At 39.5% G+C, this 60,948-nt stretch overlaps 2 protein-coding genes across 2 annotated transcripts; one reads left to right on the top strand and one right to left on the bottom strand.

The window, feature by feature from the left end:
• The first annotated feature begins 232 nt into the window (after positions 1 to 232).
• LOC121383056 (retinol-binding protein 2-like) lies at positions 233 to 23,827 on the top strand. The gene is made up of 4 exons (XM_041512817.1): positions 233 to 895; positions 12,432 to 12,610; positions 14,350 to 14,454; positions 21,561 to 23,827. Exons 1-4 carry the CDS (start codon positions 820 to 822, stop codon positions 21,609 to 21,611), a joined length of 411 nt encoding a protein of 136 aa, XP_041368751.1. The 5' UTR covers positions 233 to 819; the 3' UTR covers positions 21,612 to 23,827.
• Positions 23,828 to 24,816: 989 nt separating this feature from the next.
• Positions 24,817 to 27,709, bottom strand: LOC121383055. Its single transcript, XM_041512816.1, has one exon. It carries the CDS (start codon positions 26,406 to 26,408, stop codon positions 25,710 to 25,712), a length of 699 nt encoding a protein of 232 aa, XP_041368750.1. The 5' UTR covers positions 26,409 to 27,709; the 3' UTR covers positions 24,817 to 25,709.
• Between the last annotated feature and the right edge of the window lie 33,239 nt (positions 27,710 to 60,948).

Genomic DNA, 60,948 nt, shown 5'->3' with positions numbered 1-60,948 from the left:
GATTTTGTGTGCTTTTCTTTTAATTAGGTCCATTTGCTTCATTTTACATTAAAAATGTCATAAAAAATTATGTTTTAAAAAATGCTTGTATGCTAGTCTATGACCGTGTGGTTTCCTCGTCTTCGTCGGCAGTGTTGTGGTTTATGACGGCAAACAAATTCATTACGCCGTATATATGGTTTGGTACCGACTCTGTGACCCACTAACACTGACCCCACAGCTGAATGTTACAGAGTGAGTCTTAAAGATCGTGTAAAATGGTTACACTAACAATCTGTTTGAGACATGAATATATAGACATATAAAAAAGAATATTCATTATTCATCGATAACGCCAAACTGGCATAAACGATGTCCTATAAATATTCAAGCCCAGCCGCGGCCGCTGGCCTATTGATGCAAATATTAACTTTCTGAAAGCCACTTAGCGTGATACACGCCGGTCGTAGACTTGACTCAGTTTGGTGCCAAGCAGACTGCTTGTCTGGGAGGAAGGAAACGTGAAAAGAAGCGAAGAGGATGAGCGTAATCCTGCCTACTTCCTGGAATCACTAGACATTAACATGTGTCAGTAACCAAGGCGTCACTCCTGCGAACATACCCCATTCCCGACATGGAATATTAACTGGAAATTAAGACTTAAGCCAAGTCTATGTAGCCAACAAGCGATTGTATTTGTTTTACGCCGGCAATAACTAGGAAATCATTACTGCGGCTCTAGTGAGAAGCGCAACTTGACATAAAACAGACGACGTCGGACGAGGAACGAAAAAACTCCGCTGTAGTTGTTTGCGATTGTTTGTGGCTCTTTGAATCGCTATGGATAACTATGTGGGTCGGTGGGAACTCATGCCAGAACAAACAACCGGCTTTGACGAATTTAGCGATGCTTTAGGTGAGTACATTATGTCTATCTATCTGTCCGTCTGTACCTGTCCGTCCGTCCGTCCGTCCGCTTTGATGCCTGTCTTTCTGATGTCTACTGACCTATGTTTGGCTGATTCTTCCAACAGCCGCTACCATGTGTTTTAACGTACCTGTACGTCTTTTGTGGGCGGGATCTAGCTCAGTAGGTAGAACGCTCGCTTGAGGTGCTTTGGTCGCAGGATCGAATCCCCAGTGAACCCATTCTCTGATTGGTTTTCCACGGTCTCAACCAGTGCTCCACGACTGCTATATCTGTGGGAAAGTGCATATAAAATGTAGCGGGTTTCCTTTCAGACTATAAGCCTATATAAAAATTACCGTATGTCTAACATCCAATAGCCGGTGATCAATTAATCAATGTGGTCTAGTGGTGTGATTAAACAAAATAAACTTGAACCTGTCATCTGACACGGGTTTTCTACCACTGAAGTATATTTGAACCTGTCATCTGACACGGGTTTTCTACCACTGAAGTATATTTGAACCTGTCATCTGACACGGGTTTTCTACCACTGAAGTATGTTTGACACGGGTTTTCTACCGATCTGACACGGGTTTTCTACCACTGAAGTATATTTGAACCTGTCATCTGACACGGGTTTTCTACCACTGAAGTATGTTTGAACCTGTCATCTGACACGGGTTTTCTACCACTGAAGTATATTTGAACCTGTCATCTGACACGGGTTTTCTACCACTGAAGTATATTTGAACCTGTCATCTGACACGGGTTTTCTACCACTGAAGTATGTTTGACACGGGTTTTCTACCGCTGAAGTATATTTGAACCTGTCATCTGACACGGGTTTTCTACCACTGAAGTATATTTGAACCTGTCATCTGACACGGGTTTTCTACCACTGAAGTATGTTTGACACGGGTTTTCTACCGCTGAAGTATATTTGAACCTGTCATCTGACACGGGTTTTCTACCACTGAAGTATGTTTGACACGGGTTTTCTACCGCTGAAGTATATTTTTCTACCGCTGAACCTGTCATCTGACACGGGTTTTCTACCGCTGAAGTATATTTGAACCTGTCATCTGACACGGGTTTTCTACCACTGAAGTATGTTTGACACGGGTTTTCTACCGCTGAAGTATATTTGAACCTGTCATCTGACACGGGTTTTCTACCACTGAAGTATGTTTGACACGGGTTTTCTACCACTGAAGTATATTTGAACCTGTCATCTGACACGGGTTTTCTACCACTGAAGTATGTTTGACACGGGTTTTCTACCGCTGAAGTATATTTGAACCTGTCATCTGACACGGGTTTTCTACCACTGAAGTATATTTGAACCTGTCATCTGACACGGGTTTTCTACCACTGAAGTATGTCTGAACCTGTCATCTGACACGGGTTTTCTACCACTGAAGTATGTTTGAACCTGTCATCTGACACGGGTTTTCTACCACTGAAGTATATTTGAACCTGTCATCTGACACGGGTTTTCTACCACTGAAGTATGTTTGACACGGGTTTTCTACCGCTGAAGTATATTTGAACCTGTCATCTGACACGGGTTTTCTACCACTGAAGTATGTTTGACACGGGTTTTCTACCGCTGAAGTATATTTGAACCTGTCATCTGACACGGGTTTTCTACCACTGAAGTATGTTTGACACGGGTTTTCTACCACTGAAGTATATTTGAACCTGTCATCTGACACGGGTTTTCTACCACTGAAGTATGTTTGACACGGGTTTTCTACCGCTGAAGTATATTTGAACCTGTCATCTGACACGGGTTTTCTACCACTGAAGTATGTTTGAACCTGTCATCTGACACGGGTTTTCTACCACTGAAGTATATTTGAACCTGTCATCTGACACGGGTTTTCTACCACTGAAGTATATTTGAACCTGTCATCTGACACGGGTTTTCTACCACTGAAGTATGTTTGAACCTGTCATCTGACACGGGTTTTCTACCACTGAAGTATATTTGAACCTGTCATCTGACACGGGTTTTCTACCACTGAAGTATATTTTAACCCTCTTACATCAGTGTACAACACTAACTTTCTGTATTTAGTATTTAATATAATACTATTTGGCTTAATCACCCTATTAGAGGATAGGGCGGGATTTAGCTCGGTGGCTTGAGTGCTCGCTTACAGAAACATACCCTAGTTTTAGCCCATGAAAATGCACACTAAGTTTAGTTTTGAACCTGTCATCTGACACGGGTTTTCTACCACTGAAGTATGTCTGACACGGGTTTTCTACCACTGAATGTTTGAACCTGTCATCTGACACGGGTTTTCTACCACTGAAGTATTTGAACCTTTCATCTGAACCTGTTACAAACCTGTAACACATTTGGATAAGGTTACAATTCAACGAAACATGAGTCTGTGACTTTGAAATGGTGAAATACCCTTTAAAAATAGACTAAAACTTGACTCCATAACTGTTACTTCTCAGAAGCACGTGCGTTTTTAAAAATATAAGAAATGCCTTTTGTGATATTAAAATCACCAGGATGACCAAAACCACTCCAAATGTACGAAAATGGATAATCTAAACAATAAAATCTAAGTAAAGTGTGATTTCACCTATCAAAAACGGCTCTAATAGTCAAAACTATGTCATAATGTTTAAAAACTAGGGTATGTCCCTTTAAAGTACATGCGTCGTAGGATCGAACCACCTCGATGGATCAATTCAACTGATCGAATTCTTTCTCCTTCCAACCAGTGCACCACAACTGATCAAAGGCCGTAGTATGAGCTCTCCTGTCTGTGGGAAAGTGAAAATTTTAACTTTTATTAAATGATATGATAAGAAAACGTAGCCCATTGGTAAAGCGCTCGCCTGATGCGCGGTCGGTTTAGGATCGATCCCTGTCGGTGGAAGCGTTGTGACAAGGTATGTGCTTCTCTGTCTGTGGGATGGAGCATATAACATATCCCTTGCTTTTAATGCGAAATTGTAGCTGGTTTCCTCTCCAAATGTTTGACATCTAATAGCGGAGTCGGTCTAGGATCGATCCCCGTCGGTGGACTCATCGGGCAATTTCTCGTTCCAGACAGTGCTCCACAACTGGTGTAACAAAGGCCGTGGTATGTACTATCCTGTCTTTGGGATGGTGAATATAAAAGATCCCTTGCTGCTAATCGAAAAGAGTAACCCATAAAGTGGCGACAGCGGGTTTCCTCTCTCAATATATGTGTGGTCCTTAACCATAAGACTGACGCCATATAACCGTAAATAAAATATGTTGAGTGCGTCGTTAAATAAAACATTTCCCTTCTTCTGAACAAAACAAACTTCAACAAAACAAACTTCTGATAACAAGAGCTATCAACTACAACTTATGTTGCTTTATCACGCTGAGCCTGCCAGAGTTAAAAAGTGTTGTTTTTTCTCAAACCGGCAGCTCGTTATTGACATTTCCAGTTGATCCACAAATACTTGCTTCGTGAGTGGAGGTGTTTTCCCACGTTTTTTCTCCACTTTCACTTTGATCCTGTGATTGAACAATTCCAAACAAAAGCGTTGGCTTGCGAAAACAGCCAGTTCCAACTACAGTGAAAAATGTATTAAACAGACACCTGTAAGAGTACCACAAGGTTACTGCATAATACAGGTGGGTGTTTAGTACAGGTCAGTTTCTACTATAGACATTGATTAAGCAACATAGCATGGAGGCTTTTGTTTGTTTGTTTTTGTTTAACAACACCACTGGAGCACATTGATTTATTAATCATCAGCTATTGAATTATTTGGTAAGTTTGACATTTAGTCTTAGAGAGGAAACCCGCTACATTTTTTTCATTAGTAGCAAAGAATATTTTTTATATGCACCATCCCACAGACAGGATAGCACATACCGCGGCCTTTACTATACCAGTCGTGGTGCACTGGCTGCAATTAGAAATAACCTAATAGGCTCACCGACGGGGATCGATCCCAAACTGACCGCGCATCAACCGAGGTTTTATCATTGGGCTACGTCCCGCCCGTATCACAGTGTTACTGCATAAGACAGGTGGGTGCTTGAGACAGGTCAGTTTGTACTGTAGACATTGATTAGGGAACATAGTATGATGGCTGTTCAACACAGGTGGCCAACTGACCAGGCTTCACTGATACTGGTATTTACATGGACTAAATACCAAACTTAAGCCAATAAAGAATTTGAACTATATACAAGAATAACACCAGAATATCTGATGTCGCCAATCAGGCTGTAATAGTGCTCAAAACTATAAAACGTGGAGCATACATGGGTTGCATCATACCTACAGCTTACAAACTGAAGACTTTAAAGCTCTAGCCATACTTAATATTGGATATCAAATATGTAGTCTTCAGACGAAACCCGCTACATTTCCCCATTAGTAGCAAGGGATATTTGACATGCATTTTGTCTCAGACAATGACAGCACATACCACGCCCTTTGATATACCTGTCGTCTGACATACCTGTATTAAAGGTAGGGTCAACTCAAACAATAGCCTTATGTGTTGGAAAGATGCATACCTGGACCACCAACACATACTGACACTTTAGCAAATGAAAAACGCGTAATTTTAAACTTAATAAGAAAACATGATTATTCCTACTAACTGGGGGAAGCCATTTTGTTTCGTTTTTGTGACGTCCGGTGAGATAGCTTGGGGCAAAGTGACGTCAGCTCCTGACCATCTCCTGTATGTACAGTGTAAACAAAAGCAGTAATTTTCGACAAGGCGCTTCTCTTTGATCAACCTGACTTGTAAAACAGCATAAATGACGTAATAATATAATAAACTATTTAACTAAATATATTTCAAGTTGCATTAACAGAACAAAATGGGGTTATAGTATTTTTCTCTGTTTAATAATCCAAAGGAAAAATGTACACTATTAGGCCTATTGATATGCTACGTTGGAGCAAAAACGACAATCCACGATATCCAAGTGATAATTTTCTTTTCTTTGGGACTACGTAATTGGTCAGTTCTGTGGTTTTAAATGGAAAAGTCTACTTAATGAATAGTTTTACAGAACTATTTACAGTAATAAACCATGTCCATTACAATTTTAGGGGCGACAGGTAATATTCCACAATACCGGTATGTATTTTGTGTCTAGACGGCGTCAATTAATTGCCTCGTCTGGTTCCCAATCAAATACACACCTGCCAATCAGGAATCACAGGTAGAAGCAACTAAAAGCATAAACCAATTAACTAAGAAAACACTCCGTGTATCATTTCAGTACGTAGGTTAATGCATGGGCAAAACATTGTTAATTGTTTCGACTTGTTGTGTAGCCACTTTGACACTTTGTAGCCACTTTGAAAAATAATATATATAGTGCTGGATATACTTATGTCTGGCTTACTGGGATGTGTATTATTACAGAACATTGCAATGTATGACTATTTATCATCCCGAAAAACCAGGTAGATTGTGTTTCTCTAGTTCTAAGGCTCATTAGACGTTACGCGTTAAGTATTACGTAACCACCAGCTCGCCAAAAAATGGCTGCGCCCGTTATATATAACAGCCGTCACATTTAACCGTTTTATTAATTAACTATACGATTATACATGTTGATATTAAGCAATAATGTGCATTATATATCGTTGAATATGCATACCAGGCCAAATGCCTTAATTGTCCTCTCCTTTAAGGGAAGAGTAGGTCACATTCTGCTACTCCAACTAGTGTCTGTTAACACAGGTCTCACTATAACTGAAGACGTATTAATGGACAATGTAATAGTACATGATAAAGGTATCAATATCTTCAGGCTAAGTTCAAGGGTCATAACTCTATCGCAAATAGGTATGTTGCCATGAAAGTTAACCTTGATCTGTAACAGTACATGATAAAGCTATACACAAAATTTCAGCTTAATATCTCAAGGCATTCTAAAAAAAACCACATCCGGAATACTAATTTTCACATCTCCTAAGTACAAGGGCCATAACTCCGTCAAAAATGGGTAAATTGCTATGAAAGTCAAATTTGATCTGTAACAGTATATAAAGCTATATAACAAAATTTCAGCTCAATATCTCAAAGCTTTCTAATAAAAACAAAATCCATCCGGAAAACTATGTGGGAAAGACGGACGGACAGACAGACAGACGGACGGACGAATGGGCAGACAAACAGAAGGACGGAGATGAAACTTATAGTCCCCTGCGGTTGGACCGGTATGGGACTAATACTTGATGTGACTGATTATATAAAAACTGGTGTCTGTTAATACGGGTCTGACTATAAAGAAGACGTATTAATGGACACTAATTGCTTTGATTGATTATAAAAGTGCTGCGTATAACAGCAGTCCGATTGCTGCTAGATGTAAATAGGACTACTATATAGGATAACAAGCACACTGCCCTTATAAAGCTGTATCCTTACCGGGAGCGTGCGACGCGAGCGACGCGAGCGATGCGAGCGACGCGATAATATTTATATCCTAACCAGACGCGACCGTAACGACAGTCTTCTTTTTAAAATTGTTATCAACAGTTGAAGCTGCCAAGTAAAAGTTGTTTGATTAGTTAATATATGTTTGTCGGTCGTGTCGCGCGAGAAAAACTAGAATGTGTCACGCGCTCGACTACATGAATCTGTCGCGCCGTACACGTCCGGTTAGGATGCAGGAATTGAAATCTATGGTTTTTAAAAAAATCGCTCGCATCGCACCCGTCCGGTTAGGATACAGCTTAACCTGTGTACTACCTGTCCAGGTGTTACCGGATTAACACAGCGTACCTTTGTACTACCTGTCCAGGTGTTACCGGATTAACACAGCGCACCTGTGTACCTACCTGTCCAGGTGTTACCGGATTAACACAGCGCACCTGTGTACCTACCTGTCCAGGTGTTACCGGATTAACACAGTGCACATGTGTACCTACCTGTCCAGGTGTTACCGGATTAACACAGCGCACCTGTGTACCTACCTGTCCAGGTGTTACCGGATTAACACAGCGAACCTGTGTACCTACCTGTCCAGGTGTTACCGGATTAACACAGCGCACCTGTGTACCTACCTGTCCAGGTGTTACCGGATTAACACAGCGCACCTGTATACTACCTGTCCAGGTGTTACCGGATTAACACAGCGCACCTGTGTACTACCTGTCCAAGTGTTACCGGATTAAAGTAACATGGGGAATAAGAGAAATCAACATGTTTCTTCTCATTGTTTCACCCTGATATAGGTGAAACCATTTATAGGGACTCTATCACGGTGTAAGTAAAAGGTCATCATGAAAAACAAAACACAAAAAACCAGAAGACCCCCCAAAAAACCTATCCCCCCCAGCAAAAAAGCCCAACAAAAATCATATTCAGAAAAGAAAACTTACAATACACGAAATACAATAGAAAACTATACACCCAAAAAACTACACAGGCATGTGATCTATTGTTAACGGTAATCGTCTATAATTATACTGAGTTTCGTCGAGCGTTCCAAGACCGGTATACCAAAAGTCGTGGTATGGGCTGTAGATACTTAATTAGTAGACCCGGAACCACATTTTTGTTTTCATTCTAGAAGGTATGGCAATCACTTGTTCGTCACTTTAAGTTCTGGGTATATATATGAAATATTCATTAGACCAGTATAAAGATTCTCGAACAATCAATATTTTATTTTGGGATGGAGATATATTTTAACTTAGAACAGCGTACTAAAGGTCAGACCAAAAGTATACTTATAAATAGTGATGAATTTATAATATTAAAAAAAGAGAAATAAAAATACCCCCCCCCCCCCATTCCAAAGAGAGATAAAATTCAATTTTGTTTACAGACATCAAGTTGTTTACAGACATCATACCCTCGCCCCCCCCCCCCCCCGAACCCCCCAAAAAACAAAAACAAAACAAAAAAACAAACAAAAAACCAACAACCTACATTGTATTTGTAACATGTCTGAACTGTATGTTGGATTAATGATCCACGATGAAGACGTATCTCTGCACAATGCAGAGTCAAATGGTTGTTTTGCTAAATAATGGCTGAATGTATGAATCTCCATCTAGTGCCTAGCTTATAGTCGGCCTCAGATTACAGTTATTTTCCCATTTGGTTGTCCAAAATTCGGAAATTTGACCGCGCAAGTAGTCTGCTGTTTGACTGTGATTATTTCATGGCAGACAGCTATGAAGTGGCAACTGTTTGACTGAAGTGACAGGGGATAGCATGTAGTTTGTAAACATGTGTAACTTGCTGACATTGAAGACTTGTTTGTGGTAATTCCGGCCCATGCAAAAGTAGTGCTTTTTGTGTAAAATGGGTGTACTCCGGCCTGGTTTAGAGGGTGTGTCTGTTTAAACCAATATGCTGGGAGAAAGAGCTGGACAACAGGGGTTGTCCTTTTCAGGGTATGTGTCCCCCATGCAGGCAAAGGTACATACAAAACTTCACGGGCCTGCTGATATTAATAAAAAAATTATAGCCACTAAGGCTATATAGAAACATATAGCGAATTTAATTGTGGTCTGAGGCCAGTCTGTAGGAAGAAATCCTTTACTGGACAATACATTCGTTCTGCACCGCTCTCAGACTAGTTTACTAAATCAAAACTAGCTGTGATAACATGCACTCATGAATCACTGTCAAAACCGAGATGACATCAGGTGTTCGCGAAAGGTGAGCATATCCGAATAAACTTTTTTCCCCAAGTTTAAGGAAGAGACATGTAACAAAACAATAAAATTACACGTCACAGTTATGACAACCAGTCTAATCTGAGAGATCGGGCTTTCCGACTGCCAACGAACACGAAATACGGAAATTACCGAGTTTATGCAAACAGGTTGGGTGTATCGTAATGCGTGTTATTTACCCTTTGAATTATAAGATCAGTGCTACTTAGGGAATGCTCATTGTATGCCGATTTCAAATATATTGTACAGTGGCGCAGGATAAGCTCTCTCTCTCTCTCTCTCTCTCTCTCTCTCTCTCTCTCTCTCTCTCTCTCTCTCTCTCTCTCTCTCTCTCTCTCTCTCTCTCTCTCTCTCTCTCTCTCTCTCTCTCTCTCTCTCTCTCTCTGACTTATTATAATCGTATCTTGCAGTTTCTATTCCACACACCGCGTGCACGCTGTATCCCCACTAGTTTCATTACAACAGCTTCGTAATATCGGACTGGCGAATTCCCATCGTTACGTGTATGAGTCATAGGACGATGGACAACTCACATGTTTATGTTGGGGCAGGTCATTTCATTATGGAAATCACACACGCAGTCCCCAGTGAATCAGAAAACATTATCAAAACGAAACAATTTTTTTTTTTCTTTTCTGCGCACTTTAGTTTTCCACTGATGAAACTGCAATACTAACCTACCATATTTCAATTGTTCCATTTTCTTCCATATTTTTTTAATATCCAGGCAACATGTACGTCAAAACAACGATCAATCGTGCTGTACACTCAAGATACGTCAAAGAAGATATCTACAAAGTATTATTTACGTGAAAGACAATATGGACCCGTTTTACAAATGCTCTTAAGATTATCTTAGCGCCAAGATCGCTTCGTAACACGGGCCCCATATCTATAAAGTATTAAGATACGGCCGAGAAGATATCTGTAAGCATTATAACCACTGACCCTACTTCTCTAGCTACACACCTTTTCTGTTTTACGTAAAATACAGTTTGAACTACAGTGCACAACAAAAATCTACCCTCCTCTCCCAAAAAAACTACAACAAACAAAGGAGCAAGAAATTTGTAATAGAAACTGTTTTCTACTAACTACTAGTGAAAATACTCGACTCAGTGAGACTTTAACTACAGTTAAACTGGTATTAACAGACACCGCAAAACATCCAGCCTGTTATTTTAGTGTGAATACCTCCCCACTAAGATCAAATTGTACAGACCCCACTGTGTCGCCCGGTATGACATCAGATATGTCTAATTGCCCATTGGCGTCACTTAGTAATGTCATGACATTTCTTTCTCATTACCATATATGCAATAACAGCAATCACACTATGCGTATGGTAATTAGTTGTAAACGATAACACATAGATCGACATCAGTTAGGTCACAACTGACAGGTCATGCATCTAAAAGATCCCTTGCTGCATTAGAAAACATGTAGCGGGTTTCCCCTGTTGACTACGAGTCAGAATTACCAAATGTTTGACATCCAATAGCCGATGATTACTTAATCGATGTGCTCCAGTGGTGTCGTTAAACAAACTTTAACAAACAAACTTTCAGCGATATAATAAAGTGAAGCAAGAGTCTGTGATGTTGCAATGGGAATATACCCTCTAGAGTTAGACTAGAGTGAGTCTACACAATCGTATGTTGCAATGGGGATATACCCTCTAGAGTTAGACTAGAGTTAGACTAGAGTGAGTCTACACAATCGTTACGTCTCACGGTTATGATCAATTTTAGCATAAGTACATATAATGTTTAAAATATTTAGCTCAAATACATGTAATGTTTTAAATATTTAGCATAAGTACATATAATGTTTAAAATATTTAGCTCAAATACATGTAGTGTTTTAAATATTTAGCATAAGTACATATAATGTTTAAAATATTTAGCTCAAATACATGTAGTGTTTTAACTATTTAGCATAAGTACATATAATGTTTAAAATATTTAGCTCAAATACATGTAATGTTTTAACTATTTAGCATAAGTACATATAATGTTTAAAATATTTAGCTCAAATACATGTAATGTTTTAACTATTTAGCATAAGTACATATAATGTTTAAAATATTTAGCTCAAATACATGTAGTGTTTTAACTATTTAGCATAAGTACATTTAGTGTTTTAAATATTTTGCACAAGTATATGTAGTGTTTCAATCCCAGGGACCCCGCAGGAGGGACTACATAATTGTACTGTTTCAATTCCAGGGACCCCGAAGGAGGGACTACATAATTTTACTGTTTCAATCCCAGGGATTTTACTGTTTCAATCCCAGGGACCCCGAAGGAGGGACTACATAATTTTACTGTTTCAATCCCAGGGACCCCGAAGGAGGGACTACATAATTGTACTGTTTCAATCCCAGGGACCCCGAAGGAGGGGCTACATAATTGTACTGTTTCAATCACAGGGACCCCGAAGGAGGGACTACATAATTGTACTGTTTCAATCCCAGGGACCCCGCAGGAGGGACTACATAATTGTACTGTTTCAATCCCAGGGACCCCGAAGGAGGGACTACATAATTGTACTGTTTCAATCCCAGGGACCCCGAAGGAGGGACTACATAATTGTACTGTTTCAATCCCAGGGACCCCGCAGGAGGGGCTACATAATTGTACTGTTTCAATTCCAGGGACTACATAATTATACTGTTTCAATCACAGGGACCCCGAAGGAGGGACTACATAATTGTACTGTTTCAATCCCAGGGACCCCGAAGGAGGGACTACATAATTGTACTGTTTCAATCCCAGGGACCCCGAAGGAGGGACTACATAATTGTACTGTTTCAATCCCAGGGACCCCGAAGGAGGGACTACATAATTGTACTGTTTCAATCCCAGGGACCCCGAAGGAGGGACGTGAGGCGTTCCGGAATCTCGTGTACATCCTGGAGTATGCCCGGGAAGGCGACAAGTGGACGGCCACAGCAGAGATCAAAGGTCAAGGCCACCCACGGACCTACGTGTGGTCCCCCGGCGTCGAGTTCGAGTACGAAGGGCTGGACGGATCTAAAATGAAAGTAAGACTTTCACATCATCATATCTAGTTTTTGTTTCACAATCGAAAAACTCTGCAATTTAGAATATGCGTATGGCAAAAACATGCAAAAAAAAAGAAGAAACAAACACCCCTACACCCCCCCCCCCCCAAAAAAAAAAAAAAAAAAAAAAGAAGAAAAAAAAAAAAAAGGCCGTGTACAATTGCAGGGGTTTCATGTTATCTATTAGGATTCAGTGTTTGTAAAACTGTACTATTGATTTCTTGTACGCTCCTGTGGTAAAACTGTTTTAAGTTATTGCAACACCAGCACTGGTAATGACACACAAACTGGTATTGTTTTAAGTTATTGCAACACCAGCACTGGTAATGACACACAAACTGGTATTGTTTTAAGTTATTGCAACACCAGCACTGGTAATGACACACAAACTGGTATTGTTGGAACTCGATCCTGCTGCACCAACTTACCATACATTTGACTGCCTGATAACTGTTACTGAGTGCTGGCAATGCCGTGTCTGTTTGATGTCAACACTGGGTTTTAGTGCTGATAAAACTCAGCTGAGCGCTGGTGATACTGGACGTTTTACGTACTGGGTTTCACTGCTGATAAAACTCAGCTGAGCGCTGGTGATACTGGACGTTTTACGTACTGGGTTTCACTGCTGATAAAACTCAGCTGAACGCTGGTGATACTGGACGTTTTACGTACTGTGTTTCACTGCTGATAAAACTCAGCTGAGCGCTGGTGATACTGGACGTTTTACGTACTGGGTTTCACTGCTGATAAAACTCAGCTGAACGCTAGTGATACTGGACGTTTTACGTACTGTGTTTCACTGCTGATAAAACTCAGCTGAACGCTGGCGATACTGGACGTTTTACGTACTGTGTTTCACTGCTGATAAAACTCAGCTGAGCGCTGGCGATACTGGACGTTTTACGTACTGGGTTTCACTGCTGATAAAACTCAGCTGAACGCTAGCGATACTGGACGTTTTACGTACTGTGTTTCACTGCTGATAAAACTCAGCTGAGCGCTGGTGATACTGGACGTTTTACGTACTGGGTTTCACTGCTGATAAAACTCAGCTGAGCGCTGGTGATACTGGACGTTTTACGTACTGGGTTTCACTGCTGATAAAACTCAGCTGAACGCTAGTGATACTGGACGTTTTACGTACTGGGTTTCACTGCTGATAAAACTCAGCTGAGCGCTGGTGATACTGGACGTTTTACGTACTGGGTTTCACTGCTGATAAAACTCAGCTGAACGCTGGTGATACTGGACGTTGTCACGACTACGACTGTCCAGTTACTAGTCTGAGCGCTCTCACAACTTGATTCTCGTCGTATAACCCATTCGTTGTTAATCTGAGCGCTCCCGTCGTAAGTTAGCAGTTGGGGAAATTACAACGCAACCGTGAACTTGGCCAACTTTCTGCTGGCAGTTGGTAGTCTAAGCCTAGCATAAAAAAAAATCATTCAATGATATCCAGGGGCCTACTTCACAAAGTTCTCTTAGGCTCTGTTAGACAACAAAGCATCCTCTTTGCAAGTCTTTTAGCATTGCACTGCAAGATCGCAAAGTTGCGAGAGTTTAATGAATTAGGCCCGCTTTGTAACAACTCACCATAGACCTTTGCTCATTATAGCTCTTTGATTTATTTATTATCAAACAATACTTGTACATACATTTATCCAACCTGTACGTCATTGCATTGTGTGTAATTTGACTTGTATTGTTTGTAACCTCAGAGTACAATTTCGTGGGACGGCTCGGTTTGTCACGAGAAACACGCACAGGTGAACGGCGGTGAGTGGACCTCGACCAGACGACTTGAAGGGGACGTAATCGTGCTGGTAATGATCGGTTTCTCTTAAGACAGTTATCTCCAGTAATTCTCGCTTGTCAAGTATTTCGTCTGTCAACAACCACATTACTAATTACTCGTATAACCGATCGCGGTGGTGTAATGGTTAAACCGTGGGACATGAGTCTGGTAGGTATTAGGTTCGCATCCCGGTACCTGCTCCCACCCAGGACGAATTTAAAGACTCTGTGGGTAGGTGTAAGGCCACTACACCAAGCTTACTAACCACTGTTCTGGACAGAGATCACAGGACAGCTTGCTTGAATCTTATTTAGGTAAGCATGAAAACAACCATAAATGAAATGAATAAAATGCAAGCATATTCGTGAAAAGGTGTAAAGCTAGAATTTCTCGTAAATTGAAACAGGTAAACGTAAAATTACGCTCCCACCCCGCAATAATATGAATCATGAAGAGTAAAACCTCGCACATATAATATTTATTAACGTGCTCATAAATAATTTAAAACTGCTTTTGGCAAGATTTAAAAAAGACGGTGTTTTTCTCTTTGTGTGAAAGAGCAGCCATGGGTTGGTTACTGGCTATTATACTATACATGTCATTGTTCGGAGACCAACAGAATGCACTAAAGATCCAATTATATAAATTATTGCATACCTACGCCTAACCCAACGCGCTAATATTCCACAATCATCTGTCAATAATACAAAGAACGTGACTGGAAAATGATTGCACATGGATACTGGGCACATGGATACTGGGCACATGGATACTGGGCACATGGATACTGGGCACATGGATACTGGGCACATGGATACTGGACACATGGATACTGGACACATGGATACTGGGCACATGGATACTGGGCACATGGATACTGGGCACATGGATACTGGGCACATGGATACTGGGCACATGGATACTGGACACATGGATACTGGACACATGGATACTGGGCACATGGATACTGGGCACATGGATACTGGGCACATGGATACTGGAAAATGATTGCACATGGATACTGGGCACATGGATACTGGGCACATGGATACTGGGCACATGGATACTGGAGAATGGTTTTGTCTAACCAACATTCCTGGGACTCACATATTTAATTATAATAAAACTGACGGCTGATTCCTTAAGGACAATCTATGAAGGTGTTGTATACACATGCAGTGTTGTTGCAGTGTTGTTGCAGTGTTGTATACACATGCAGTGTTGTTGCAGTGTTGTTGCAGTGTTGTATACACATGCAGTGTTGTTGCAGTGTTGTTGCAGTGTTGTATACACATGCAGTGTTGTTGCAGTGTTGTTGCAGTGTTGTATACACATGCAGTGTTGTTGCAGTGTTGTATACACATGCAGTGTTGTTGCAGTGTTGTTGCAGTGTTGTATACACATGCAGTGTTGTTGCAGTGTTGTTGCAGTGTTGTATACACATGCAGTGTTGTTGCAGTGTTGTTGCAGTGTTGTATACACATGCAGTGTTGTTGCAGTGTTGTTGCAGTGTTGTATACACATGCAGTGTTGTTGCAGTGTTGTATACACATGCAGTGTTGTTGCAGTGTTGTTGCAGTGTTGTATACACATGCAGTGTTGTTGCAGTGTTGTTGCAGTGTTGTATACACATGCAGTGTTGTTGCAGTGTTGTTGCAGTGTTGTATACACATGCAGTGTTGTTGCAGTGTTGTTGCAGTGTTGTATACACATGCAGTGTTGTTGCAGTGTTGTATACACATGCAGTGTTGTTGCAGTGTTGTTGCAGTGTTGTATACACATGCAGTGTTGTTGCAGTGTTGTTGCAGTGTTGTATACACATGCAGTGTTGTTGCAGTGTTGTATACACATGCAGTGTTGTTGCAGTGTTGTTGCAGTGTTGTATACACATGCAGTGTTGTTGCAGTGTTGTTGCAGTGTTGTATACACATGCAGTGTTGTTGCAGTGTTGTTGCAGTGTTGTATACACATGCAGTGTTGTTGCAGTGTTGTTGCAGTGTTGTATACACATGCAGTGTTGTTGCAGTGTTGTATACACATGCAGTGTTGTTGCAGTGTTGTTGCAGTGTTGTATACACATGCAGTGTTGTTGCAGTGTTGTTGCAGTGTTGTATACACATGCAGTGTTGTTGCAGTGTTGTTGCAGTGTTGTATACACATGCAGTGTTGTTGCAGTGTTGTTGCAGTGTTGTATACACATGCAGTGTTGTTGCAGTGTTGTATACACATGCAGTGTTGTTGCAGTGTTGTTGCAGTGTTGTATACACATGCAGTGTTGTTGCAGTGTTGTTGCAGTGTTGTATACACATGCAGTGTTGTTGCAGTGTTGTTGCAGTGTTGTATACACATGCAGTGTTGTTGCAGTGTTGTTGCAGTGTTGTATACACATGCAGTGTTGTTGCAGTGTTGTTGCAGTGTTGTATACACATGCAGTGTTGTTGCAGTGTTGTTGCAGTGTTGTATACACATGCAGTGTTGTTGCAGTGTTGTTGCAGTGTTGTATACACATGCAGTGTTGTTGCAGTGTTGTTGCAGCGTTGTTGCAGTGTTGTTGGAGTGTTGTTGCAGCGTTGTTGCAGTGTTGTTGCAGCTATGTATCAGCTATGTATCAGCTATGTATGGCATTATAATGCACGCAGCTACAATGCTTTAAAGGGACATACCCTGGTTTGTAAACACTGAGGCATATTTTTCACTATTAGAACCGTTTATCATCACTGAAATCAAATATTACTTATATTTTATTCTTTAGATTATCCATGTCCGTAGAACAGAAGTGTTTCTGGTCATCCTGTTGTTTCTAATACCACAAAATGCATTTTTCATATTTTTATAAACGCACGTGCTTCTGAGAAGTAACGGTTATTGATTTGAGTTCTAGTCTATTTTTTAAAGAATATTTCCCGGTTTTAACGTCACAGACTCTTCTTTCACTCTGTTGTAACTTTATTCACGGTGTTGCTGGTTTGTGGATTAACTAAACTTTGTGTCCATTTTTACAAGTTGAAACTAGGGTCTGCGCCTTTAAAGGCAGTCTGCAGCCATTGTAAGACGTTTAAAGGCACTGTCCTCAGTCTGCAGCCAATGTAAGACGTTTAAAGGCACTGTCCTCAGTCTGCAGCCATTGTAAGACGTTTAAAGGCACTGTCCTCAGTCTGCAGCCAATGTAAGAGGTTTAAAGGCACTGTCCTCAGTCTGCAGCCATTGTAAGACGTTTAAAGGCACTGTCCTCAGTCTGCAGCCAATGTAAGACGTTTAAAGGCACTGTCCTCAGTCTGCAGCCAATGTAAGACGTTTAAAGGCACTGTCCTCAGTCTGCAGCCATTGTAAGACGTTTAAAGGCACTGTCCTCAGTCTGCAGCCATTGTAAGACGTTTAAAGGCACTGTCCTCAGTCTGCAGCCAATGTAAGACGTTTAAAGGCACTGTCCTCAGTCTGCAGCCAATGTAAGACGTTTAAAGGCACTGTCCTCAGTCTGCAGCCAATGTAAGACGTTTAAAGGCACTGTCCTCAGTCTGCAGCCAATGTAAGACGTTTAAAGGCACTGTCCTCAGTCTGCAGCCATTGTAAGACGTTTAAAGGCACTGTCCTCAGTCTGCAGCCAATGTAAGACGTTTAAAGGCACTGTCCTCAGTCTGCAGCCAATGTAAGACGTTTAAAGGCACTGTCCTCAGTCTGCAGCCAATGTAAGACGTTTAAAGGCACTGTCCTCAGTCTGCAGCCAATGTAAGACGTTTAAAGGCACTGTCCTCAGTCTGCAGCCAATGTAAGAGGTTTAAAGGCACTGTCCTCAGTCTGCAGCCAATGTAAGACGTTTAAAGGCACTGTCCTCAGTCTGCAGCCAATGTAAGAGGTTTAAAGGCACTGTCCTCAGTCTGCAGCCAATGTAAGACGTTTAAAGGCACTGTCCTCAGTCTGCAGCCATTGTAAGACGTTTAAAGGCACTGTCCTCAGTCTGCAGCCAATGTAAGACGTTTAAAGGCACTGTCCTCAGTCTGCAGCCAATGTAAGACGTTTAAAGGCACTGTCCTCAGTCTGCAGCCAATGTAAGACGTTTAAAGGCACTGTCCTCAGTCTGCAGCCAATGTAAGACGTTTAAAGGCACTGTCCTCAGTCTGCAGCCATTGTAAGACGTTTAAAGGCACTGTCCTCAGTCTGCAGCCAATGTAAGACGTTTAAAGGCACTGTCCTCAGTCTGCAGCCATTGTAAGACGTTTAAAGGCACTGTCCTCAGTCTGCAGCCAATGTAAGACGTTTAAAGGCACTGTCCTCAGTCTGCAGCCAATGTAAGACGTTTAAAGGCACTGTCCTCAGTCTGCAGCCAATGTAAGACGTTTAAAGGCACTGTCCTCAGTCTGCAGCCAATGTAAGACCAGTCCTCAGTTTGTAAGAGGTTTAAAGGCACTGTCCTGTTTGCAGATCGTAAGACGTTTAAAGGCACTGTCCTCAGTCTGCAGCCAATGTTTTAAAGGCACTGTCCTCAGTCTAGCCAATAAGAGTTTAAAGGCACTGTCCTTCTGTGCCAACGTAAGATTTAAAGGCACTGTCCTCAGTCTGCAGCCAATGTAAGACGTTTAAAGGCACTGTCCTACTGCAGCCAAAAGACGTTTAAAGGCACTGTCCTCTCTGCAGCCAATGTAAGAGGTTTAAAGGCACTGTCCTCAGTCTGCAGCCATTGTAAGACAAAGGCACTGTCCTCAGTCTGCAGCCATGTAAGACTTTAAAGGCACTGTCCTCAGTCTGCAGCCATTGTAAGAGTTTAAAGGCACTGAACTCAGTCCCTGCAGCCATTGTAAGACAAAGGCACTGTCCTCAGTTAGCCATATGTAAGAGTTTAGGCACTGTCCTCAGTCTGCAAACAGTGTAAGAGTTTAAAGGCACTGTCCTCAGTCTGCAGCCAATGTAAGACATTCTAAAGGCACTGTCCTCAGTCTGCAGCCATGTAAGACGTAGTCACTGTCCTCAGTCTGCAGCCATTTTAAGAGTTTAAAGGCACTGAACTCAGTCTGCAGCCATTGTAATACATTCTAAACAGCACTGTCCTCATTAAGCCATGTAACTGTAGTCACTGTTAGTCTGCTGGAAATTTTACAGTGGAAACAAACTGAACACTGTCCCTTCTGCAGCCATTCTAAACAGGAAAGTCCTCATTAATATGTAACTTTAAAGGCACTGTCCTAGTCTGGAAACATTTTACAGTGGAAACAAACTGAACATAGTCCCTTGTAATACATTCTAAAGGCACTGTCCTCATTGCAGCCATGTAAGACTGTAAAGGCACTGTCCTAGTCTGCAGAAACATTTTACAGTGGAAACAAACTGAACATAGTCCCTTGTAAGACATTCTAAAGGCACTGTCCTCAGTATCATTAATATGTAACTGTAGTCACTGTAAGACTTTAAAGGCACTGTCCTCAGTCTGCAGCCAACAAGACTGAAAGGCATAGTCCTCTTTGCAGCCATTGTAAGACAAAGGCACTGTCCTCATCTGCAGCCATGTAAGAGGTTTAAAGGCACTGTCCTAGTCTGCAGAAACATTTTACAGTGGAAACAAACTTTAAAGGCATAGTCCTCTTCTAATACATTCTAAGACAAAGGCACTGTATCATCTGCAGCCATGTAACTGTTTAAAGTCACTGTCCTAGCTGGAAACATTGTACAGTGAAAACAAGGCACTAACATCAGTCCAGCCAATTAATACATTCTAAACAGGTCCTCGTATCATGTAATATGTAACTGTAGTCACTGTTAGCTGGAAACATTTTACAGTGGAAACAAACTGAACATAGTCCCTTTAATACATTCTAAACAGGAAAGTATCATTAATATGTAACTGTAAAGTCACTGTCCTCAGTCTGGACACATTGTAAGACGTTTCCGACAATGGAAACAAACTAACATAGTCCCTTTAGATACATGTTTGTAAACAGGAAAGTATCATTGTAATATGTAACTGTAGTCACTGTAATAGCTGGAAACATTTTACAGTGGAATACCAACTTTGAACATAGTGTTTGCGATCGTGTGCCAATGTTTTCTAGCAGTCAAGTATCATTTTACTTAGTAATACTAGTATATAATGTTAGCTGCGTACGACATTATTGGCAGGTAACATCCGTTTGGAAACACAACATTAGGATGACATCTTACACCTTTTTATATCGAGATACTGATATTCTAAACAGGAAAGTATCATTAATATGTAACTGTAGTCACTGTTAGTGGGACACATTTTACAGTGGAAACAAACTGAACATAGTCCCTTTAATACATTCTAAACAGGAAAGTATCATTAATATGTAACTGTAGTCACTGTTAGCTGGAAACAGTTTACAGTGGAAACAAACTGAACATAGTCCCTTTAATACATTCTAAACAGGAAAGTATCATTAATATGTAACTGTAGTCACTGTTAGCTGGAAACATTTTACAGTGGAAACAAACTGAACATAGTCCCTTTAATACATTCTAAACAGGAAAGTATCATTAATATGTAACTGTAGTCACTGTTAGTGGGACACATTTTACAGTGGAAACAAACTGAACATAGTCCCTTTAATACATTCTAAACAGGAAAGTATCATTAATATGTAACTGTAGTCACTGTTAGCTGGAAACAGTTTACAGTGGAAACAAACTGAACATAGTCCCTTTAATACATTCTAAACAGGAAAGTATCATTAATATGTAACTGTAGTCACTGTTAGCTGGAAACATTTTACAGTGGAAACAAACTGAACATAGTCCCTTTAATACATACCAAATGTTTGACATCCAATACCCAATGATTAATAAATCAATGTGCTCTAGTGGTGTCGTTAAACAAAGAAAACTTCGTTTGTTAGTCGGAAACATTTTACAATGGAAACAAACTGAACATAGTCCCTTTAATACATACGTTTTCTTGAATCGTAACTTTTGAGCACCAATTGTCATTAGAATAGGTTACGTAAAATATTTGTTCGCTCAGTGCCAAACACCCCTAGTTGAGTGGATACTGTTCATTTTCCCTCTGGAACATGCATTGTCCAAACACACCCCATTTCACATTTGTAAAACACGTTATGATATTGTATTATTTATTATTTCTGAGGTATGTAAAGAATGTCATGCGATTTCTTTTCTTTTTCACAGAGCTCAATATGCAAAGGGAAAGAAATGGTTCAGAAGTTTAAGCGAATCTAAGGAGACGTCGTCCACGACAGTGACACAATTCATTTCGTCTGTGATTATTGTTCGTACCAGTCTGAGACAATTTCAACAAATATGACTCTCTCAAAATCAATGTTCTGCTTTCGGTAATTAATAATTGCGCTTCATAATTAACCGCTGATTAAACGTGCGCGTTTTAGGCTTTCTACAAAATGTATTGCATTTACTGAGGTTTCGTCTAATTTGTGAAAGGTCCAACATAGCCCGAAAACTCTGACCGTAAGCAAGCAAAACGGACAGGTGGACAGTCGTAACACCCACTATAACTGTCCACATGTCCGTCGTGCTGTCTCACGGTCACAGTATTCGGGCTAAGCCCAGGAGAAGTATGTTCTTCTCGAATTATATGTCATTTGCTTACATTGTCATAAATCATTTATGTTCAGCTTAGGCCTCCGGTTATTGTTAATGTGCGTTTAGTGTATGGTTATTGGAAATTAAAAAGTCAGTATTATAATGAGGAAAAAGAAACAAATGTGTGTTCAACAAAAACTTCAGAATAATTTAAACAGCTTTTTGGTATTTTAACATATTGTGGTTGTTTTGTCACCAGGGGAGTAATTCACAAAGCTCTCGTAGGCTCTGCTAGACAACAAAGTATCCTCTTTGCAAGTCTTTTAGCATTGTGCACTGCGAGATCGCAAAGTTGCGAGAGTTACGAGAGTTTCGTGAATTAGGCCAATGGTATGCAAAGGAAGGATAAAGAATGTTTGTTAAATGACCCAGCAGCACATTTTAAAGTACAACTGTTTGGTGTCTAACACTGGGTATTGGAACACATCATCTAGTTAGTGATGGAATGTTTGTTAAATGACCCAGCAGCACATTTTAAAGTACAACTGTTTGGTGTCTAACACTGGGTATTGGAACACATCATCTAGTTAGTGATGGAATGTTTGTTAAATGACCCAGCAGCACATTTTAAAGTACAACTGTTTGGTGTCTAACACTGGGTATGGAACACATCATCTAGTTAGTGATGGAATGTTTGTTAAATGACCCAGCAGCACATTTTAAAGTACAACTGTTTGGTGTCTAACACTGGGTATTGGAACACATCATCTAGTTAGTGATGGAATGTTTGTTAAATGACCCAGCAGCACATTTTAAAGTACAACTGTTTGGTGTCTAACACTGGGTATTGGAACACATCATCTAGTTAGTGATGGAATGAATGAATGAATGATTGAATGAATGAATATTTAACGACATCCCAGCACGAAAAAAGATCTTCTTCTGTCTGTTGATAACGAGTATTTCTACCGATCATTTAGCGTTGTGCCATGTTTCTTGTTCGTCACTTGAGATTCTCGTCATAGGTCGATATGACCTACCGGTACAAAATAGTTTGTAAGAGTTTAGCGAAAAAAACAACATTGGCTGAATTTAGGCATGTCTTGCTCGCATACAAATGATTAAAATGTCACGTGGTTGTTTTAATGATTTCAATTTACAAAATACACAGTCAATCGGTAGTCACTGAATATATTAAAAATAGCGTCAATGACACGTGGTCGTGTCGCATCAGTTTAAAAGGTAAATCGCAACCGAATTAGGTTAGACAGTGGGATTTCAAGTAACCCGATCTATTGGCAACGTCGTTGGACAGATGCCAAAGAAGAAGTTTCCAAAGGGTTTTTTAAAAGACGTGTTATGATAGTCTGCCTACAGGGATAAGTGTTCGCATATGCACATCTGAATCGGTCAATTCAATAGAGGACCAGCTCCACAGTACAAAGTGTAACGGGAAAACATTGTTTTAATTTTCGAAGAGTAACAACCACGAAGTAGAGTCGTGCCTTTGTTGGACACATTTAAACAGTTCTTAACATGGACACTGTAATGTAGTTCATTCGAAATCGAAAATATGTGAAATCCGGTTCTTATTGAATTTACTGATTCATTTTGTGGCTAGCGAGAGAGAGAGAGAGAGAGAGAGAGAGAGAGAGAGACAGAGAGAAAGAGAGATATTGAGATAGGGGGAAGAGAGGAGGGGGAACAGAGAGAGAGAGAGAGAGAGAGAGAGAGAGAGAGATGGGTGATATCTTCACTGGTTTCTCTGACCACCATTGTCTGCTAGCACAATAAAGACTAAATTGATGTGCGTGTTCAACACTAAATACTGAAGTTGATTTACGTTCTGTGGTTTGCTAAGCATCTACTCATGCATTAAAGTCTTGCCTACATTGTGTTGCCTGACTTTGTTATTAAATCGGTCCCGTGGAGGTCTCTTCACAATTTGCGGTGAGCAACGACATGCATAAAAGCTGTATTTCGATACGATTACATGCAGTTTGATATAGTTTTATCTTTATATAAAATGGCATTCGTCCAAGGATCCAATATACTAGAGCAAGACTTCACTCGGTGATATATCAAAAGTCGTGCTACTGTTATGGAGAAATCGACTGTATATAATATTCATTGGTGCTAATCACGAAAAGGCTCAAGACGTTTTGACATTACCTCATTATGGCTCTTTTGGAAACCTAGCGGCCACTTAGACGGTTTTTTATTACACAGTTCCAGACAGGACAGAACATACCACGAAATTGGCTGTGCACAGCTCCAGTAAATATTCTACCATTTAGAAACATTACCCCCCTCCGCAGTAGAAATGAAGACGTCGTAGTTTTATTTTTTGTCTGTGTTCGAAGTATATGTCGAGATAGTTTTCGACCAGCGCTGATATTATCTTCATGTCTTGTCACCTAGATGATGGGCAAACATGCTTTTTGTTAATTGATAATTCTCAAATATTAATAGAGCGTCCACGTCACGGTTATGTACAAAACAATTCTGACTAATAAGGCGTTTTTAACAATTAAAATTACGCTTGCATATGTAATAATACTCGTTAAAAAGGCTCTACTAGTCGGGTATATGTGACAATTGCAGCGAACAGAGGACTCTCTTTTAAAACAGTACAAACAAGTAATTAATTATGGCTTGCAATAGCAATACAAAGCGCACTCCAAAACAGTTTTGATTTATACATACATGATGGAGTATACTTTGTTTTGTTTAACGACACCACTAGAGCGCACTGATTTATGAATCATCGGCTATTGGATGCCAAATAATTGGTACTATTGACATAGTCTTAGAGAGGAAGCCCGCTACATTTTTCCATTAGTAGCAAAGGATCTTTGATATGCACCATCCGACATACAGGATAGCACATACCACGGCACTTGATACACCAGTCGTGGAGTACTGGCTAGAACGAGAAATAGCCCAAGGGCCCACCGACGTGATGGAGTATAAAGACAGAACAGTATATTATGATCTAAGGTGTACAAGCAATGACGCTAAATATCAATGAAGTGTACTAGTTTGTCGACGTGCATGATAACCTGTATATGAAGACCCCTGTTAATAAAAGCAATAATTCCTAGATACTTTACGTGGTCTTTATAGCCAGGTTTTATTGTACCTATAAATCGTTCTGCAAACGTACAGCACCAGTTCGCTATCAGTACTGATTTGTATAGAGTACGACACCACAACACTAATCCAGAAACCGTCTGAAGACCCACGAGTCTGGTAGGAGAGTATACACCAAGTATCACCGTGGTGTTCAGCACTGCTCAGTCAGTTTGTTTACCAACATAAACACTGGAGCCGGAATGACAAAAACCACACACTACAAACACAGTGGGTACTCGGGCTCGGATTTCTACAAGTCACGACGTCTGACTACAATAGACGAGATTATAAAACGCGTACAGACAAGACAGGGAAGGAAAATGATCTCATTTCTACGATTAAAATACATTCTGTATGGCCAAGAGGTTTTTAAGTTCACTCAATCTGGCACTGTTTCGTTTCCTTAGTAACTAAGGTGGTTGAAAACCTCTTGGCCATTAACAACAGCAAACAGTAGCAAGAATGTGTCTGTCGAAAACTACTTGGCTATTTTCAGATTCCAGTATAATGATTGCTTCAGCTATGATCAAACCATTTGACTATTTCGAGATTTAATTATAATATCTCCTTCAACTATGATAAAAGCATATACCAATTTCGAGATTCCACTATAATTATTGCTTCAACTATGATTATCTGTCTTTAACGCTGTACTAAAGCTTTGGTTGAGTAAATTGGTGGCAGCACCAGTGCCGCCCTTTTATCAAGTCTTATTTCACCGGTGTCACTCATTTGGCTTTCAGAACGAGAAGACCTAGCTACATTTTTAACCAAAGTCGTTTTCCGCGTTTCAGACTTTTGTTTCTTTTGTGGTACCTCACGTCGTATTTCCGACACATTATCATTTTCGGAACCACCAGTCTCTGTCTTCACAACCTTCAGTAATTGCTTCCTTTCGTTTTTAAAGAAATTATTGATTCTTTCAGCCGTGGCGTCTTCATCCAAAATGGCGCCGTTCTGTTTGGATTCCCGTAACAGTTTCTGGACTTTGCGAATCCTCCTGATCTTCGGGTGCATGTTTATGATGTGCTGCTCGACGTCCCGCGAGAACCCGTGCAGCGGTACGCCGCCATACTGTCCGAACATCTGCACGGCCGGATCGTCCTCCCGGGCGGCCCGCCTCCTCATGGCCAGACACTGCTGAAGGATCTTCTGTCTCACCAGCGACTGCTTGACGCTCATGAAGTTCTTCACGTAGCGGAAAGACGTCTCGTACCGCTCACGGCTCAGGGATTTCTCGTACTCGGTCTCGCGCGATTTGATCATTTCGTTCAGGATACAGGCGAACTTCCGGTGTTTGTCTTCCTGACGCTTTACAGCCCCGATTCTTCCTTCGTCCATTGTCGCATGAAGTTAGCGATCGCTGCTACAATTACAGACAGCTGAAGCCTCAGTAGAACCACAGACAGCTAGTTTTAATAGGTGATGGTTGAGACCTCAGTAGAATCACAGACAGGTAGTTTTAATGGGTGATGGAAGTGCTGGTTGAGACCTCACTAGAATCACAGATAGGTAGTTTTAATGGATGATGGAAGTGCTGGTGTCAGTCAAAATGATAACATAAGGATCACAAATATGACCGAAATATTTGACACAAATCTGAAGATCTTCAGTGTATCTTTTTAACGTTTCAGCATCATATATTGGTTTAAAGCAAATAATCTTTACTAACTAAACACACGAGTTATTTCCGAAATGACGTAGTTTATGTATAAAACACATTAAAAACATTATGTCATGTGAAGTTACTGATCGCTAGTTGAGACCTCAGTAAAATCCTAGACAGGTATTTTCAAGTCTGTGATGGAAGTGCTGGTTGCCAGTCAAAACGATAAAATGAGGATCACAAATCTGACCGAAATATTTGACACTAATGTTGAAAATCTTCAGTGTGTTTTAAAATGTTATAACATCAAATACTGGTGTAAACCAGATTAATGAATACTTTTACCTAACGAAACGCACTAGTAATTTCCGAAATGACTTCTTTTATATATGAAAAAACATTGGAAATTTGATCTTGATCAACAGAATTCAATAAAGTTAACGAACTTGTTAAATACACTATTTTTGATGTTAAAAATCATTGAGGTTTCCAGAATGTTCAGGTCTAAAAAGTTAATTTATATCTTCTGTATTACTATCACAAACACATTATTCGCAGTGAGTGCCACACTGTGAAAGAACACACGCGTTCACGTCAGCACAACATCAGTAAAGTGACACAACGTTGTAGGAAGACACTGCCTACAACACCCCAGTCGTCTCGCAGCTGAATATCTCACACGATCACAGACAACAACACAATGCAACTCCGTTAATCTTGCGGGCACAGTTATATAAACCAGCGGTGGTTCCCCATGTCAGTGTATTACCGGGTATATACCCACACACACTACACTGGATCTGAAGAAAGCGGCTGCCGTAAACACATATTACCAGTGACTGGATTGACTGTCAATATTATTTCTACTAAATATCTCTTTGTGATCAGCACAATACACGGTATTTAACAATGGGGGGTCTTTCGCGGTTCGGTTGGTCATTGTCTCTGCAGTATTATATTTAGTCCTGTGTTGGCGGTGGCGTACACTGTCAAAGGAGGTTGTATAATCCGTTTAGCCCTAGTATTACCGGGTGGCTGAGGGCGACCACCAGAAACAGTGGAGTATGTTACACGGTTTGTTCTCAGAAACAAACACACTCGGCAGGTATGTGTGTTAAATATCATTGTCTGCGAGAAGATATAACACTGCGGTCTTGGACAGAATTCTCCCTGGTTGTGCCTACGGCAGGCGTCCTTGAACAGTTGTCTGATGGAAGCATGCCAAACATTAGCCACACCCACAGGATATGACAACCGGCCTCGGTGATGTAGTGGTTAAGTCATCAGACTGAAGCCTGGTAGGTGGTACTGGGTTCGCATCCAGGTAACGGCTTTCACCCAGAGCGAGAGTAACGACTCATGAGTAGGTGTAAGGCCAGCATGCAGTCGTCTCTCTCACTAACCCACTGTCCTGAACAGACAGCCCAGATAGCCGAGGTGTGTGTGCCCAGGACAGGGTGCTTGAACCGTAATTGGATAAAAGCACGACAATAAGAAATGAAACGACACGCGTGACAGAGGTTCTAGTGTAAACCAGCACTCATGCCCAGGACGGACGTGCCTGAACCTACAGTGGGTATGGGCACGCTAATACATGTTAATGTCGTGACACAACCGCGAACTTTAATCCGCTAGGTATTCCAGTTACCTTCAGTGCGTGCGATTTCCATCAATGTACATTACAGCAGTGTCTATGGCCGATATCTGTAAGGGGAAGCCAGTAGGGATACGCTATATTATAGGCATACCATAGGGTATTACGATTAGTGCTACAACGATATTTGATCAACTCGATACGAACCGCGGTACAGGTTTTACACGTTATTGTTTTCGTATTCGATAGACATTAGCCCATGTCTTTGAATAAGCCCCCCCCCCCCCCCCCCCTTTTAAGGAATTAAAAAATATATACCTTTATTTATAAGCAAGCTCCCCCTCCCCTTACCACATTAAATAACTACCATACACTAAACAGGCGTGGACATACACACCCCGTTTACACTGCCAAGAATCAAGCGGTACAGCACAGACGGCGGCAATGTATCCACAATTAGTAGACATGCTAATTTTCATGAAAACCCCCCACATATGGACTAAATGCTTTAGGATTTCAACTTAAAGTAATACTTAAAGTTCATTGAAATATTTATTCCTTCTACTTTTACATAAGAAACATGAATATTAAACAGCCTAATATCATCTATATTACATTACGTACTATATTTCGGGTTTGCTATATCGTAAGATATCGCAACAGCGTTTTGACCGTACCATTGCACCTTAATTGCGATACACCCTACCTTTACCGATACAGTCGGTATTTTTAATATTTTGAAAGTTCGTTACCAGTCGGAAAGCCGGATCTCTTAGACTCGATTGGTTTTCTTCACAGTGTTCATAGACGTAGAAGAAGGAAGAACCTGACATTATTAAATAAGCTTTAATGTGATCCATATATTTCATGTTTTGAGTAATACACTTCAACCTGAATCATGTACTTTCGTTATTTTGTCTGAATCATTCCTTAAAATCGGTTATTGCTTCTGAAACTAATATATTATATATATCGTGATATTCTGTCCCGGGTTAAGTCCCTGGCTATCCAGAGACAGGATCCGGGATGGACATGCCTGACATATTAGTGGTATAAAAGCATGTTAAACTAGTTGATAGTCATAGTATCGTGATGCAGGGAACCCATATATATGCGATACAAACCATCTCATCATACCTATTCCTATTAGCCAGAGTGCGAAACGTGTAGGTTTGTGAAAACAGACGTTTAAATATTTCGTGTATGGAGAGTTACCCGTCTAAAACACAAGGCACCTTTTAGATAACAACTTTCGTCACGAACTAGCTTCATGTTTTCAAGGTCAAGGTCAGGTAGAAAGGTAGAAAGGAAACCCACACCACCGATTTGATTATCAGTCAAGCTTACGCGATCAGAGACGTCACAAACTAGTTTTAGTCACAGAAGATCGTCACCGAAGCCATATATATGTAACCGTAAACAAAATGTGTTGAGTGCGTCGTTAAATAAAATATTTCCTTCCTTTCTTTTTTCCCCCTGAAGATCGTCAAGGCTGATCTCAAATTCTTAATTTCATATGGCGAAAGTAAGCTATTAGTCGCACAGTTCTGACTTTAGCCTATGGGTACCATATATCAAATATACGTATATAATTATGTGCTCTATTTGAAGGTGTGCATTTTAAAACTTCATCTCCACACAAAGGACAACAAACCATTATTCCCGGAACAAATAAATCCACTTGAAATACGCCAAACAAAGAACGCCAGTGTGTACGACACACCACACGCGTGGACTGAACTTTTCAAATTATTTCTCGTATAAATAAGTCCTGAAAGACTTGCGGTGCGTGGCGACACAGGGGGAATTAAAGTTTTAAAAATACGGAATGTCGCTGTAAGATTTCGGTTAGGTCTATTGAAAGTTCAATTTAAAAGACAGGTTCCCAGTCAGGTTATGAAACAGTATATCATGCATGGTTCATTGAGGATCGTTAATCTCAAGAAACGAAATGTAATCATATACTCAAATTGAATCAGATAGAATCATGAAACGTATAGTCCAGTCAATTGAGGGTGTGCCCCCGTGTGCATGAAATGCCCCCCAAGTTATTCTTCATGTTCTGTAAGCACACCATGTGGGTAGACAGAAAAGTGAGGGTAAACTTTCTGTAACCCGGCAATAATAACTGAGAAAATAACGTTTGAAAACACAGCCTCAATGACCAAATTTGGAAGAACAATTTAGATGGGTGGGGTGGCCAACGAAAATTGCTATAACTATGTAACCAAAGGTTGTAGCACAGGACACAACCCCTCAAATTATTTGTATTAGAGACCTCTGTGTAATGATGTAAGTATTGTGGAGGGACGTAGATCACCATGTGAATGGGAGAGTTAATGAGTAAATAGATAGGTTTCCATAGTTACAACTATATAGTACCATGTACTATAAACTAAACACCCTTTCATAATAATGCTCCTGACTACATTTGATCTCTCCTTCAGACTATTAAAGTGAAATGAAATTTAAGTTAGTACAAACACGAGGAAGATCAGCAACACGTTGGATATGTAAGCACGCGTACATTAGACAGAGACATGTTTCATGTGTACGTGTAGCCGTTAAAAACTGGTACTATAGCAGCGACCTTATGACCCATTAAACGAATTAACATGTCACCTTAGTAAACAGTATCTACTGTAATGACACTCTGTGAATGAGCTAATGTATTAATGACCCAACACGCAGTCAAACACTGTTCAGATGTAGTCAGATAGAAACCCAATCTAATAGTCGTAATTTAAACTGCACTGGGGGGTGGGGGTGGGTGGGTGTCGTTAAAGAACCGAACCAGGCGTGTTTGTGGGCTGGGGTGGGGTGGATAGGTGTGTCATGGTCTGCTCTGTACAAGCGTATATATATATATATATATATATATATATATATATATATATACATATACATATACACATACACACATATATACTTTTGACCCTTCTAGAAACTTAACTCGCCAGTCTACACCATTCTCAGTATAAATTACAGCGCACAGGCGCCTGCTAATTGTCTGGTAAACAGTATTGGGGTTTTCTCAAACATTCCAAGAAACCAAACGCACTAGTTGTAATTAAACTGTAATGGGTCGTAGTTTAAACTGTGATAGTTTCGTTTTAAAAAATAGTATACAGTATACGACATCGGAACCGGTACACCAACACACTACACACACATATTGATCATCTTACAACACTGACTTCCATCATTGAAACGAGACAGAAGAAGAAACTGCACTCGTTTACAGCTTTTGTTGATTTTAAGAAAGCATACGACTCAGTTGATCGGTCCACGCCGTGGCAAACCAATAGACGACATAGACGATGGTAGGCGTGGGTGGAACCCTGTTACAGGCACTACGCGATTTGTACTCGAATGTATGGAGCTGTGTAACACTAAATGGCTTTAAAGGGGCATTCCTGAGCTTGCTGCATTGTAAGATGTTTCGGACTAATAAAATATTTCTACGCTTAAATTTACATATTAAATATATTTTCTGGTTTAGAATATCAGTGTCTCTATATTCAATGTGTTTCTTGTCGTTTTAATATTTGTAAGAAGCCCAAACTGGATTTTGTCTTCAAAATAATATTTTCGGAAATAAAATGAAATTTACCTAGTACAAATATTAGAACGATCAGAAACACATTTAATATACAACCACTAATATTTTATACAGAAAAATATATTTGATATGTAATTACAGTCGTTAAAAGTCTCTGTTAGTCGATAACATCTTAAAAATAGCAGCAATTTCATAGTTCCTGTAAGGAATTGCTTATGTACTTTTATACAGTATTTTAAATTGCATTATATGACCTTTAGACCTTCGTTCAAAAGTTTATGTCAAAATTACTTTTAAAAAATCTGTTTAATTAAATAGTCCGATCCTCTCTTCTTTCTCTTATTTATTTTTGGACTGTCCTTCTAAAATGCTCCAAATTATATAAATATTCGACCGAGCAGTCAATTCTTTTTATTTTTGGCTTGTAACTTTTTTCCTTCTTTTAAAAAAATTCTATTAACTTTTTTTTACTAATTGCTATTTTCAAAATTCTGCCCATTTTTAACTCTACCCCCCCCCCCCCCCCTCCATCCCGAGTCAGGCCACCGATCTAATCTAATTTCTTTTTGACCACCCGATCTAATCTAGCGACCAAATTTAATGAGTAGGATTTTCTTTATTAATTATATTAATTAGAGATGCGCATCAACATTTTAAAGGCCCACTATTTAATTTTTGGATGTAAATTTCAAAATTGTCCGCTTAATGGGCGAGAACAGGGGAGATAATAAAACAGGTGGCGCGTCACTCGTCAGGGTCCAACAAACTCGGAAAATAGCTGTATGTTTTTTCATTGCTTTGTCATTCTTTGTTATACCACGATCATAACGGATCAAAACCTTATCGGCTCTGTACATGACGTTCTATAGTTCTGCACAGGACGGTCTAGTATTTTATATACTTAGATATGGTGGAAAACACATTAACAGTAAAGGGAATAAATATATATTTTGTATATAAAGAAAATATATGTATATTTTGGATAATACTCGATTTTTTAAAAATATATTTAACGTGTGCGTGTTAAAAAAAAAATATATAGTGATGACGGCTCTGTACAGGACGTTCCTACACAGCACGTTTGTCTGCATGTGTACTGAGATATGAGGGTGGGAGTCAGTAATAATAAAGAAAATATATGTATATTGTGAATAATAATCAATAAAATATATATGTGCATATGTATCGTCAACGTCCCTAACTGCGTTATGCTTCAAATTCCGTTCACTTTGTTTTCTCGTGCACGGTTCGCGCAATCGATTTGTTGTCATCGGCATGTCGTTCATTTATGAGGTTTTTCTTCACAGTTCAGGAACATTTTTATAAACAAAGTTGAGAAAAGTAAGTATCTAAATACAAAACTTTACAAACCCCTAAAACCATTAATTTTACTAAGTCGTTTTTGTTTATTCCTTAAAATTACCGATATCGGATCCACATGACTCGTAGAAATTGACTTAAAATGGAGAAAGACGAATTAACTTTCGGTGCGTGTCACATGACCTCACACGTGCCAGATCAACGAGGCCAAAGAATTTAATTTTTATGATTTTTCGGACCCGTTGTTAGAATTTGTTTTCAATTATTATATTCGATCTGCAAAAGGTATGCTACATTTTTGTGCCTCTATTGTAGTGAATAGTATTCATAATACATTCATAACAGTTGTAAATAATTTTGAGTATATAAATTTTGTTAATTTAGAATCAATTCATTAAAAAATTTATATTTTACAAACTATGCGCAGGTATGGACGTAATGCCTATCAGTATTGACATCAACTTAGTGTGAGCGATGTGTGTTGATAAAACGCGGACCGGACCAGAACGCTTGACAAATTGAATTTTTCCATTAAAAAAAATTGAATAAATTAAGTGTTCGGCAACTGTGCATAATTAAGAAACATATATTTTTTCATGTAGTTGTCTTAAAAATGGAAAATGATGAACTGCACATGCGCATTACGATACTTTTTGCAAACGCATGCGCCTGAATGCAGTTAGAAACGTCGCACTTTTTCCTATTTACTCTAGGGTGTTTCACTTTTGTTTACTAGAATGGATTTGTTTTACATCCAAATTGTTGATTTTTTACGTTAAATGATTAAAATCTATTTTATTTCACGTATCGTAGCTGAAAAATGTAGAATAATATTGTGTTTTTGTTGTTAGGTGAACGCAGTTTGGAACATCGATGGTATAATGTGTGCGTGTGTAGTATTAAAATATATATATATATATATAGTGATGACGGCTCTATACAGCACGTTCCTACACAGGGCGGTCTAGTATTTTATATACTTAGATATCGTGGAAAAGACATTAACAGTAAAAGTAATAAATATATATTTTGTATAATACTCAATGCGTTCGGTTGACACTGTATAAAAAAGTGTGCATGGGTACACTTTGCCGCATAAAAACTCAACTTTGCCACCCAAATTTTTTTAATGTACTTTTCCCAATTAGATAGACATTAAGAAAAATGCAACAAAACACATTCTGATATTTAAAACATTACTTTACTGTTAAAACAAACTCAGTCACTCAGTTGGTCGCTTATAACCTGAAGCCAGTCAGAAACAAACCAGGTTTCTGGGACCCTGTCGATCGTCGCGCCATCTGGAATAGAGTTATCTCCACCTGTTTCAGCTAAGTCGCTCATTTTTTTCTGTCCCGGGACAAGCCCCTGGCTATCCAGAAACAGGCCCCGGGACGGACATGCTCGAAACTCTAGTGGTATATGAGCATGTAAAAATTATACGCACTCGCTCTCACATTATATGATTGTGTACATAAAGTGAAACTTTAATAAAATATCCGTCTGTCTGTCTGTCAGTCTCGTATGGGTATCATCAATCTGATTAAAATTAGCTCTACTGGGTCTAGCCAGTAGATCTAACAGAATTGCGTGGACTCCCATGTCCAGGTGACATTTCATCTATAAATAACAATTTAAATATCGACCAATTACACTTCGCCTTTTATAGCGTTATTCGGGAGCATACAAATTCTAAAAATATTGGGTGAGACTGTTGGTCTATTTCACCATTGAAAAAACAGGGGGAAAAGTGCAGTAATAAACTTTGGATTGTATACTAGTATTGTTATGGCTATAACAGATTTTATGGCTATACCATCACGGTGTTTTTTCGTCTTGAAACGAATTTTATATAAAATTTTATATTGCAATTAGTTTCCGGTATACTTCGTAATTCACCCGAATTATTTCGTATACGCTCGGCATTATCCCGAATGTTTTCAAATTCTTTTCAAATCACTGGCATGATTTTGCAAGTAAGGTTTTGATTGGTCGAATGAAAGGTCAACTGGACATGAGCTCCACCGGGCTGCTGTTAGATTCACATGTAATAGTGGAGCTAATTTTAATTAGATTGGGGTATCATACAATATTACACATATATATAATGTTAAAAATGTAAACCTCACATGATGTAAAATTATTTCATTGACCAGCTGAAACTATTACAGCTATTTAACAAAACAAAGCAAACAGTATTCGGTGTACCAAAATATACTGCACTGCATTATTTCACAGAGCAAATTAAATCACAGCTTTGAGGACACAATTCCATTCAGACTATGCTTTTAAAATATTGACAGAATGAATTTGGAGTTGCTTCCCTTCATCTAGTTGAGATCTTTTTGACACGGATCTTCTATTTTGATGTCCCCACGTGTCTACTGGTATTTGGTGAAGCCAAACAAAATAATATGCGTGGTTCCGATTACCTAAACCCCCAAAATCAAGGTAGATAGGCTGAAATGTTTTTTTATTTGAGGCAAATTATTTAGGATAGATAGGCATGGTATAAACCTTTTTTTAAAGACTGTAAATAAATGCATGATATAGAGTACGCTTTCATTCGAGGTCCAATGTGTAATATAGGTTTTATTTTACACAATTATGAAATGTACTACATTGGGAAAGGGGGGGGGGGTGTTCTTGATACCTATTAGTGGTTACTATGTAAAATATTTGTTATCGGCGAACTCGAAATGATCAATGTACAGGTATTCAGTGTCAAACTTAGAATTGTTGTTGTATTAGAGCGGGAATCTTTGTCTACAGTGTGGTAGTTAGCCATTCCGCGTTTTCGCTATAGAGTTATCTCGGACGGCAGAGCGCGATCATAACCATTCAAAAGTCCGTCTAGCTCTCGAACGGCAGAGTACTCGGGCTGTATAGTTTGTGGCAAAGTTTGTGGCAAAGTTCATCGTTCGCATGGACAAATCACAAACTAAATGTAAAATGTGAACTAAATTAAGATGCAGAAAACTTTGAGATAATGAGAGATTTTATGCAGGAGAAGGGAGATATTTAATAAGGAACAGACCACCGAGTTAATTATAATCGCGACCATATTAACTAAGCAAGAATTAAATTAGACACGCTACTGAAGCTGATGGGGTAGTGATTACGTGGGCGGGCAATGTCCGATCCTCCACCAGAGAGGTCGTTGAACCGCCAATCAGTTGGTAATCACGTTCGTATTATAGGCTGACATTTGCAATCTGCTTTCTTGTAAACAACACAAAATACGTCAATTAAATGACTCGAGAAAAGAGAATCCAATTAGTTTAGAAACTATTCAATATAGTCATTGTACGTTTGCTGAATGACACACACGATTCTGACAATGTGATGTATCTCTCTCTCTCTCTCTCTCTCTCTCTCTCTCTCTCTCTCTCTCTCTCTCTCTCTCTCTCTCTCTCTATATATATATATATATATATTTATATATAATATGTATGACGTCATATTTAGCAGTTATTTAGCAGTTCCTTTCTGAAGATACGATTGTTTTTAATATATATATTTTTATATATTTTTGTTTTGTTTGTTTTGTTTGTTGTTGTTGTTGTTGTTGTTGTTGTTGTTGTTGTTGTTGTTGTTGTTGTTGTGGTTATTGTATTTTCGATGTAAATACAGCAGACCGTGTAAATAACCAGCCAAATGAGTACCTTCATAAACTGATTTATACACGAAAATATCACTAGCAAGCGGATTAATGTTGAATAAAGACTTTTGAGATCAGACAATATTCAGTTGATTAATCGTCGACTATAAGAACATTTCGTAATTATAGGATGCTAAACGAGCTTCCGTTTCCTATCATGTTTATGTCCCTCGTGTAATAATTTTGCAATAATTTCACGAGGGACATAAACATGCTATGAAATGGTAGCGACATTAATATCCTATTTATTACCCATAATCGATCTTAATTTATATCACCCAAGTCGTTTAGTTGACGTTCATATAAGATTGTAGTGCGCCAATCGATGACGTCGAAGTGTTTCGTCCCACTTGGCGTTCTAGTGGGACGTATCACTTTGATATGTACCAAGATATTTTTAACCACGTGGGTAATAAATTGTGATATTTAGTGTTCAGAGAAAACCCGATACACGTTTTCATTAGTCCGATTCCACGACTTCGGCACGTCAGGCTCTACTGACTGAGATCAATATCGGTCCTAAATTCCTCCCAAGTGATAGACACCCCAGTACAGACGACTAGACAAAGTAGGGCAGCAAGTGAATGGAAATGTTTCACTGAAGAGCTGGGGCTAGGTGTTTGTTATGCCCAGACAAATGCTAACAGCCAACCTGGTTATCACCGAGTCGTCATTAAAAGTTGGAAAAGAGGCAAAACATTTTTATTAGTTCTTATTTTTTTTCTTCTAAATAATCAAATAACGAAATATTCCAATTGTGACTATATTGGTAAATATCTAACACAAAAGTTTTGTTTTTGTTTAACGACACCACTAGAGCACATTGATTTATTAATCATCGGCTAATGGATGTCAAACATTTGGTAATGTTTACATATAGTCTTAGAGAGGAAACCCGCTAAAAAAAATTCCATAAGTAACAAGGGATCGTTTATATGCACATTCCACAGACAGAATAGCACATACCACGGGCTTTGATATAGCAGTCGTGGTGCTAACACAAAAACATCTGACGTACGTGCTCAGCATGTAACTGTCCATCCTTCATTGACTGTTTATTCCTTCATACACTAATGGTTATTTCTCAAATTTATGTGGAATGTTGAGACGGACGGTTTCAAGTAAATAGTAACGTTTAAAGTTTGGTTTGTTTAACAACACCTCTAGATAACATTGATTAATTAATCATCGGCTATTAGATGTCAAACATTTGGTCATTCTGAATCGTAGTCATCGGAGGAAACCCGCTACATTTGTTCTTAATGCAGCAAGGGATCTTTTATATGCACTTTCCCACACACAAGAAAGCACAGCCTTTGACCAGTGGTGCACTGGTTGGAATGAGAAAAACCCCAATCAGTTGATCCACCGAAGAGGTTCGATCCTGCGACACAAGCACCTCAAGCGATCACTCAACTGACTGAGCTAAATCCCGTCCCCTACATAATAACGTATGCAATATTATAACAAACCCTCACGCGCACGCGCACACACACTCACACACCCTCACACACACACACGCGCGCACACACCACACAGACACCCACTCACAAAGACGCACTCTCTCTCTCACACACACACACACACACACACAGACACAAGCGCGCGCACACACACGAACATACACACTCATACACACACGCGCGCACACACACACGCATACATACACACACACGCGCGCACACACACACAGACACACGTCGGTAAGGGAAGGGAGTGGTGTCGACTCTCGCCTCATCAAAAAATGTAGACAAACCTGCGAAACGTCAAAAATCAAATATTAGTTTCAAATCTGTAATTTAAAAATTCTATGCCTAAGACATTTCATTTTGGACCTGTCTACCAATTATGTGACATTATTCGGTGTTAGATCAAAGAACATGGCAAGTAACTTAAATTGATTGTCAGATGATTCGTTTTATGCTCTCTTCGTGGTTGACAATGCGCCAGTACGGTGATCATTTCTTGACAATAGCAAAAAAAAAAAAAAAAAAATCTTTTCCAAACGATCTCATAAGAGAATTACAACGTACTATACAAGCAGGTGTTTTGTGTGTGGATGGGGTAAGTAGCCCAGCATTAGAACGCTCGTGTGACGTGCAACAAGTGGTAAAATCGATACATCACGATCGAGTCACTTTTCCCCTTTCAAGCAGTACTCCACAACTGGTATGTCAAAGGTTGTGGTATGTACCATCTTGTCTATAGGAAAGTGCAGAATAAATCACTTATGAGAGAAGTCACACCAGCAGCAGCAGTGTTTCTCTGGTTTTGTCTTGACCAAACGTGGCAAGAGATACCTGAGATGTCGTTAAACAAACATTCCTTTCCTTTTCAGTACACAAGCGATGCTATCACAACAGCTCGTGTGAGAATCAGACAAGCAGCACGTGGCTGTTGTCAACCCGGCTAGCTTCTTGTAGCGTGCACGTCAAAACCAGACACAAATATTGACATCTTGCACAATTTTCCTTAACGCATGTTACACTATTTGACGTAGACACGAAACGAACGCGGCTTAATGTATACAAACACACCATCAAGTTGAGTAACACGCTAGATAACGCTTTAATGACGCAAAAACTTTGATTGCCTTTAACGGAAACTTAAAGGTTTCCTCATTATAACAAGCGATCCCGATTGGGTTTATTAAAGATCATAATATGATGTGCTGTCCGGTCTACATTGCTCTATGCCCGATATAATTCGAGGATAACCTGCCATAATTAATTAATCAATGTTTAACGGGGATCTGGTCTACGTTCCCTCAACTAACCTTAAACTTGAGCGAACATAGAGCTGACCCCGTTTATTTAAACGACACCGTAACACGAAAAATAAATCGGCTATTGGGTGTCAAAAATGGTGTGTTTTTTTTTTGTTTTTTTTTTTCCAAATTTTTATTACCCCAGAAACCATTTGGTAATGTCAGGGCTGGGGGCCCTGAAGTCATTACTTACAGTATGAGTCTATAATACAACTACTTATAGGCCTATATGTCAGGGATCTATCCAGACATTCTCTGGTACCCAAAAAGTTCCCCCTCCCAGAAGAAACAGGCATTGAAAATTCTCAATGTGCCTTCATTGTTTATTTTGTTTTCCCAATTTTATCTGCTATGGGCCCCTGGTGAAAAATCCTGGACAAAATGGTTAATGATTAACCGCAATATAAAATTATTCAAAAGTTCAATTAAAACACAAAGTACAGAGCAGTGCAGAAAATACAAATGTCACATGTTGGCAAAACTAAAATTTAGAAAAACACTCATTTATCTCGGCAAAATATTAACACAAGCTGAGGAAATGATTCCATCACAATTCTTCTACAACATATATCTTTTCTCGTCTGCTTAACAAGATTGCACAATATGGCGTACCATACACCGACAGTGCTCACACGAAAATGAAGTATCATTCTTGAAAATAATCGAAAATGTCAAGTTTGTGTGACCTACGGGAAGCACGGGAGCATATCTCTGTTTTTCCAAGGAACCCTGATGGAACTCTATTTTCCCTCACGGAACCATAATCCTAACCCTAACATAGAGCTGACCCCCAGGACCGAAGCACGACACAGTATCATTTCAACCTTTCTGCATCGCCTGTAGAAGGACTGCCACTCTCCCAGGATTTCCGTGACAGAATGAAGCTTGTTCGCGACCGCACCATTCAAATCATCTTGACAAGTTGAAAAGATATATTGGTAAATATTTAAAATCAGTGTCACCTGACTCCTAATAATGGGCACAGAGGGTTTCTTTTTTCATCGTCGTAATAATCTATAGGACAGACACTCCCGAGGAGACACTGTACTGGAGATTTCATCCCTGGTGTGCCACCACAAAGATGACTACCTCTCTGACAGGTTTACTAAATAAAAACTAACACCAGACAGCATAAGCGTACGAGACAGTGGGTCGTACGTGATGGAGAAAATCCTCAAGTTCGGGCAAAAATTATAAAGATATTCGGGCAAAATGTGCCCACCTGAGACCTTTCTACCATGCATTTCCATCATTCTACCCACAATATTAGTTGTAATCCATGAAACAATGCGTAGTGATTCGTATGCAGTCCTATATAGCTGTTTGGCAGTAATGCTAATATGAATAAATGCTGTTACTCAGATTTGGGCAATTTCGAGTAATTCGGTCAAAAACCAGCCTGCGACCCTAAGAAAATGGCAGCCCGTACGCCGATGCAAGACAGAGTTCATTAGAGTAAGTACAGCTGTGATGATGATATGCACTCATGAATCACTGTGATAACATTGATCATGGCAGGTGTTTGAGAAAGGTGGCACCCGTCATGTTTATACTGGCAGCAAATTCAGGACAGTTCCTTTAAACAATGTACACATGTGCCGTTATAAAACAGAACATTCCTTTCTTCCATTATGAATATTAATGTCTATTACAAAGCCAACAAATAGATCTCATACAAACATATAACATTTCATTTTCCACTGTACCCACATGATGGCATTAACTGGAGAAGAACGTACGACCGGCCATTGATTTACAACTGGTGTAAGAAATAAAAAAACAACTCAAAGAGCAAGTCTTCATCTTTACTTCGATATTCATAACGACACACACGTCGATATCAAGACATTCAAGTCAGATTAGAGCTAATCAATGTCCCTTTCATGTCCGCCGATATAACGCTCGCCTCTGCATTTTGAAATCTTAACGCGATCAATTTAAAGACATCTTAGAGCATGTTAATTGAGCATTGATTGGAAACAACGCCCGGAACCGTCATACAAAACAAGTTCCGTGCTTCTGATCTATTTTCATGTGTTAAAACTGGTCGGAACCAGTACAGGCGTTCGGTTTGCAAGACGCGTAAATGTTCCTCAGTTGTACAGCTGCTTTTAAAATAGTTGTAGAACAAAGATGAGTAGAATATGCAGTTGGAATCTGAATGATTCTTCAAGATATGTGGACTGATTGGCTAAGCTAGGCTTTTGAACCGGATCCTGACCGCTGTGTGGGTGTTAACGAACGAAGAGCGTTGAATACAGATGGATAAGATCGTCACCTCCCACTGATGAGGATGTTGACCACGGTCCATGTAAGAATCAATTACACACATGAATGAACGTTTAACGACACCCCAGCAAAAAAATACACATCGGCTATTGGGTGTAAAATATCCAGTGGAATCAAAGTATATGATATTTTTCAGATCACATACTTTCAGAATTTGATAACTTTGCAAATTAGATGTAAATTAATCAGGTCACCGCGCTACGTGTATTGACATTTAAGCAAACGTACTACGGCGACACTCCAGAAATGACGCATGTATCAAATCGTCAGACAAAAACATGTCAATGGCAACTTTACATTGAAAGTTGTCCAGCGTTATGAAAACAAACCATCATGCACTAGTTTATATTTACGTAAGACTATCCGACGTAGTCCCCATTGAAAACGACACCGCATCACAGCTGACTGGACTTATTATATAGTCGTATGTATATACATGATAAAGAGATTATTACGCTCGTGTGTTTCGGTATCATCCGAAATTTCCATCACCAATATATATACTTTGTCTGTCGTACATGGTTGCTTATTACTGATTATTATTTATTTTTTTCAATAAAATTAATAATAAACACAAAGTGTTAAAACTGGTTGAGAAAGTAACTTTTTTATTTGACCGTATTACAACAAACGAACTATACAAATAGTATTTACCACATAAATAATACATTACACATTTTAAGAATACTTCATATATTTTAAAATGTTCTTTGAGACTTTTACATCACTCACTTACGCTGGCAACTGTACAAACAGTCTCAACAGTATGCTTTTTTTTTCTAAGCAATTGCAGAATTGATTAAGATTAATGTAATCTTGGACATACAGCTGTAGGTACCCCCCCCCCCCCCCCCCCCACCACACACACACTGTTTTGTTTATCATCGAAAATGGTCAAGCTGATGTATAACAAGAGATAATGAAACAAGAATGGACTCTACAAAGCACCATCCCCGTAAGGCCATACCTCTCCACTGTTCTCTGTTAAAGGGACATTCCTGAGTTTCCCGCACTTTTTTTGTTATCTACTAACAGAGACTTTTTAACGACTGTAATTACATGTGAAATATATATTTGTGCATAAAATATTAGTGGCTGTATATTAAGCGTGTTTCTGATCGTTCTAATATTTGTACTAGGTTGAATTTCATTTTATTTCCTAAAAAAGATGTTTTTTTGTAAGTACGAATTTATTTGAAGACAAAATCCAGTTTGGGCTTCTTACAAATATTAAGACGACAAGAAACACATTGAATATACAGACACTGATATTCTAAACAAGAAAATATATTTAATATGCAAGTTGAATCGTAGAAATATTTTATTAGTCGGAAACATCTTACAATGCAGCAAACTCGGGAATGCCCCTTTAAAGGAACCCTATGGTCAGTGTGGCGATGGCCATGTCGCATCGCCAGTGAGGCGGGTTCGTTTCATCGGATTGTTGCTACCGGCCTCGGTGGCGTCGTGGCAGGTCATCGGTCTACAGGCTGGTAGGTACTGGGTTCGGATCCCAGTCGAGGCATGGGATTTTTAATTCAGATACCGACTCCAAACCCTGAGTGAGTGCTCGGCAAGGCTCAATGGGTAGGTGTAAACCACTTGCACCGACCAGTGATCAATAACTGGTTCAACAAAGGCCATGGTTTGTGCTATCCTGCCTGTGGGAAGCGCAAATAAAAGATCCCTTGCTGCCTGTCGAAAAAGAGTAGCCTATGTGGCGACAGCGGGTTTCCTCTCCAAATCTGTGTGGTCCTTAACCATATGTCTGACGCCATATAACCGTAAATAAAATGTGTTGAGTGCGTCGTTAAATAAAACATTTCTTTCGGATTGTTGCTGGTGATTATATTAAAATTACACAGCTCTAAAGACTTCTATAAACCAGTGCAGACAGTAATAATAAGATTCTGACTGCAGTTACACATCTATTTATGACCTTTGAACACAACAAAACACGATTGCTTTTAGCTAGATAGTGCACAATTTTATCATCTTACGCCTGACAACATATTCTCCAGATTTAGACCCCATTGATTTTTGTCACATATATGGAATCTACTCTGGAATCTGCACTATATGTACTTGCTTAAGTGCACGTAAAATAGTCTGAATTATCGACATTAGGGAAGCCCTAGTTTATTGTCTAGCTCATCAGCTCTGGGATGGCGTGGCTTCGATGATTGTCTCGTCTATGTCAGGGCATGACGAGGATTCCAGTCACGCGTGGCGGCCACAGTGCGAGGACGATCGCCCCGCACAGGACAGACTAATAACCGGCCGCCAGACACGACGCACGAAAGTAAATGTACGACACGTCGTGGTCGTCTGATTGTGCCGAGATATTGCGCCAACACCAATATTTATTGGAGATGAATACCAATTACACGAGCGCTTAATCTCAAGCGGGCAGTCGTCTTTTAAAGAAAGTTCTGGTAAAGAGAGAAGTTTGTTTTTGTTTAACGACACCACTAGATGAGATTGATTTATAAATCATCGGCTATTGGATGTCAAACATATGGCCATTTTGACACAGTCATATAGATGAAACCCGCTACGTTTTTCCAAGTTAGTAAGGGATCTTTTATATGCACCATGCCACAGACAGGATAGCACATACCACGACCTTTGATATACCATTCATGGTGCATTGGCTAGAGCGATGGTAAAGAGAGAAAACCAAACACAATTCAACTTCATAAAACTAAACAAAATACACGTGCACACATACACAAACAGAGAGAGAGAGAGAGAGAGAGAGAGAGAGAGAGAGAGAGAGAGAGAGAGAGAGAGAGAGAGAGAGAGAGAGAGAGAGATACATCAAAGTGAACTCAAAACCCCCCACCCCTATATAAACAGCACAACAACCCCCCAAACTGAAAACAACAAATTTCAATCTAGTTATTATTGGATGTATACGTACATAAACTGATGTGATGTATTAAGAATACTAAATGTGATGCGATGTATTATTAAGAATACTAAATGTGATGTGATGTATTATTAAGAATACTAAATGTCAAATCGTTCGTTGGTTGGCGGAATGATTACGTATCACAGCGAATCAAAATTCAAACGGGAAGCACATATGATAAAACACGTGTATTTACTCCAGCAGATTAATACTGGTTTATCGTTAAATATTCATTTCGTATACAATTTTATCTAAAAGTATTGACAATATTGATTTATTTCCTGGATGTTTTGTATTTTGACATTTTCTGTAATGAGGGACTATTTTATTTTGACGTTATGTGTTCATTTCAACAAAGTATTGTATTTTGATTCTAGTTCAGTTCAACGAAGTGCTGTATTTTGATTCTAGTTCAGTTCAACGAAGTACTGTATTTTGATTCTAGTTCAGTTCAACGAAGTACTGTATTTATTCTAGTTCAGTTCAACGAAGTACTGTATTTTGATTCTAGTTCAGGTCAACGAAGTACTGTAATTTGATTCTAGTTCAGTTCAACGAAGTACTGTATTTTGATTCTAGTTCAGTTCAACGAAGTACTGTATTTTGATTCTAGTTCAGTTCAACAAAGTACTGTATTTTGATTCTAGTTCAGTTCAACGAAGTACTGTATTTATTCTAGTTCAGTTCAACGAAGTACTGTATTTTGATTCTAGTTCAGGTCAACGAAGTACTGTAATTTGATTCTAGTTCAGTTCAACGAAGTACTGTATTTTGATTCTAGTTCAGTTCAACGAAGTACTGTATTTTGATTCTAGTTCAGTTCAACAAAGTACTGTATTTTGATTCTAGTTCAGTTCAACGAAGTACTGTATTTTGATTCTAGTTCAGTTCAACGAAGTACTGTATTTATTCCAGTTCACTTCAACGAAGTATTGTATTTTGATTCTAGTTCAGTTCAACGAAGTACTGTATTTTGATTCTAGTTCAGTTCAGCGAAGTATTGTATTTTGATTCTAGTTCAGGTCAACGAAGTACTGTATTTTGATTCTAGTTCAGTTCAACGAAGTGCTGTATTTTGATTCTAGTTCAGTTCAACGAAGTACTGTATTTTGATTCTAGTTCAGTTCAACGAAGTACTGTATTTATTCTACTTCAGTTCAACGAAGTACTGTATTTTGATTCTAGTTCAGTTCAACGAAGTATTGTATTTTGATTCTAGTTCAGGTCAACGAAGTACTGTATTTTGATTCTAGTTCAGTTCAACGAAGTACTGTATTTTGATTCAAGTTCAGTTCAACGAAGTACTGTATTTTGATTCTAGTTCAGTTCATCAAAGTACTGTATTTTGATTCTAGTTCAGTTCAACGAAGTACTGTATTTTGATTCTAGTTCAGTTCAGCGAAGTATTGTATTTTGATTCTAGTTCAGGTCAAAACGAAGTACTGTATTTTGATTCTAGTTCAGTTCAACAAAGTACTGTATTTTGATTCTAGTTCAGTTCAACAAAGTACTGTATTTTGATTCTAGTTCAGTTCAACGAATTACTGTATTTTGATTCTAGTTCAGTTCAGCGAAGTATTGTATTTTGATTCTAGTTCAGGTCAAAACGAAGTACTGTATTTTGATTCTAGTTTAGTTCAGGAAACACTATAAGCCGTTCTTATTGATTTTGAAAAGTATAGTAATGGGAAATTATTTATTTCTAGAAAGTGTTGAACTCTAAAATGGTTTTAAAATCTATTGTATTCTGACTTTATTCATTTAAAAAAAAAAAGTATTTTAGTGAAATTCATTTATAGAAAGTGTGACCGGCCACAGTGGCGTCGTGGTTAGGCCATCGGTCTACATGCTGGTAGGTACTGGGTTCGGATCCCAGTCGAGGCATGGGATTTTTAATCCAGATACCGACTCCAAACCCTGAACAATGAATGAATGAATGAATGAATGTTTAACGACACCCCAGCACGAAAAATACATCGGCTACTGGGTGTCAAACTATGGTAATGCAAATAAATAAAGTGATGATCAACATTAATATAAAAATTCAAGGTTTAAACAAAAACAGTGTAAAGAACTGTGCAAAAATACAAATACAAATATCACAGAATTTTACGGACACCGAATTTTACTCTAAACTTCAATTTGTGCTGTATTGGCCATTCTCAAAGAGAATGTTACACCCCTGCACCACGGTGAGGTTACAGCACGCGCAGGGGAAACCCTGAATAAGTGTTCCGTAAGGCTCAATGGGTAGGTGTAAACTGGTTCAACAAAGGCCATGGTTTGTGCTATCCAGCCTGTGGGAAGCGCAAATAAAAGATCCCTTGCTGCTAATCGGAAAGAGTAGCCCATGTAGTGGCGAGAGCGGATTTTCTCTCAAAATCTGTGTGGTCCTTAACCATATGTCTGACGCCATATAACCGTAAATAAAATGTGTTGAGTGCGTCATTAAATAAAACACTTCTTTCTTTCTTTCTAAAAAGTGTTGTATTTTGACTTTTCATTTCTCAAACATTGTGTATTATTACATTATCCATTTCTATGGCTTGATTTAGCTCAGTCGGTCAAAAGCTCGCTTGAGAACCTCGGTGGAACTATTCAACTGCTTGTTTTTTCTCTCGTTCCAACAAGTGCACCACAACTGGTTAAATGTCGTGCTTTCCTGTCTGTGGGAAAGTGCACATAAAAGATCCCTTCCTGCATTAGGAAAACTGTAGCAGGTTTACTCTGATGACTACATGTCAGAATTACCAACTGTTTGACATCCAATAGCCGATGATTAATTAATCAATGTGCTCTACTGGTATCGTTAAACAAAACACATTTAAAACTATTTTTTATTCATTTCTATGACATATATTATGCCACTATTCATTTTCAAATAGTATTACATTATGACATTAATGCCCAGACAATATTGCTTTTATTTTGAGAAAGTCGTCTATCAGACGACCTATACGTTCTGTCGTTTAATAATAGATCACGTTCTGAAAATAAATGCAATATTTTCTAGGCATTAATAATTACAAAATGTAATACTTTTTAAAAATAAATAATTTCAAAATACAATTAAATTTACCAATGCGAAACACATTCCTAACTTTCACAGTATTTCAAGCATCGAGATACGCGCGCAAACATCTTGTTAACCGTAATGATGACAGAACGAACAGCAGTATTGGGAGAGTTACGCGCGCAAAACGTCTTGTTAACCGTAATGGTGACAGAACGAGCGGCAGTATTGGGAGAGTTACGCGCGCAAAACGTCTTGTTAACCGTAATGGTGACAGAACGAGCGGCAGTATTGGGAGAGTTACGCGCGCAAAACGTCTTGTTAACCGTAATGGTGACAGAACGAGCGGCAGTATTGAGAGAGTTACTCGCGCAAAACGTCTTGTTAACCGTAATGGTGACAGAACGAGCGGCAGTATTGAGAGAGTTACTCGCGCAAAATGTCTTGTTAACCGTAATCGTGACAGAATGATCGGCAGTATTGGGAGAGTTACGCGCACAAAACATCTTGTTAACCGTGATGGTGACAGAACGAGCGGCAGTACTGGGAGAGTTACGCGTGCAAAACGTCTTGTTAACCGTAATGGTAACAGAACGAACAGCAGTATTGGTAGAGTATGCGCGCAAAACGTCTTGTTAACCGTAATGGTGACAAAACGAGCGGCAGTATTGAGAGAGTTATGCGCGCAAAACGTCTTGTTAACCGTAATGGTGACAGAACGAGCGGCAGTATTGGGAGAGTTAGCGCGCAAAACGTCTCGTTAACCGTAATGGTGACAGAACGGCCGGCAGTATTGGTAGAGTTACGCGCGCAGAACGTCTTGTTAACCGTAATGGTGACAGAACGAGTGGCAGTATTGGTAGAGTTATGCGCGCAGAACGTCTTGTTAACCGTAATGGTGACAGAACGAGTGGCAATATTGGTAGAGTTATGCGCGCAAAACGTCTTGTTAACTGTAATGGTGACAGAACGAGCGGCAGTATTGGTAGAGTTATGCGCGCAAAACGTCTTGTTAACCGTAATGGTGACAGAACGAACAACAGTATTGGGAGAGTTACGCGCGCAAAACGTCTTGTTAACCGTAATGGTGACAGAACGAACAGCAGTATTGGGAGAGTTATTTGTGCAAAACGTCTTGTTAACCGTAATGGTGACGGAACGAACAACAGTATTGGGAGAGTTACGTGCACAAAACGTCTTGTTAACCGCAATGGTGACAGAACGAGCGGCATAAATTGAGAATTACGAGTAAGCCTGTAACCCGACACTGTAGTCGAGGCAGAGAAGAAAATGTGTCGCTATTTTATCGTCTCTTTAGCGTCTGCCCTGCGCCATTTCTCAACCTCTATCTATTATTTAAGAGCCAAGTATAAATATGTTAATGGAGCAGGAGAACATAAATAGGAAGGTATTAACGCCATAAAACGACAACTGGTACATCAACTGGAATAATGCTTCCCTCAGTGCTGGTCGTTTATTGACCACAGATCTATATATCCGCGGAACCGGACGACGTTGTTGCAGAATTCTCCATACCATTTGATGTCTTCACGACAAAAGGCTAAACCGCGACATGCCTTTCAGTCGTTATCCCCCCCCCCCCCCCCCCCCCCCCTCCCCGGTGTTAAAGGAAGACCAGTGGTTAGAGAATTCATTTAAACACAGTCGTAAGATAACCCATCCCATCAGGGGCCTCGCCTGGAGTAAAACAAATTAGGGTGGGAAGTAAAAACAACCAAGTCTCTTCTCTAGAGAGATAAAAAAAAGAGAGTACCTATATTTTTAAATGGCTTTTTGGCGTATCTTTCTTGCTCCCCCTCCCTCCCACGCTAAGTACAAGGCTCTCCTCTGATAAAGCCTGTTATTCATTCTTCGTCCTTTACAAACCATGTATCGAAAGCCGGGGTATGTTATTATATGTGTGTTTATATGTTTGTATTAAGATGGATAATGAAATAGTTATCGCAGTTTATCGACAATGCATTTTGAGGTGCAGTAGGTCATACCTCTCTTCTGTGGATAAGACAATACCAAACAGATTCCGGTACGGTCAAAATAGAAAACCGGCCTCGGTGGTGTCGTGGTTAAGCCATCGGACATAAGACTGGTAGGTACTGGGTTCGCAGCCCGGTGCCGGTTCCCACCCAGAGCGAGTTTTAACGACTCATTGTGCAGGTGTAAGACAACTACGCCCTCTTCCTTCTTACTAATCACTAACCCACTGGCCTGGACAGACAACCTAGATAGCTGTGTGTGCCAGGACAGCGTGCTTGAACGTTAATTGGCTATAAGCACGAAACTAAGTTGAAGTTGAAAGTAGGAAGTGCATCTAACGTTTAATATACCAGCTGCCAGTTCCACAATTATGATAATCTCGACAGTGTTTGTTTTCAAAATGCCTTTCATCTGGCTAATATATGATTGCAGTTTTATTTTATCCAGTACCGAAGTCTCAAATAACCTTATATGGGTCACGTGTAAAACAAGTACAATTTAAAACTAGGGAGTGTAGTAACAACTTACGGTTATTTTGAAAATAAGTCATGGAAGGTTCCACTTTCTCCAGTTAATACTGTAGGTGAGGTGTTGTGGGATTGATTTCAAGGCTTATAGATGGTTATTCCACTTTCTCCAGTTAATACTGTAGGTGAGGTATTGTGGGATTGATTTCAAGGCTTATAGATGGTGGTTCCATTACACAGTGTAGTAGTTTCTCCAGTTAATACTGTAGGTGAGGTGTTGTGGGATTGATTTCAAGGCTTATAGATGGTGGTTCCATTACACAGTGTAGTAGTTTCTCCAGTTAATACTGTAGGTGAGGTGTTGTGGGATTGATTTCAAGGCTTATAGATGGTGGTTCCATTAAACAGTGTAGTAGTTTCTCCAGTTAATACTGTAGGTGAGGTGTTGTGGGATTGATTTCAAGGCTTATAGATGGATGTTGCACTTTCTCCAGTTAATACTGTAGGTGAGGTGTTGTGGGATTGATTTCAAGGCTTACAGATGGTTGTTCCACTTTCTCCAGTTAATACTGTAGGTGAGGTGTTGTGGGATTGATTTTAAGGTTTATAGATGGTTGTTCCATTACACAGTGTAGTAGTTTCTCCAGTTAATACTGTAGGTGAGGTGTTGTGGGATTGATTTAAAGGCTTATAGATGGTTGTTCCACTTTGTCCAGTTAATACTGTAGGTGAGGTGTTGTGGGATTGATTTCAAGGCTTATAGATGGTTGTTCCACTTTCTCCAGTTAATACTGTACGTGAGGTGTTGTGGGATTGATTTCAAGGCTTATAGATGGTGGTTCCATTACACAGTGTAGTAGTTTCTCCAGTTAATACTGTAGGTGAGGTGTTGTGGGATTGATTTCAAGGCTTATAGATGGTTGTTGCACTTTCTCCAGTTAATACTGTAGGTGAGGTGTTGTGGGATTGATTTCAAGGCTTATAGATGGTTGTTCCACTTTCTCCAGTTAATACTGTAGGTGAGGTGTTGTGGGATTGATTTCAAGGCTTATAGATGGTTGTTCCATTACACAGTGTAGTAGTTTCTCCAGTTAATACTGTAGGTGAGGTGTAGTGGGATTGATTTCAAGGCTTATAGATGGTTGTTGCACTTTCTCCAGTTAATACTGTAGGTGAGGTGTTGTGGGATTGATTTCAAGGCTTATAGATGGTTGTTCCACTTTCTCCAGTTAATACTGTACGTGAGGTGTTGTGGGATTGATTTCAAGGCTTATAGATGGTTGTTCCATTACACAGTGTAGTAGTTTCTCCAGTTAATACTGTAGGTGAGGTGTTGTGGGATTGATTTCAAGGCTTATAGATGGTTGTTGCACTTTCTCCAGTTAATACTGTAGGTGAGGTGTTGTGGGATTGATTTCAAGGCTTATAGATGGTGGTTCCATTACACAGTGTAGTAGTTTCGCCAGTTAATACTGTAGGTGAGGTGTTGTGGGATTGATTTGAAGGCTTATAGATGGTTGTTCCATTACACAGTGTAGTAGTTTCTCCAATTAATACTGTAGGTGAGGTGTTGTGGGATTGAATTCAAGGCTTACAGATGATGGTTCCATTACACAGTGTAGTAGTTTCTCCAGTTAATACTGTAGGTGAGGTGTTGTGGGATTGATTTCAAGGCTTATAGATAGTTGTTGCACTTTCTCCCGTTAATACTGTAGGTGAGGTGTTGTGGGATTGATTTCAAGGCTTATAGATGGTTGTTACACTTTCTCCAGTTAATACTGTAGGTGAGGTGTTGTGGGATTGATTTCAAGGCTTATAGATGGTGGTTCCATTACACAGTGTAGTAGTTTCGCCAGTTAATACTGTAGGTGAGGTGTTGTGGGATTGATTTCAAGGCTTATAGATGGTGGTTCCATTACACAGTGTAGTAGTTTCTCCAGTTAATACTGTAGGTGAGGTGTTGTGGGATTGATTTAAAGGCTTATAGATGGTTGTTCCACTTTCTCCAGTTAATACTGTAGGTGAGGTGTTGTGGGATTGATTTCAAGGCTTATAGATGGTTGTTCCACTTTCTCCAGTTAATACTGTACGTGAGGTGTTGTGGGATTGATTTCAAGGCTTATAGATGGTGGTTCCATTACACAGTGTAGTAGTTTCTCCAGTTAATACTGTAGGTGAGGTGTTGTGGGATTGATTTCAAGGCTGATAGATGGTTGTTGCACTTTCTCCAGTTAATACTGTAGGTGAGGTGTTGTGGGATTGATTTCAAGGCTTATAGATGGTTGTTCCACTTTCTCCAGTTAATACTGTAGGTGAGGTGTTGTGGGATTGATTTCAAGGCTTATAGATGGTTGTTCCATTACACAGTGTAGTAGTTTCTCCAGTTAATACTGTAGGTGAGGTGTAGTGGGATTGATTTCAAGGCTTATAGATGGTTGTTGCACTTTCTCCAGTTAATACTGTAGGTGAGGTGTTGTGGGATTGATTTCAAGGCTTATAGATGGTTGTTCCACTTCCTCCAGTTAATACTGTAGGTGAGGTGTTGTGGGATTGATTTCAAGGCTTATAGATGGTTGTTCCATTACACAGTGTAGTAGTTTCTCCAGTTAATACTGTAGGTGAGGTGTAGTGGGATTGATTTCAAGGCTTATAGATGGTTGTTGCACTTTCTCCAGTTAATACTGTAGGTGAGGTGTTGTGGGATTGATTTCAAGGCTTATAGATGGTGGTTCCATTACACAGTGTAGTAGTTTCGCCAGTTAATACTGTAGGTGAGGTGTTGTGGGATTGATTTGAAGGCTTATAGATGGTTGTTCCATTACACAGTGTAGTAGTTTCTCCAATTAATACTGTAGGTGAGGTGTTGTGGGATTGAATTCAAGGCTTACAGATGATGGTTCCATTACACAGTGTAGTAGTTTCTCCAGTTAATACTGTAGGTGAGGTGTTGTGGGATTGATTTCAAGGCTTATAGATAGTTGTTGCACTTTCTCCCGTTAATACTGTAGGTGAGGTGTTGTGGGATTGATTTCAAGGCTTATAGATGGTTGTTACACTTTCTCCAGTTAATACTGTAGGTGAGGTGTTGTGGGATTGATTTCAAGGCTTATAGATGGTGGTTCCATTACACAGTGTAGTAGTTTCTCCAGTTAATACTGTAGGTGAGGTGTTGTGGGATTGATTTCAAGGCTTATTGATTGTGGTTCCATTACACAGTGTAGTAGTTTCTCCAGTTAATACTTAAGGTGAGGTGTTGTGGGATTGATTTCAAGGCTTATAGATGATGGTTCCATTACACAGTGTAGTAGTTTCTCCAGTTGATACTGTAGGTGAGGTGTTGTGGGATTGATTTCAAGGCTGATAGATGGTTGTTGCACTTTCTCCAGTTAATACTGTAGGTGAGGTGTTGTGGGATTGATTTCAAGGCTTATAGATGGTGGTTCCATTACACAGTGTAGTAGTTTCTCCAGTTAATACTGTAGGTGAGCTGTTGTGGGATTGATTTCAAGGCTTATAGATGGTGGTTGCACTTTCTCCAGTTAATACTGTAGGTGAGGTGTTGTGGGATTGATTTCAAGGCTTATAGATGGTGGTTCCATTACACAGTGTAGTAGTTTCGCCAGTTAATACTGTAGGTGAGCTGTTGTGGGATTGATTTCAAGGCTTATAGATGGTGGTTCCATTACACAGTGTAGTAGTTTCGCCAGTTAATACTGCAGGTGAGGTGTTGTGGGATTGATTTCAAGGCTTATAGATGGTGGTTCCATTACACAGTGTAGTAGTTTCTCCAGTTAATACTGTAGGTGAGGTGTTGTGGGATTGATTTCAAGGCTTATAGATGGTTGTTCCATTACACAGTGTAGTAGTTTGTCCAGTTGATACTGTAGGAGAGGTGTTGTGGGATTGATTTCAAGGCTTATAGATGATGGTTCCATTACACAGTGTAGTAGTTTCTCCAGTTAATACTGTAGGTGAGGTGTTGTGGGATTGATTTCAAGGCTGATAGATGGTTGTTGCACTTTCTCCAGTTAATACTGTAGGTGAGGTGTTGTGGGATTGATTTCAAGGCTTATAAATGGTGGTTCCATTACACAGTGTAGTAGTTTCTCCAGTTAATACTGTAGGTGAGGTGTTGTGGGATTGATTTCAAGGCTTATAGATGGTTGTTGCACTTTCTCCAGTTAATACTGTAGGTGAGGTGTTGTGGGACTGATTTCAAGGCTTATAGATGGTTGTTCCATTACACAGTGTAGTAGGTTATGTTAACATGGTCGTTTTTGAGATTTCCTTCGTTCCAATAGCCGATGATTAATTAATCCAGTTGTGCCGTTAAACAAAACAAACAGATCCTACTATTAAAATACACCGATTGTATGATTACTAAGAGAAACAAATACACCGATTGTATGATTACTAAGAGAAACAAATACACCGATTGTATGATTACTAAGAGAAACAAATACACCGATTGTATGATTACTAAGAGAAACAAATACACCGATTGTATGATTACTAACAGAAACAAATACATAGATTGTATGATTACTAAGAGAAACAAATACACAGACAGCGGCCGGATTGTATGATTACTAAGAGAAACAAATACACCGATTGTATGATTACTAAGAGAAACAAATACACCGATTGTATGATTACTAAGAGAAACACATACACAGACAGAGGCCGGATTGTATGATTACTAAGAGAAACAAATACACCGATTGTATGATTACTAAGAGAAACAAATACACCGATTGTATGATTACTAAGAGAAACAAATACATAGATTGTATGATTACTAAGAGAAACAAATACACAGACAGCGGCCGGATTGTATGATTACTAAGAGAAACAAATACACCGATTGTACGACTACCAAGAGAAACAAATACACAGACAGCGGCCGGATTGTATGATTACTAAGAAAAACAAATACACCGATTGTACGACTACCAAGAGAAACAAATACACAGACAGCGGCCGGATTGTATGATTACTAAGAGAAACAAATACACCGATTGTATGATTACTAAGAGAAACAAATACACCGATTGTATGATTACTAAGAGAAACACATACACAGACAGCGGCCGGATTGTATGATTACTAAGAGAAACAAATACACCGATTGTATGATTACTAAGAAAAACAAATAAACCGATTGTATGATTACTAAGAGAAACAAATACACAGACAGCGGCCGGATTGTATGACTACCAAGAGAAACAAATACACGGACAGCGGCCGGATTGTAAGACTACCAAGAGAAACAAATACACACACAGCGGCCGGATTGTACGACTACCAAGAGAAACAAATACACCGACAGTGGCCTGATTGTATGACTACCAAGAGAAACAAATACACCGACAGCGGCCGGATTGTATGACTACCAAGAGAAACAAATACACCGACAGTGGCCGGATTGTATGACTACCAAGAGAAACAAATACACGGACAGCGGCGGGATTGTATGACTACTAAGAGTAACATAAAGCAGATCCGTCTACCACGACGTGATACGTTAAGATTAGAATCAGCCAGTGTACTATATTTTAATCACACGGCGGCTTGCATGTCGGAGTATGACGAAGGCTAAGTCTAATATTGGAGGTAGACCTCTCCTAAAGAACTCTATGTATAAAACCTATAGTCAGAAGTAGGTATTTTACTATAATGAAAATGAATGGTATACCGAGACAAATACACAGGTTACTGTTTTATCAGTAACAAAATAGAATGAATTAACGAATGTTTGACCACACCCCAGCACGAAAAATACATCGGCTATTGGGTGTCAACAAAATGGAATATTAAATTTGGTATTGTACGAGTATTTAACGACATAAAACTGTCCAGGAGGATTTACACCCAGACGCCTCTAATAAACCAAGATCTAATTACTAACATTTTATATCAAGATCTTATTACTAACATTTTATATCTAGATTAATGTTTTCGTTTTTGTTGTCTATTAAAAGTAAAAAAGCATAGCAATCGTTTTTATTTCGCCAAGTTAAAAAACCCAATTGTGTCCATTCAGATCGTTATGAGACTTAGTTTTTATTCACCACGTCATCAATTCATCGATCTGCTATTACTCTCATAGGCTAATGCGCAAAAACCCTAGCAATAGCCTATTTTTGTTCTAACCGCATTCTTACGCTAATCTCAAATTAATAAGACAAGATTTATGCTCACTTTCAGCCCCCTGTGTACAGCACATTGACCCCAATCTGGTCAGATACACATCGTTGATCATTAGTTTCAGCAAATATTTAGACAAAATATTGTATTGACATGCATTTTACAGCATTGCTGATGCCCTCCGTCGTACATTGTTGTGGGCGATGATATCAGGCAGCGTGTAGCCTAGTGGTAGGCCGCTTGCACACGGTGTCGTTCTACAGTCATACGACGAATCCTACTCAATAGATGTAAGGGTTTATGTCTTGTGACCAGACGTAGCTGTATATGGTATGTGCTGTCCTGTATGTATGTAAGGGTTTATTGCTCGCGACCAGACGCAGCTGTATGGTATGTTCTGTCATGTCTGTATGTTAGGGTTTATGTCTCCTGACCAGATGTAGCTGTCATGTCTGCATGTAAGGATTTATTTCTTGTGACCAGATTGCAGCTGTATGGTATGTACTGTCCTGTCTGCAAGGGTCTATTTCTTGTGACCAGACTGTACGGCATGTGTTGTCCTTTCGGTCGGAAAATGCACACTGCTGATCCCGTGCTGCAAGTCAACAGTAAAAGCCTGTGCGGTGGCAGAGGGTTCTTCCCTAAATGAACTAATACTGGCCACAAATAGAATTCACACAGGACTGTTTAACGGTATCACACAGGACTGTTTAACGGTATCACACAGGACTGTTTAACGGTATCCCAGCATGAACAATACACTACATATTAAAACAACCAAGTGCTGCATGTGGCTCTATCGGTTGAGTGCTCGCTTCAGGTGCTTGCGTCGCAGGATCGAACCACCTCGGTGGATCCATTCAACGGATTGGGTTTTTGTTTTTCCAACCAGTGCACCACAACTAGTCAAAGGCCGCGGTATGTGCTTTCCTGTCTGTGAGAAAAATGCATATAAAAGATCCCTTGCTGCATTAGGAAAAAATGTAGCAGGTTTCCTCTGAAGACTACGAGTCAGAATTACCAAACGTTTGACGTCCAATAGCCGATGATTAATTAATCAAATGAATGAATGTTTAACGACACCCCAGCATGAAAAATACATCGGCTGTTAGGTGTCAAACTATGGTAAAGGCAAAACGTACTGATGGTCAACATCAATATAAAATTTCAACAGTTAAATAAAAACACAGTGTAAAGAACTGTGTAAAAAGACAAATATCACATTTTGAATAAAAGTCAGTATCACGTAGAAACTGTAATACAAGTTCCGATTCCTTCCGATTCCATCACATTTCGTTGACCAAATATATATTTTCTAATTTCTTGGAGATGCTTACACTCCACAAAAATGTGGCGTACCGTCATAGTACACTGACAGTGTGAAAAAAGGATACAATCTCAAGCTGTGGTGGCAGTACTCATGACGGGTGCCACCTTTCACCGAACACTAGGTAGGGATTCTTGGAATACAAATACAAATATCACAGATATACTGACACACTTTGAAAACGCAATTTTGAATGTGACATTAAACAAAATATCTACTGCATTACAATAATATGCTAAGGTGTATTCCTGCATGTCAACGTGGGTTTCTGAGTTTACAACGAGAATCTTTTCATGCAATTAACACAAAATCTGAAAACTGAAAACAATACTTTGCACGTGCATACCGCATACGTTGAACGCATAAAAAGTATAACAGATTGATTGTAGGATAAGTCAGTGTGAAACAATGCCACGACTCGGCAATGATCAGAGGGAGCGACGATTAGGAATGCTGATTGGTGGAATTTCGCAACAACGGGTAGCTAGGAATTTTCAAGTGCTCCCTTCAACAATTTCCAAGTTGAACGAGTGATATAACTTGACTGGACGTGTTTCGTGACCTATCCAACAATCAATCTGTTATGCCTTTTATGCGTCCAACGTATGCGGTATGCACGTGCAAAGTATTGTGAACATACTGCACATATTCAGTTTTACACCACATTTTGAGCTTTCAGATTTTGTGTTAATTGCACGAAAAGATTCTCTTTGTAAACTCAGAAACCCACGTTGACATGCAGGAATACACCTATAACATATTTTTGTTAGTGTCACATTGAAACCAAATTGCGTTTTCAAAGTGTGTCAGTATAGATAAAATTGAAATTTAGAATGAAAGTCAGTATCACGTAGAAACTGTAATATAAGGTCCGGATTCCATCACATTTCGTTGTTCAAATATATCTTTTCGAGTTTCTTACACTCCACCAAAATGTGGCGACCATCGAAAAAAAAACAAAAAACAACCCCACCAGTGCTGACACTGAGGTGGAGGATCTTTCTTCAAGATAAATGAATGGGTCAAGTACGTATGACCGATGCGAGCACGACACAAGACAATTTCATCCTTCCTGCACTGCCTATAGGACTGCTAATCAATGCGCTCTAGTGGATTCGTTAAACAAAACAAACTTTAACTTTAACATCGGCTATTAAAACCAAAACACACAGACGCAATTACATACAAACAGCACACTCGACACAAATGTATTAAAATGAATAAATGTTTAACAACACCCCAGCACGAGAAATACATCAGCTATTGGGTGTCAAACTGAGGTAAATGTATAAATGTTTAACGACACCCCAGCACGAGAAATACATCAGCTATTGGGTGTCAAACTGAGGTAAATGTATAAATGTTTAACGACACCCCAGCACGAGAAATACATCAGCTATTGGGTGTCAAACTGAGCTAAATGTATAAATGTTTAACGACACCCCAGCACGAGAAATACATGGGCTATTGGGTGTCAAACTGAGGTAAATGTATAAATGTTTAACGACACCCCAGCACGAGAAATACATGGGCTATTGGGTGTCAAACTGAGGTAAATGTATAAATGTTTAACGACACCCCAGCACGAGAAATACATCAGCTATTGGGTGTCAAACTGAGGTAAATGTATAAATGATATGATGATCAACATCAATATAAAAATTCAAGAGTTCAAATAAAACAGAATTTAATGAGCTGTGAAAAAATACAAATATCAGAGGTAAAATTAAAATTTAGAATACAATTCAGTATCACGACAAATGTAATTAGCAATGTCACGTGAACCAAAGGTAGCACAATAATATCAGGTTCGTGAGGTACATCTAACGAGCACACATTTACCAAATAAATGATAATTGTTCATTAATGGAAATATTTTGCGAGCATCTCCTAATCCGTTCGAACTATAATTAGTGTACACCGAGAAGCAAATTGTCATTTCCCCATGATTTATGACCATTGTTTAATACGGAACCGTATTTAACGGCTATCTGTGGTATACGTGGTGGTATTAAATGTTTTCTATAACGGAATGACTGGAGACATTAATCACGAGTAATATGATGACATTTTCGAGATGGTAGCACTTGGGGAGACATTGACCTGCCATAAAATACTTTGTAGTACGCACTGTCGAATACGCCGAGAGATTCATAGATGGCAGTGTGCAGGCCAGTCCACAAATCTGAAGGACAAAACTGTAACACGTGATCACAGCCGTATTTCCGCAAAATGCAGACTAGAATGAACATTTGGCAAAATAGTAGATGATTCCATGAATTTCTCTAGTGCCTGTGGCAACACGTACCCCAGGATCGTCCACCTTCGGTGGCTATTTCTCGTTCTAGCCAGTGGTAAAGCGATCATCTAGGATCGTCCACCGTCGGTGGCTATTTCTCGTTTTAGCCAGTGGTAAAGCAATCATCTAGGAGCGTCCACCGTCGGTGGCTATTTCTCGTTCTAGCCAGTGGTAAAGCGATCATCTAGGATCGTCCACCGTCGGTGGCTATTTCTCTTTTCCAAGCAGTGCACCACGACTGGTATTAGACATCCATTGCTACTACTAAAATAATATAGCGGTTTTTTCTTTCTAAGACTATATGTCAGAATTACCAAATGTTTGACATTCAATATAGCCGCTGATTAATAAATCAATGTGCTCTAATGGGGTCGTTAAAGAAAACAAACTAACTTTCTAGTTCCTCGTCTATAGGACAGCCACTCCCGATGAGATCCTTCACTAGGGATATCATCCTTCTTGCATCACCACAAAGTGGACTGTTACTCTCAGACTAGTCTGTGCTCATTAGAGTAGCTGTAATGGCATGCAAAATACCCATAATAATGATATGCTTACAACAGAAGTTCGTCATAACTAATGTGATTGACATCATTTCGAAAAAGGTTAATATAAACTTACAGAAGCATATATTTAAAATATACCAACATGCATTAAAATCAAGAGTGATGCCGTCTGTCATCCAATAGCCGATGATTAATGAATCATTGTGCTCCATTAGTGTCGTTAAACACAACAGACGTTAGCTGTTTTAGCAGCAGGTATGTAAAAAAACACAGATGTCTCTGTAGGTAGTACTAAACCAAATAACTTCCGGCTGGGTCAAAGTTCGAGGTGCACCCAACTTTTGATAGAGAAGTGAACACCACAAGTCCTGTGATTGGTTATAAATGTGAGTGTGTTGGTTGTAAAAAAAATAG

This window comes from Gigantopelta aegis, chromosome 10 (assembly GCF_016097555.1).
Source record: "Gigantopelta aegis isolate Gae_Host chromosome 10, Gae_host_genome, whole genome shotgun sequence".
In the NCBI taxonomy this organism is placed as follows: Eukaryota; Metazoa; Mollusca; class Gastropoda; order Neomphalida; family Peltospiridae; genus Gigantopelta; species Gigantopelta aegis.
Note: the sequence above shows the minus strand (reverse complement) of the source record. Positions and strands in the feature narration are given on the sequence as shown.

Excerpts from the sequence above, each read along its gene's own strand:
- LOC121383056 (XM_041512817.1), top strand. The coding sequence starts at position 820 with ATGGATAACTATGTGGGTCGGTGGGAACTCATGCCAGAACAAACAACC. Across the intron at positions 12,611-14,349 it reads TGGACGGATCTAAAATGAAA|AGTACAATTTCGTGGGACGG; the intron begins GTAAGACTTTCA and ends TTGTAACCTCAG. Across the intron at positions 14,455-21,560 it reads AAGGGGACGTAATCGTGCTG|AGCTCAATATGCAAAGGGAA; the intron begins GTAATGATCGGT and ends TCTTTTTCACAG.
- LOC121383055 (XM_041512816.1), bottom strand. The coding sequence starts at position 26,408 with ATGGACGAAGGAAGAATCGGGGCTGTAAAGCGTCAGGAAGACAAACAC.